The 70,286-nt window shown below is 44.6% G+C and overlaps 4 protein-coding genes across 11 annotated transcripts; 1 reads left to right on the top strand and 3 right to left on the bottom strand.

The window, feature by feature from the left end:
* Nucleotides 1–24,279: 24,279 nt before the first annotated feature.
* LOC123444487 (chorismate mutase 1, chloroplastic-like) lies at nucleotides 24,280–27,241 on the bottom strand. Of its 2 annotated transcripts, none has more exons than XM_045121210.1 (6): nucleotides 26,805–27,241; nucleotides 26,022–26,241; nucleotides 25,856–25,942; nucleotides 25,349–25,492; nucleotides 24,996–25,088; nucleotides 24,280–24,867 (listed from the first exon to the last, which is right to left on the bottom strand). In XM_045121210.1, exons 1-6 carry the CDS (start codon nucleotides 26,969–26,971, stop codon nucleotides 24,634–24,636), a joined length of 945 nt encoding a protein of 314 aa, XP_044977145.1. In that variant the 5' UTR covers nucleotides 26,972–27,241; the 3' UTR covers nucleotides 24,280–24,633. The 2 variants fall into 2 exon arrangements, with proteins under 2 accessions (XP_044977145.1, XP_044977144.1); XM_045121209.1 differs by having other exon boundaries at nucleotides 26,793–27,192.
* A 7,562-nt stretch (nucleotides 27,242–34,803) lies between these two features.
* LOC123444488 (clp protease adapter protein ClpF, chloroplastic) lies at nucleotides 34,804–39,423 on the bottom strand. 3 transcript variants are annotated; one of them, XM_045121211.1, is made up of 11 exons: nucleotides 39,229–39,419; nucleotides 38,457–38,872; nucleotides 38,183–38,242; nucleotides 38,014–38,105; nucleotides 37,735–37,813; nucleotides 37,570–37,663; nucleotides 36,996–37,108; nucleotides 36,298–36,343; nucleotides 35,573–35,613; nucleotides 35,327–35,485; nucleotides 34,804–35,226 (listed from the first exon to the last, which is right to left on the bottom strand). In XM_045121211.1, exons 2-10 carry the CDS (start codon nucleotides 38,793–38,795, stop codon nucleotides 35,330–35,332), a joined length of 1,020 nt encoding a protein of 339 aa, XP_044977146.1. In that variant the 5' UTR covers nucleotides 38,796–38,872; nucleotides 39,229–39,419; the 3' UTR covers nucleotides 34,804–35,226; nucleotides 35,327–35,329. The 3 variants fall into 3 exon arrangements, 2 of the variants coding, with proteins under 2 accessions (XP_044977146.1, XP_044977147.1); XM_045121212.1 differs by having other exon boundaries at nucleotides 34,804–35,215; nucleotides 38,998–39,419; XR_006631007.1 differs by lacking the exons at nucleotides 34,804–35,226; nucleotides 35,327–35,485 and adding an exon at nucleotides 36,601–36,919 and having other exon boundaries at nucleotides 35,596–35,613; nucleotides 39,229–39,423.
* A 291-nt stretch (nucleotides 39,424–39,714) lies between these two features.
* On the bottom strand, nucleotides 39,715–43,791 carry LOC123444489 (isopentenyl phosphate kinase). The gene is made up of 12 exons (XM_045121213.1): nucleotides 43,601–43,791; nucleotides 43,261–43,497; nucleotides 42,783–42,880; nucleotides 42,597–42,639; nucleotides 42,123–42,184; nucleotides 41,928–41,984; nucleotides 41,542–41,577; nucleotides 41,351–41,428; nucleotides 41,107–41,173; nucleotides 40,878–40,940; nucleotides 40,266–40,369; nucleotides 39,715–40,161 (listed from the first exon to the last, which is right to left on the bottom strand). Exons 1-12 carry the CDS (start codon nucleotides 43,668–43,670, stop codon nucleotides 40,069–40,071), a joined length of 1,008 nt encoding a protein of 335 aa, XP_044977148.1. The 5' UTR covers nucleotides 43,671–43,791; the 3' UTR covers nucleotides 39,715–40,068.
* Nucleotides 43,792–43,882: 91 nt separating this feature from the next.
* LOC123444490 (putative pre-16S rRNA nuclease) lies at nucleotides 43,883–49,795 on the top strand. Of its 5 annotated transcripts, none has more exons than XM_045121217.1 (9): nucleotides 43,886–44,073; nucleotides 44,518–44,649; nucleotides 44,856–45,014; nucleotides 45,906–45,963; nucleotides 48,440–48,511; nucleotides 48,595–48,690; nucleotides 48,894–48,986; nucleotides 49,139–49,211; nucleotides 49,338–49,795. In XM_045121217.1, exons 3-9 carry the CDS (start codon nucleotides 44,866–44,868, stop codon nucleotides 49,358–49,360), a joined length of 564 nt encoding a protein of 187 aa, XP_044977152.1. In that variant the 5' UTR covers nucleotides 43,886–44,073; nucleotides 44,518–44,649; nucleotides 44,856–44,865; the 3' UTR covers nucleotides 49,361–49,795. The 5 variants fall into 5 exon arrangements, with proteins under 5 accessions (XP_044977150.1, XP_044977152.1, XP_044977149.1 ...); XM_045121214.1 differs by having other exon boundaries at nucleotides 43,890–44,073; nucleotides 44,518–44,754; nucleotides 44,851–45,014; XM_045121219.1 differs by having other exon boundaries at nucleotides 43,890–44,073; nucleotides 44,851–45,014.
* The last annotated feature ends 20,491 nt before the right edge of the window (nucleotides 49,796–70,286 follow it).

Genomic DNA, 70,286 nt, shown 5'->3' on the forward strand with positions numbered 1-70,286 from the left:
ATAATTTGAGGATTCCATGTATCCATTGATTGTTAATGCTTTGTTCCGGTGTTCTTTGACAGGAGCTCCTTAATATCCATAAGTTCCATTTGGCCACATTGATAGCGGGATGGTAGGACAAAATATGTCGTGCAAGTTCTTATTGCAAGCACGTACGACTACCTCGGGATACATGCCTAATGTTTGATATATGCCTAGATGATCATTACTTTTCTATGTGCCTTGCCCAAGTTAAATACATGATATCTCTCATCCATGACCCACCATCCATCTCTCTAGCCTATAGTGTTTTTAATCCTGCTAGTCACAAGTTACTTTGCTTTCGCCGTTTTACTTTCGTTTCTTTGCCACTATTATTTCCATTGCCACCATCACTTCCATATCACCGTTCCTACTAATATTTTGTTACCAAGCAAGTATCTTTCAGGTGTGGTTGAACTGACAACTCAACTGTTAAAGCTTATAAATATTCTTTGGCTCCCCTTGTGTTGAATCAATAAATTGGGTTAACTTACCCGCGAAGACTATTGCGATCCCCTACACTTGTGGGTTATCACCCACCGCCATGGACTCTTCCCAGACATGCCGTGAGTAGTCCTCCTTGGACCATGAGTCCATGACCAATAGTTATGTGATGTCTTCTCTCCAATCTTGTGCTTCAATGGTTAGTCCTTGTGAGTTGCCCTACATGATCAAGGCATCTATGTAATTCTCTTGCTATTTCTATGCTCGGTTTGTTGGGATCCGATGAATTATGAGATTATGTTCAGATTGTTATGAGTTATATATTTGATTATCCTTTTATATTATGTTCCTTAGTGATTCATGCATGTTCTCCATTGCTATTTATTGCTTTGGCCGATAGTAGATTGTCACTCCAAGAGGGAGCGTTATGCATGATTGTGGGTTCATGCCCCTCGATGTCTAGATTGAGTGACAGAAACATGAGACTAGGGGATGTGTTGTTGCCACCAGGGAGAAAACAACGGTGCTTGTGACCGCGGTTGCAAGGATTGTTTACCTTACGCATAGTTCGTTAATGCAGTTGTCCGTTGCTTTGAGTTTACACTTTGGGTGGGGCTCGCAACTTAATACCAGAGAGATGTTATAGATAGATATCTCAAGGTGGGTGATTAGTAAGTAGATGCTGATGAATAAACGGTCTACTTGTCTTGGCGTACTTCCCATTACTATTGAACCTCTAACTATCAAGTAGCATAAGTAGCATTGCGGTGCGCTCATAATTCTGTCAATTGCCCAACTGTGATTTGTTTACCCAAGCATAGTTGTTTATCGTATTTTGGGAGAGAGACATCACTAGTGAACATCATGTGACTCCGGTCCATATCACCATCATTGTTTACACCTCCATCATTTAACGCTTTCATTCACTTTTCTGTTGCAATCACTATTACTTTCTCGCTTGTGTTTTGATCCTTTGCAAACTACAAGGCCGGAGAGATTGACAACCTATGTATACTCGTTGGGAGCAAAGTTATTTGTCGTGTGTGCAGGTCCACGTCTTCTGCTTGCGCCAGGGTGGAAGACACCTACTTGTTGATCCTAGGAGTCCTCCTGGTTCGATAAACCTTACAGTTCCCGTGTGAGGGAAAACTTGCTGCTGACTACATATCAACCTTCCACTTGGGGTAACCAACGAGGTGCCAGAAGTATATACATCATCTCATCATCACCTCCCTCTTTTTCTTTGCCTCCCATCGCCACCTGTTCGCCTCCTTCTCGTGTGCCTATAAAAGAGAGGTCACTCCTCTCCAGAGAGACACACGAGAACATCATCTTCGTCACGCCATTGAGTTCCAATCTCTCAGCGGCTGCTAGTTCTTCCCCATCCCGGCTTGCAGTGTGCACCGCAAGTCGAGACAGTAGGCCTTCGAAACCCCGCCTCTTTGAGTCCTGTACGAGAGAATGGTGATAAGGTTTTTGGGGAGCGCTCTGCGCGACTACTGGCTTCTTCATCAAGGACACCACGGACACCGACGATCACTTCCAGGACGATGACTTCTTCCCCGACATCAACAACCTCTTCGACAACATGGTCGGTAACGACGTGAACGCCAATCCCACTGTCGCTGCTTCTGCAACTCGGTACGTGTTCATGTTCTTCTTGCTTGAGTTCCTACCGCAACTTCTTGTTCTAGTTTCTATTCTAGAAATGTTTTGTTCCTACTCACCACTTCACATGCTACTTGCATACTCTCTATATGATCGCATGACTTTTCTTATAATTGATATGGTAGTCATGATTTATCTACTATTTGTGCTAGTAAAATCACATGGTAAATCTCTCATATTTCCAACAATCCAAAAACCTTATCATAGGCAATTTACCCCGAGTGGTTTTGCTGCTTCCATGAGGCCTCCTATGTTTGAGGTGTGCACTAATGTGAGGGTTGTTCTATGGCTTCAAACTATGAGCTGCTATGACGCCACTCTCGGCAAACCTGAAGGAATTCTTGATCCTCAACGGGAACTCGATTTTTCGAAAACTGATACCTTGTTTATGGTTGCTCTCTTGAATGTTCTTGGTGAGAACATAGTTGATGCTTATGCGTCAATTAAAAATGGAAAAGATATGTGGAGTGCAGTCGAGACCAACTTTGGAGTCTCGGATGCTGGCACTGAGTTGTATATCATGGAACAATTCTATGATTATAGGATAAGTGATGAGCGCTCCGTGGTTGAGCAAGCTCATGAGATACAGTCATTTGCTAGAGAACTTGAGCACTTCAATTGTATGTTACCGGAGAAGTTTGTTGTCGAAGGTAATATCACTAAGCGTCCTCCCTCGTGGAGGTAGTTTTCTACCTCTCTAAAGCATAAGAGGCAGGAGTTTTCTGTTCCGGATCTCATTGGTACTTTTGATGTGGAAGAAAAGGCAAGAGAAAAAGACATACATGCTTGAGGTATGGAGGGAGGTTCCAGTGCGAATCTGGTACACAAGAAAAACTTCCAGCCCCACAAGTTCAAGAACAAGGGAAAGTTTGATGGTAAGGGAAAGTTTGATGGGAAGAACAAGGCTTCACAACACACCAACTTCAAGAATAAGACTGACAAGAAGAAAGGTGTTTGTCATGTCTGCGGAGATCCTGATCATTGGGAACCTAGCTGCCCTAAACGTTTTGACAAGCGTCAACATGAGAAAGTCGACAAGATCGGCAATGTTGTCATTGGTGACACTGAGATTCAGGATGTTGGGTATGGTATACTTCCCACTATTCTCTCAGTATGTCGTTCCCCTCATTGGTTGATTGACACGGGTGCTAATGTGCATGTATGCGGTGATATTTCCATGTTTTCTTCATATCAGGCCACAAGGACTACTTCCGTTCTGATGGGCAACAGTTCAAGTGCTTCTCTTAGTGGTGTTGCCATGGTCGATATGAAGTTTACTTCGGGGAATATCGTGCGGCTGAAGAACGTGCATTATGTCTCCTCCGTCAATAAAAATCTTGTTAGTGGATCTCTTCTGTGTAGAGATGGCTACAAGCTTGCCTTTGAGTCCAATAATTTCGTAATATCCAAGTATGGAAGTTTTGTTGGTAAAGGTTATGAGTCAGGAGGCATGTTCAGACTATCCTTGTCAGATCTTTGTAATAAAGTTGTTAATCATGTTTGCAATAATAGTGAATCAAATGTCTCGCATTCACGTTTCTCTCATGTTAATTTTGGTTGTATGACGCGGCTAGCCAAGTTTAACTTAATCCCCAACTTCACCGTTGTCAAGGGATCTAAGTTTCAAGTTTGTGTGCAAGCTAAGCAACTTCATAACTCTCATACAACTGTTGAAACACTAAAACCTACGCCACTAGAACTCATGCATTCATATCTTTGTGAAATGAATGGTGTTTTCACGAAAGGTGGAAAGAAATATTTTATGACGTTAATCGATGACTGCACTAGATAATGCCATATGTATATTTGAAAATCGAAAGATGAGGCTTTAAATTTCTTCAATATCTATAAAACTAAAGTGGAAAACCAACTCGATCGAAAAATCAAGAGACTTAGGTCCGATCGTGGTGGAGAGTAGTTTTCTAATGATTTTGATTCTTTTTGTGCGGAACATGGTATAATCCATGAGAGGACGCCTACCTATTCACCTTAGTTAAATGGGGTAGCCGAAAGAAAGAACCGTACTCTAACTGATTTGGTTAACGCCATGTTAGACATACCAGGTCTCTCCAAGGCCTTGTGAGGGAGGCGATATTGGCTACATGTCATGTCCTAAACCGAGTTCCGACGAAGAACAAATATATAGCTCCATTCGAGGAATGGGAGAGGAAAGGGTTAAAACTCTCTTACCTACGAACTTGGGGCTGCTTGGCAAAATTCAATATACCAATTCCAAAGAAGGGAAAGCTTGGACCAAAAAGTGTGGATTGTGTTTTCCTGGGCTATGCTTTACACCATTGGTTATAGATTTTTTATTTTTAAGTCGGAGGAATCCGACATGCATGTCGGTACAATCATGGAGTCGAATGATGCGACCTTCTTCAAAGATATATTTCCCATGAAGGATATGGGTAGCTCATCAAATCGGGAGATCCCTAGTTCATTGAATCAAGATGTAGTTGCCATTTTTGAATGTACCATTGCAACGCAACATCTTGAAGATCTCGTGGAGAACAATAATGTGACTCCTAAAAGGAGCAAGAGACACGGGGCTGCAAAGTCCTTTGGTGATAATTTTCATGCATATCTCATAGATGACACTCCTAGTTCTATTTCAGAGGCTTGTTCATCTGAAGATGCTGACTACTGGAAGGAAGCGGTCTGTAGTGAGATGGATTCTATCGTGGCAAATGAAACTTGGGAGATAACTGATCGTCCCTATGGGTGCCAAGCTATAGGATGCAAATGGGTATTCAAGAAGAAGCTTAGGCTTGATGGTACTATTGAAAAGTACAAGGCATGGCTCATGGCCAAGGGTTATACCCAGAAGGAAGGTCAAGACTTCTTTGATACTTACTCACCTATGGCTCGACTCACCACTACTCGAGTACTACTTTCACTAGTTGCTTCACATGGTCTTCTTGTTCATCAAATGGATGTTAAGACTGCTTTCCTAAATGGAGAGTTGGACGAGGAAATTTATATGGAACAACCAGATTGGTTTATAGTGGGCGGTAAGGAAGGAGAAGTGTGCAAATTGTTGAAGTCCTTGTATGGACTTAAGCAAGCACCTAAGCAGTGGCATGAGAAGTTTGAAAGAACTTTAACAGTTGTAGGCTTTGTTCTAAACAAAGTTGACAAATGTGTGTACTATCGCCATGGTGGGGAGAGGGAGTTACCTTTTGCTTGTATGTTGGTGACATATTGATTTTCCGAACAAATCTAAATGTTATTAAGGAGGTCAAGGGCTTCATATCTCATTGTTTCGAGATGAAGGATTTAGAAGTAGCTGATGTTATTCAGAATATCAAGTTGCTGAGAAGTGATGGTGGTGGGATTACATTGCTTCAATCTCACTATGTGGAAAAGATCTTGAGTCGCTTTCGTTATAGTGACTGCAAGATTTCTCCAACACCTTATGATGCTAGCATGTTGCTTCAAAAGAATCAAAGAATTGCTAGAGATCAATTGAAATACTCTCAGATAATTGGCTCGCTTATGTATTAGCCAACTCTACGAGACTTGACATCTCTTTTGTTGTTAGCAAGTTGAGCCGGTGCTTAATCTCGCTGATGCGTTGGTTTCCCTCCAAGCTTAAAGGATGATGTAGCACAACGACGACAAGTATTTCCCTTAGTTAAGAAACCAAGTTATTAATCCAGTAGGAAGATCCACTGGACTATGTAAGCAGCACCCGCACACAAATAGGAAATCCTCGCAACCCCACGCATGGAGGAGTTGTCAATCCCTCGTGGGTAAAGTAAGGACAAATTGGTAGATGCAGATAAGAGTGCTAGCAAATATAATGCAACAAGGTAATTTTTGTGATAATATAGATCTCAAAACAAAAGAGCAAATAAAGTAGGAAAGAAAATAGCAAAGTAGAGATTGCAAATAGATGATGTGAAGTAGACCCGGGGCCGTACGTTTCACTAGTGGCTTCTCTCGAGAAATAGAAAATGGTGGGTAGACAAATCACTGTTGGGAAATTGATAGAAGAGCAAAAAATTATGACGATATTCAAGACAATGATCATGTATATAGGCATCACGTCCATCATAAGTAGACTGACTTCTGCCTGCATCTACTTCTATTACTCCGCACATCGACCACTATCTAGCATGCATCTAGTGTATTGAGTTCATGAAGAAATGAAGTAATGCCTTAAGAACGATGACATGATGTAGGCAAGATCTATTCATGTAGGAATAGACCCCATCGTTTTATCCTTGATAGCAAAGATACATGCGTGTCATGTCTCTTTGTGTCACTAAGATTGAGCACATCAAGATCGAACCCATCACAAAATACCTCTTCCCGTTGCAAGATAAAAGATCAAGTTGGACACACAAAACCAAATATCGGAGAAGAAATACGAGGCTATAATAATCAAACATGAATATGTTTTCATATATTTGATCATAAACTCAGAATTCATCGGATCCCAACAAACACACCGCAAAAGAAAGAGTTACATCATATGGATCTCCAACGAGACCATTGTATTGAGAAACAAAACGAGAGAGAAAGCCATCTAGCTATTGTCTACGAACCCGTAGGTCTGATATGAACTACTCACACATCATAGGAGGAGCACCAATGAGGATGGTGAACCCCTCCGTGATTGTGTTCCTCTCCGGAATGGGCTCTAGATTGGTTTTTGTGGCTCTGGAACTTACGGCGGCTGAAATGATTTTTCATCGACTCCTCTAGGGTTTTCTGAATATTGGGGTATTTATAGAACTCAGAGGCCATGGAGGAGGTGCCCGATGGCCCCACTAGACAATAGGTCATGCTAGGGGCCTCTAGCGCGCCCTCATGTCTAGTGGACCCCCTGGGCCTCGTCTGCTGCTCATTCTTGGTTCCCATGTTTCCTTCTGGTCCAAAAAAATCTCCGCAAAGTTTCATGGCAATTGGACCTCATCTTATATGGATTTTTCTGTGAAGGAAAAAACAACAACTGGCACTAGGCACTATGTCAATAGGTTAGTCCCGAAAAAGATATAAATTTGCTATAAAATGATCATAAAACATCCAAAAATGATAATATAACAGCATGGAACAATCAAAAATTATAGATACATTGGAGACGTATTAGACGGTTTGTCTCAAAACCAGGAGATGATCATAGGAAAGCTCTAGAAAGAGTTATGCGCTATTTGAAGGGCACTACAAGTTATGGAATTCACTACACAGGGTACCCAAAGGTACTTGAAGGGTATAGTGACTCAAACTGGATCTCTGATGCTGATGAGATAAAGGCCACGAGAGGATATGTATTCACTCAAGGTGGTGGCACTGTTTCTTGGAAGTCTTGCAAGCAAACCATCTTAACGAGGTCAATAATGGAAGCAGAACTTACAACACTAGATACAACTACGGTTGAAGCACGTTGGCTTCGTCGGCTCTTGAATGACTTACCGGTTGTTGAGAAATCTATACCAGGTGTTCTTATGAACTGCGACAATGAAACTGTGATCGCAAAAGTGAGTGGTTCAAAGGATAACATGAAGTCATCAAGACATGTTGAGAGAAGGTCAAAGTGTGTCAGGAAAATGAGAAACTCCGAAGTTATGGCATTGGATTATATCCAAACATCTAAAACCCCGAGAGATCATTTTACTAAGGGTCTATCATGTAATGTGATAGATAATGCATAAAAGGAGATGGGTATGAGACCCAAAATATGAGTTGTTCACACTGGTAACCTATTCTATGTGATCAGGGATCCCATGAATTAGATGTGGAAGACAAGCTGTTGGTCAACTAAGAGGAAAGTATCCTTACCATTGATAATACCACTCCATGAAGATGCCATACTTTCCTAATGTTAGAGCATATTTCTCCATATGTGGTTTTTGTAATTGATGACAATCCCTATGGACTAATGGTTGTCTTGAGTTATATTTGAAGGATTTGTCCATAGGCACTTCTTGAAGTCCATCTATTGGTTTCAGGAAGTTTATATGATGACCAAGGTGGTACTCAAGGTTTTATCCAGAGATTGGTCATGAAGGCACAAGGTTGCTCAATACTAAGTCAAAGAGTTAATCAAGTTGATGAACACACAAAGCATGCAAGATGTACCGAGAGGGATCAAGTGATCCCATGGTATGGTAAGAATTGTCCATTATGCTTTGTGTACTAACCCATGGTGTTTGTGAGAGTTATATGTGGGTTTAGATGTGTTTCCATGGGATTGCGTCAAGAGAAAGATATCATACAACCCATGGAGGATGACATCAAGTGGTGACCGTCATCAATATTGTGGTGTGCAAGTTCAAGTGGAGCATCACGAAGATATCATGCTTGAAGCTTGCCGTCCATTGTGGTGGCAATGGACTTGTGAAGATGTGCCGAAGAGTGGCTCACCCATAGTGAGTATGGGGGAGCAATCAACTAGTCTTCGTCGAGCCAACGCAATCAATAAAGGTGGTCCATATTGTGGAAGTCAAGATCGTCATCATCTAGCTCAAGTGAACTATGTGCAAGGTATATGTTTTCCCTTGATAGGTTTTCTATTTTACAAGTATCATGGTGGTAGTTGGGAGACTGGGTTATAGGATAGATTGTCGTACTATCAAGGGGGGCTCTCAAGTGAGTAGCTTGATCGTATCGTTAGTTGAGAGCTCAAACCATTTGCATCATTGCATAATATTTCTTGGTTCTTGTTTAGTGTTTCTCTTTGTGAGTTTTAGACCTTATGGTCATCTTTATGACAAGCTCAAGTTCATCAAAAACGGAGTCCATATGCATCTTCTATGATGTTTTCGATGTTGGAGTTTTTGCAAGTTCTTCACTCAAAGAGGTATCACATCTCTATATCGTTGGCATTTTTATACTATCTCTATTGGATAGCTCTTGTCGTCGTGAATCCAACTAGCCTGAGTTTGCTCAATTCGGGCTCGTATGCGAAAGATATCGTAGTTCTGGTATTCATGCTTTTCATTTGTTGCCCCAGCCCTCCATGGAAAGATCCAAGATATAGGAGGCGCTACTACCTCTTATGATCGGCAGTACTGCCCTCACAGCGGTAGTACCGCTCTGGGGCGGAAGTGCTCTCACGAGTTCCAATGGCTAGCGCCGCTGCCCGTGGGTCTCGACACTTTTTGTGTCGGATCGAGCGGTTTCTAGAGCGGTAGTGCAGGGCGGTAGTATCGCTTGTTACTACCGTGCCACAACCACTTGGTATTTCTGGGATAGGTCTGCAGCATGTGTTAGAGCATATTTCTCCATATGTGTTTTTGGTAATTGATGACAATCACTATGGACTAATGGTTGCCTTAAGTTATATTCAAAGGATTTGTCCATAGGCACTTCTTGAAGTCCATCTATTGGTTTCAAGGAGTTTATATGATGACCAAGGTGGTATTGAAAGTATTATCCAAAGATTGGTCATAAAGACACAAGGTTGATCAGGACTAAGCAGAGAGTAAATCAAGGTGATCAACACACAAAGCGTATAAGATGTACCGAGAAGGATCAAGTGAACCCATGGTATGGTAAGCATTGTCCATAATGCTTTTGTGTACTAACCCATGTCTTCGTGAGAGTTCTATGTGGGGTTAGGTGTGTTTCCATGGGTTTGTGTCAAGAGTAAGATCTCATTCAACCTATGAAGGATGTCATCAAGATTGCGGTGTGCAAGTTCAAGTGGAGCATCACTAAGATATCATGCTTCAAGCTTGTCGTCCATTGTGGTGGAAATGGACTTGTGAAGAATGTGCTGAAGAGTGGATCACCCATAGTGAGTATGGGGAACAATCAAGAAAGGTGGTCCATCTTGATGAAGCCAAGATCATCATCATCTATCTCAAGAGGACTAGGTGCGAGGTATAAGTTTTCCCTTGATAGGTTTTTCTATTGTAGGATAGTTTGCCGTACTGTCAAGGGGGGCTCTCAAGTGAGTAGCTTGATTGTATCGTTCATTGAGAGCTAAAACCATTTGCATCCTTGCATCATATCTTGGTTCTTGTTTGGTGTTTCTCCTTGTGAGTTTTAGAGCTTATGGTCATCTTCATGACAAGCTCGAATTCATCGAAAATGGAGTCCATATGCATCTTCTATGATGTTTTCGATGTTGGAAGTTTTTGCCGGCTCTTCATTCATAGGGGTCTTGCATCTCCATATCATTGGCATTCCCATAACTGCATGTTCTTAAGATTTTGGATAGCTCTTGTCGTCGTGAATTCAACAAGCGGTTGGATACACTACTGGAATTCGGTTTTTTGTCGTCTGCCAAATCTTTGCCGTTTGCTGGCTGATGGCAAAGAATGTCTTTGCTGTCAGCTCCCACAAAGCAGACGGCAATGAACTAGCTGATGGCATATAATGTCTTTGCCATCAGTCACTTCTTTGCCGTCAGCCACAGACGGCAAAGATTAGGACAGCAGACGGCAAAGCTTTGGACTCGGCCCACCTGGCCGAGGGAACATTAGGTCAAACTATAGTCGCTTCTTTGTCGTCTGCTAGCGGACGATAAAGAGTCCGGAGGCAGACGGCAAAGAGTCTATACCCTTTGTCGTCCGCCAGTAGACGACAAAGCTTCTAAATTATGTAACATCCGTCCTGATCCACCCCGGCCCTCTCTCTCTCTCTCAAATGGCCACTCTATTCCCCTCCTCTCCCCGACCCCCACCACCGCCACCATCGTCGCGTCGTCGCCCCCAGCGCCGCCCCACAGCCCCGGCGCCGCCCCGGTGCCCCACAGCCCCTGGTGCCGCCGCCCCATCACCCCCGGCGCCGCCCCGCCGACCCAACACCCCTGGCCCCGCTACCCACGACGCCACAGCCGCCCCTGCCGGTGAGCCCCCACACCCCCACCCCCCATGGGAAATTAACTTGTTGTTATTTAGTTTTTTGGAATTAGATTATAACTACAAAGTTGATTTTTTATTATTGTTGTAGTAGTTGTTGTTGTTATTGTAGTTGTTGTAGTAGTAGTAGTTGTTGTAGTAGTGGTTGATGTTATTGTAGTTGTTATTTAGTTCTTAGCTTTTCATATAAAGAGCATCTGCCACTAGTTAGTTAGATTAATAGAAAGAAGAGGAAGAAGAAGAAGAAGAGGAGGAGGAGAAGAAGAGGAGGAGGAGGAGGAGGAGAAGAAGAAGAAGAAGAAGAGGAGGAGGAGGAGGAGAAAAAAATAAGAAGGAGAAGGAGAAGAAGAAGAAGAAGAAGAAGAAGAAGAAGAAGAAGAAGAAGAAGAAGAAGAAGAAGAAGAAGAAGAAGAAGAAGAAGAAGAAGAAGAAGAAGAAGAAGAAGAAGAAGAGGGGGAGGAGGAGAAGAAGAAAAATAAGAAGGAGAACAAGAAAATAAGAAGAGAAGAAGAAAAACATAAGAAGGAGAAGAAGAGAAAAAATAAGAAAAGAAGAGTAAGTAGAAGAAGACAATAAAGAAAAATAGAAATAGAAATAAGAGGAGGAAGAAGAAGAGGAGGAGGAAGAAGAGGAGAAGAGGAGGAGGAGGAGGAGGAGAAGAAGAAGAAGAAGAAGAGGAGAAGAGGAGAAGAAAGAGGAAAATGAAAAGAAGAAGAGAAAAAGAAGGAGGAGGAGGAGGAGGAGAAGGAGCCCTCCTTCTTCTCCTTCTTCTCCTTCTTCTCTCCTCCTTATTTTTAGCTTGTTTAGCTAATTATCCTCCAAAATGACATAATAAGCTCAAAATGGCATAAAAACCTTGGTTAGCTCATGCATATTATATTCTTAGCTTGTTTTCCTCTAAAATGACATAATTAGACATAATTAGCATATTTGTGTTGATCGGGTGGATTTACATGTGACAGTTGTCTCGTCGCTGTGAGGTCTGCTGTGCGAAGACCTCACCATGCGTTGTACGAGCTCCGCCCCTGCATTCGTGGGTCAGTACAAATGTCATCTCCTCCTCGCCCCTTCATTTACTGTGGGTCGGTTTTCGGATGAAACTTGCTAGATTTAGGTAATTAAATTAATTTATCAGTATGCGTGACCAGTATGTGTCTCCCGTTCGAAAGGGTTACAGTTATAAATATGCATGCATTTGCTTATATTTATAACCGTGGTTCTTTCGAATTGTCCAACGTTATTCATGGACAGCCCGAGTATGTGTAGATTGGGTTTGTTTTCCCATATGCTTTGTTCCAGATCCGATGCACAATTTCGTCAGTGCCTCCCTGTTGTTCTCCGGATACACATCCTCTCTGTTTATTGCGGAGACGTGTATCAGGAGAACAGCGGGGAGGTGCTGCCGAAATTTTGCGTTGGATCCGAAGCAGAGCATGGGAAAACGAACCCAATCTACAAATACTCGGGTGGGATTAGGACCTATCTTTACCTATTAACGTGTAGGTTGCATGGACGTAATAAAAATGGCAAACTTGATTAACTGATTAATATATATGCTAATTTATATATAAATATATTTCTTGTGTCTTTAGTAGCTAGGCAAGATGAGTGATCGTGCGTGGATGTATACCGGTCACCCTAGTCAGAAAGAGATGACGAAAGAATGGTTTCTAAAAACCAAGGAATTTGTGAAAGCCGCATTTGCAAATGGACAGGAAAGAAACTATTGCCCCTGTCCTGGATGCGACAACTATAAAAAGACGACAGAGGCTGTAATGATTAAACACCTACAGAGGAGGGGTTTTAGCCTAATTATACGGTGTGGACATTTCATGGTGAGTCTATACAACGCTCCAGAGCTGAGGTGGTTCGTCGTCGCACCGACAAGCATGGTACCGGGATCGAAGACATGGTGCAAGACTTTGATGATGCTCGGGATTCGAAAGATGAGATTGAGGAATCTGCAAAGGCCTTCTATTAAATGTTGGAGTCTTCAAAACGTCCTCTCCATGAGCACACTGAGCTTTGTCAGCTGGATGCAATTGCACAAGTAATGGCTTTGAAGGCTCAGTTCAACTTGGGAAGAGAATGCTACGATGCGATGATGACACTATTTGGACGCTTCCTACCCAAAGGCCATGTCATGCCTGCAAACCTGTACCAGTCGGACAAAATACTTCGTGTACTTAAGATGCCCTATGAGAAGATAGATGCATGTGAGAAAGGATGTGTCTTATTTAGGAAGGAGTATGCACACTTGGACTATTGTCCCAATTGCGAGTCTCGCAGGTATCTTATGGTAGACAGCGGTATAGGTGAGAAGAGGCAGACCAAAATCGCAGTTAGTGTTCTTTGGTGTATGCCAATCGTACCAAGGCTTCAACGTCTTTTCATGGTCGAAGAGACAGCCAGAGAGATGACATGGCACAAACTGGGCAAAAGAACCGAACTAGATGCAGATGGGAATAAGATGGCGGTACACACATTGGATGGGGAAGCATGGAAACATTTCGATGGATTGCATCACGATAAAGCAACAGATCCAAGGAATCCTCGAGTCTGCGTCTCCACGGATGGTTTTAATCCATTCGGCATGACGGCAACCCAATACAATTGTTGGCTTGTATTTGTCATTTCACTCAATCTCCCCCCTGGGCAGATTATGCAAAGAAAGAACATATTTCTGATGTTGATAATTCCAGGGCCCAATTATTCGGGGAAGAATATGAATGTGTACCTGCAGCTGCTTAAGGATGAATTGGAAGAAGCTTGGGATAATGGAGTCAAGACATACGATGCCGCTAGAAAAAAACTTCAAAATGCATGTGTGGTACATGTACTCTATGCATGACTTGCCAGCGTATGCGCTATTCTATGGATGGTGTGTGCATGGAAGGTTCCCGTGCCCCCAATGCAAGGCATCTCTTCAGTTTCATTGGTTGCAGGAGGGTCGGAAGTATTCTTGCTTTGACTTGCATAGACAGTTCCTAGATCCTGACCATCAGTTCAGAAAAGACAAGAAGAACTTTACCAAAGGTAAAGTTGTCAAAAACTTGGCACCACCTCCGTTGACATGCCAACATATCCTGGATCAGTTAAATGCCCTCGAGCCTGATCCAAAGCGTCCAGGGTATTTCAAGGGGTATAATTCAAAACACGCCTGGACTCACAAGCCTTGCTTCTGGGATCTGCCTTACTTCAAAGACCTCCTTCTTCCACACAATATCGACATGATGCACACTGAGATGAATATCAGACAGGCTATTTTTGGTACATTATTCGACATAGATGGGAAGACAAAGGATAACACTAAGGCTAGAGTCGATCAAGAGACATTATGTCATAGACCGTTACAAAACATGCGAGAAGGCAAAGGAAAGCAGAAGTGGTCGAAGCCAAAGACATGGTTCAATCTTGGAAGGCCAACTATGAGGGAAATTATCTTGTGGGTCAAAATGCACTTGATGTTCCCCGATGGGTATGCAGTGAATCTAAAGAGGGGAGCGAGTCTTGAAGAATTAAAAATCTTTGGTCTCAAGAGTCATGATTGGCACATATGGCTAGAGCGGGTAATGCCGGTGATGTTACATGGCTTTATTCCTGAGAATGAATGGCTAGTACTGGCGCAACTGAACTATTTCTTCCATGTTCTTTGTGCGAAAGAATTGTCGCCTGGCATGGTAGATGACATGGAGGAGTTTGCGTCGTAGTTGTTGTGCAAGTTAGAGAAGATCTTTCCACCGGGCTTCTTTAATCCAACAGCATTTGATTTTACATCTACCGACCAAGGCAAGATTGGGGTGGGCCCGTGCAAAATCATTGGTGTTATGCAACTGAGAGGATGCAGAAAACGCTTCGAGCTAAATGTAAAAATAAGCGTAGAATTGAAGCATCGATGGCTGAGGCATTCATTACTGAGGAGGTGACAAACTTTGTGACAGCACACTACGAAGCCAAAAAAAATCATTTGCATAATCCGAAGCCTCGGCACAATGATGCAGACCCTAAAAAAGGTGGGTCCAACCTCAGCCTATTCAAAGGGAAGCTCGCACCAACTGGTGCTTCGAAACCAATAACGTTGGATGTCGAAGAATGGCAGAACATTTTGTTGTATATCTTCAACAACCTAACAGAAGTGCGGCCGTACATCGAGTAAGTTCTCGGCACATTTTCCCATAACTTCTAATTCCTTTGAACTGCTCTTATTCCCGGATATTTCATACAGCCGACACGTCGCCAAATTCTCGGATGGAGCGGTGATTGAAAATGATTCCGTCGAAGAGTATGAGCTTTTGGCAAAGACAGGAGGCATCTATCCCAGTTTCATCTCTTGGTTCAAACAAACGGTAATTATCAATAATGGACCATTTCATTTCTTGGTCTAACTTGCGGCTAATGCAACAATCGTTTCGTATTAAACTTGTAGGCTAATTCAGAGTCTATCGACGCCGAATTGAGACAAGCCGCTAATGGCTTTGACTATAAGGTCCGTTCATTTGAGAAATACAACATCAACGGGTATCTCTTTCATACCTTTGGCAAACAGCTATCTATGCCCGATCGGAAATCTACAAAGTGTGGTGTCTCTGCTATCGGCGAAGGTGTTATCGAGTATTATGGAAGAGTTAAAGCAATTTATGAACTTCAATTCTATGGTGAAAACCCACCGAGCGTCGTAGTCTTCAAATGTTATTGGTTCCAGCCGAAGGAGACTAGAAGGACTCATGAACATATAGGAATAGTCGAAATCAATACAAACACCCATTTAGATGTTCTCGATGTCTATATTACGGCTCAACAGGCGACCCAAGTTTTCTATCTACCGTGGGCATGCCAAACTGATAAGAATCTGGAAGGTTGGTATGTTGTTTATGAAGTGCCGCCACATGTTAGACCACCTCTCCCAAATGAACAGGATTATGAACCTCACATTAACCCACACACATATGATGGAGAATTCTTCCAAGAAACACGTCTTTCCAAGAAACGTTTCAAGAACCGCTGTGCTTCACCCCAGAACATGGAAGTAGACAGCGACAATAAATCCGACTTCACCCGTGAGCCGGAACCAACAGAGCTGGAACTAGAAGAGGTTACTAATGCGGATGACCTGTCAATGCTTGACCGATTATAGAAAGGCCTTCCACAACTTCATGTCGTTGAACCCGATGAGCACGTCATTCATGAAGACATGCGTCATAGTGATGATGATGATGCATTTATTGTTGATGATTATTAGTTTGTAAGATTCACAACTTAAATTATATATTTACATATTATTATTCATGATAGTGATTATGTTGTACTAATTTCTTTTAATCTTTATCATGGCAGGTCAAGTCCCTCCACCGATGCCCGTCTTCTCTGTGATTGGCACAGTGAGTTTCATTTCAATGGTCACTATACTTAGCTAAGTTAGCTCCAAAATGACCTATTTAATAAAAAAAATTGACCTATACTTCTAAATGACATAATAAGGCTTATGTAGATCCAAGATGACCTATTCCCCCTAACTTAGGTATTAAATGACCTATAATTAGCTTAGCTAGCTCCAAAATGGCTTAATAAGCATAGTTTGCTCTAAAATGACCTATTTTTCCCAAGTTAGCTCCGAAAGGACCAATAGTTAGCTAGGCTTTCACCTAAATGACATAATTAGCTTAGTTAGCTCCAAAATGGCCTATTTAATAAAAATGACCTATACATAGCTAAGTTCTCTCCTATTTTACCCAAGTTAGCTCCAAAAGGACCTATACTTAGATAATTTAGCTCCAAGAAGAGGAGAAGAGGAGAAGAAATAGGAAAAATGAAAAGAAGGAAGAAGAAGAAGAAGAGAAGGAGAAGGAGAAGGAGGAGTAGGAGAAGAAGGAGGAGAAGAAGGAGAAGGAGGAGAATACCTTCTCCTCCTTCTCCTTCTTCTTCTCCTTCTTCTTGATTTCTTCTTCTTCTCCTCCTCCTACTCCTCTTTCTTCTCCTCTTTCTTATTCTTCTTACCTTATTTTCCACAACAATGACATAATTAGCCCATTTAGCTTCAAAAAGACATTATAAGCTCAAAATGGCATAAGAACCTTGCTTAGCTCATTAATATTATATACTTAGCTTGTTTTCCTCTATAATGACATAATTAGCTCATTTACCTCCAAAAAGACATAGTTAGCTAATTTAGCTCCAAGAAGAGGAGAAGAGGAGAAATGAAAAGGAAGAAGAAAAAGAAGAAGAGAAAACGAAGAGAGGGAGAAGGAGAAGAAGGAGGAGGAGAAGAATAAGAGAAGGAGGAGAAGGAGGAGAAGGAGGAGAAGGAGCCCTCCTTATTCTCATTCTTCTTATCTCCTCCTCCTTCTCCTTCTTCTTCTCTTCTTCTCCTCTTCTCCTCCTCCTTCTCCTTCTCCTTCTCCTTCTCCTCCTTATTCTTGTTTTTCTCCTCCTTCTTCTCTTCTTGCTTCTTCTCTTTCTTCTTTCAATTTAGCTTTTTTCATATATATGTTGTTGTTCTTCTTCTTCTGACTTTCTTATTCTCATTTTGTAGATTGGATGTACTACATGCATGAAAGCCGGCATTGGAGTGCTTTAGTTCTAGTTTTCATTTCAGTTGATGAACAATGTGGAACTATATGTATATGTATATATGGATGAACAATATATGTGGAACTATATGTATATGTATATATGGATGAACAATATATGTGGAACTATATGTATATGTATATATGGATGAAACTTTGTATGTGTTGGTTCTTTCGATATATGGGATGTACATTGATGAACAAATGTATATCATATTGTGTTGTGCCCTATATATCATATATGTGCTATGAATTATATATATATATATGATGTGAAATCGAAAAAATAAACAAAAATGTGACAATATTGGCTCTTTGCCGTCTGCCAGCTGATGGCAAAGGCCTTTGCCATCAGGGAGCAGACAGCAAAGAGGCCATGTGGCACCCAACTGTGCAACCTAGGCAGCAGCAGCTGGCCATATGGGCTCTTTGCCATCCGCTTCCTTGGGAGGCAGACGACAAAGAGGTTGATTCCTGCGCTGGCCCATAGAAGCAGACGGCAAAGAGGGGGAGGGAAGCAGACGACAAAGAGGGGGAGGGAAGCAGACGACAAAGCCTCCGTTAGCCCTAATGGAGGCGTCGCCTGTCGGCCACCGTTCAAATTATTTGCCAACTGCTCGGTGCCAGATACTGACGGCAAAGAGATTTGTCGTCCGCTTAGGAAAGGCTGACGGCAAAGAAGCTACAATGCCGTCGTAAGCTGATGCAGAATCTTTGTCGACAGGAGTTTTCTTTGCCGTATGTGTATTACTCAATGATATCGGTGGATTCCTCTTTGTCGTCTGTTATGGCACACGACAAAGAAGCTGATTCATGTAGTGATAGCTCTTATCGTTGTGAATTCAACAAGCTTGAGTTTGCTCGGAGTTCGTATGCGAAAGTTATGGTAGTTTCAGTATCCAGCGGTAGTACCGCCCCTGGAGAGGTAGTATTTTTTTACTACCGCTCCCTCGGACATTCTGGGAGCGGTAGTACTACTCCTAGCAGCGGTAGTACCACTCCGGTCGGGCCGTGAGAGGGGATAACAGTTGGATTCTTTTCCCCACTATATAAAGGAGGTCTTCTTCCCCATTGGACCTTATCTATCTATTGAGCTCGTGCTCTTCCACCATTGTTTACCTTCTTAGAGCTTGCTAACTCTCAATCCCTCCAACGATTCTTGCTAGTTCTTGAGGGAAAAGAGAGAGTAGATGTAGATCCACATCTCCACCAATCACTTTATCCTCTATATGAGGGAAACCCCTTGGATCTTGATCTTGGAGTTCTTTGTGAGCTCCTTGTTCTTCCTATCATATTTCTCCATAGCTTTTGTTGTTGTGGAGGGATTTGAGTGTGAGGGACTTGACCACTTCGTGTGTTTTTTCCATTGCATTAGTTGAATCGGTTTGAGTTCTCCACGGTGATACGTGGAAGTGAGAAGTTGAGAAGCTTATTACCCTTGGGTACTTGGTACCCCTAGAAGCTTGGTGGTGCCTTAGAGCTCAATCATTGTGGTGTAAAGCTCCGGGCAAGCGTCGAGGTATCCAATTAAGTTGTAGAGATTGCTCCGAGCATTTGTGGTCACCTCGAAGCCATATGCAATTGTGGTGAAGCTTTCTGGTGTTGTTGGGAGCCTCCAATTTAGTTGTGGATATTGCCCCAACAACAAGGTACGGGTTCGGTGACCACCCTCAAGGGTCCCTTAGTGGAATCACGGCATCTTGCATTGTGCAAGGGCATGAGGAGATTGCGGTGGCCTTAGTGGCATCTTGGGGAGCATTGTGCCTCCACACCTCTCCAAACGGAGATTAACATCTGCAAGGGTGTGAACTTCGGGATACATCGTCGTCTCCACGTGCCTCGGTTATCTCTTACCGGAACCCTTTACTTATGCACTTTACTTTGTGATAGACATATTGTTTCTTGTCATATATCTTGCTATCACTTAGTTGTTTATCTTGCTTAGCATAAGTTGTTGGTGCACATAGGTGAGCCTAGTTGTTTTACGTTTTGTGCTTGACAAATTAATCGTTAGTTTTATTCCGCATTTGTTCAGGCCTAAACCGTAATAATTTTGAAGTGCCTATTCACCCCCCCCCCCTCTAGGCGACATCCACGTCATTTCAGCATGTCCTGAACGGATATAGGAGGCAGTGCTACCTCTTATGATCGGTAGTACCGCTCCTGGAAGCAGTAGTACCGCTTCGGCTGTACAACCGGCCTCTGCCTCCCTCGTTGACTGTTGCCCTCTGCCCTAGTAGTAGTACTACTCCCCATTGGAGAGGTACTACCTCTAATGGGTGGTAGTACCGCTCCGTAGAGCGGTAGTACCGGTCATGTGCGGGCTGAGGAGGTAACAATTGGATTTTCCCCTTCCTATAAACGGGGTTCTTCTTCCCCATTGAACCCCATCCTTTGAGCTTGTGTTTGCCCACCATTGTTGACCTTCTTCGAGCTAGCTATCTCTTAATCCCTCCAATGATTCTTTCTAGTTCTTGAGGTAAAAGAGAGAGGAGATCTAGATCCACATTTCCACTAATCACTTTCTCCTCTATGTGAGGGGAACCCCTTGAATCTAGATCTTGGAGTTCTTCGTGTTCTTCTTCGTGTTCTTCTTCGTTCTTCCTCTCATCTTCCTCCATAGCATTTAGTTGTTGTGGTGGTATTTGGGAGAGAAGGACTTGGACACTCCATGTGTCCTTGACATTGCATTTGGTGCATAGTTTTGAGTTCTCCATGGTGATACGTGGAAGTGAAGTTGAGAAGCTTATTACTCTTGGGTGCTTGGTACCCTAGAGCTTGTTCTTCTTGGGGTGCTTTGGCATCCTAGAAGCTTGGTGGTGACTCGGAGCTCAATCATTGTGGTGTAAAGCTCCGGGAAAGTGTCAGTGTCTCTAATTAGGTTGTGGAGATTGCCCCGAGGATTTGAGGTCATCTCGAAGCCACAATCCATTGTGGTGAAGCTTCTAGTGTTGTTGGGAGCCTCCACTTAAGTTGTGAAGATTTCCCCAACCTTGTTTGTATGGGTTCGATGACCACCCTCAAGGGTCCCTTAGTGTAATCACTACATCTTGCATTGTGTGAGGGCATGACGAGATTACGGTGGCCTTAGTGGCTTCTTGGGGAGCATTATCCCTCCACACCGCTCCAATCGGAGATTAGCATCCGCAATGGTGTGAACTTCGGGATACATCGTCGTCTCGGCGTGCCTTGGTTATCTCTTACCCGAGCCCTTTATTTATGAGCTTTACTTTGTGGTAGCCATACTATTTCATGTTATATTTCTTGCTATCACTTAGTTGCTTATCTTGCTTAGCATAAGTTGTTGGTGCACATAGGTGAGCCTAGTTGTTTTAGGTTTTGTGCTTGACTAATTAAACATTAGTTTTATTCTGCATTTGGTCAAGCCTAAAACATAATTATTTTAAAGCACCTATTCACCCCCCCCCTCTAGGCGGCATCCACGTCCTATCACCTAATCTGCATGGCAGGTTGATATATATCTTAATGTGTTCTATGTGGTTTATTGAAGCAAATATGTTGTCCTCTAGAACATCTTTTGAAGAACACACCTATATCACTCTGATTGTTAACGTCACAATCTATGAGAGGAGGGTGCTCTCTAGTAAACTCATGAAAGGCATCGGAGTATGACACATAAGCTCCACCCGCGGGGAAGTCCCACGGTAGCCTAGTATCGGTCAAGGCTTTGTGTGAAGCTAGATTCGCAGGAAACTTGCAGTTCAAGGCATAGTCCACTGTTCAGGTTGATTACTAGTGTAGCATAGAATTCTAGGTGGAAGTTCAACTTAACAGACTCCACTACAGTACCGATATATAAACAATGTTTTGGAACCAAAGGCAAATTTTGTGTGTTTGTGGGATCTGGTGGGGGATTGCTGGCATTTAATCTATATGAACCAGGCCAATAACCATTTTCAGAATTCCTAATAAATCCTAGAGGCTCACTTAGCCCAGTCGTGCAAGGCAAGAGGTGGAACTAAAGTTTATCCCACATTGTTAGTTTGGTAGGAGTTGGACCTCCTTATAAGGGAGGATGTTTCCCCACATGTATGAGCATGAGAACGAGAGATACATACACACGCGCTCCTCCTCCGTCGCCGCCTGCCTCGCCTCATCATTCCCCGCCGCGCCGCGGGTTGCGGAAATGAGTCAAGCCGATGACTAAATTTTTGCCATGCACGAGTGGTATACGAAAGGTCGCTCGGGAGCTGAAGAGTTTTGCGGAAGTGGAGATTAACTACGAACGTTGCACCCTTCGGCTGCTGCCTGTTCGTTTCGTCTCCCTATTTTGCTTCGCCTCCGGTCACTACCAGTTCACCTCCTTCTTATGTGCCTATAAAAAGAGGTCGCTCCTATCCAGAGAGGCACATGAGAACATCATCTTCGTCATGCCATCGAGTTCCAATCTGTGAGATGTTGCTAGGTTCTTCCCCTCCCGGCTTGTGGCGTGCACCGCAGGTCGGGACACTAGGCCTCCGAAACCCCGCTTCTTTGAGTCTTGTACGGGAGAAGGGTGATAAGGTTTTTGGGGAGCGCTCTGTGTGACTACTGGCTTCTTCATCACGGACACCACGGACGCCGACGATAACTTTCCGGACGACGACTTCTTCCCCGACGTCAACAACCTCTTCGACAACATGGCCGGTGAAGACGTCAACGACAATCCCACTGTTGCTGCGGCAATTCAGTACATGTTTGTGTTCGTCTTGTTTGAGTTCCTTGCGCAATTTCTTGTTCTAGTTTTTGTTTTGGATATGTTCCGTTCCTACTCACCACTTGAGATGCTACTTGTATACTGTGTGTATGACCGCATGACTTGTCTTATAATTGCTATGGTAGTCATGATTTATCTAATATTTTTGCTAGTAAAATCACATGGTAAATCGCTCATATTTCCAACACTTATCACTTCCATCTTTGGAAAGTGCTACGATGATTCCTTGTACTTGGGGATTATCAAGTGCCATGAGGATTTCAATGACATCTCCAGCTCGTTCCTACCCCAGAATCAAATGCCTTGTCATCGGAATCATTGCCTGCCATCTGAACGCTCCATGCTCGCTTGCGTCGGCGCGCTCCCTGTTCCTGGGAAATATAGCTCCCCATGACATAAGGGGAAATATGGCTCTCAAAGACAGATGGGTCAAGTTGAGAATCTTAGTTTACACATCTCTAAACTCTCTGGCTTCAATGTAAACTATCACAAGTCAGTCTTAGTGCCCATTAATGTTACCGCTGATTTTTTTGGATAGGTTGATCTTTGTGATTAGCTGCCAACAAGGTAACTTCCCATTTACTTATTTGGGCCTTCCCATGAACATTTATGAACCAAAGATAGAAGACTCCATGCCTATGTTGTAAACCATTGAAAGAAGGTCATTGGGCTGCTCCACACTCTTATCTTATGATGCAAGGTTGCTAATGATCAAGGGTGTCTTTTACTCTCTACATATCTTCTTCATGTGTTCTTTGTTGTTGCCTGGTGATGTGGTTAGTCAAATTAACAAATATCTCAGGCATTTTTTCTGGAGGAAGTTTGGGTTTGAGGGGGGGGTTTCTTCACTTATTGCATGGGATAAGGTTTGCAAACACAAAAATCAGGGAGGACTTGGCATTCTAAATGTAGTTGTTCACAACAGGGCCTTACTCATGAAGAACTTGCATGGATTTCTTAATAGAGTAGATCTCCCTTGGATTAATCTCATCTCGGAATCTTATTATAGCAATGGTCCTCCCACTGGCAAAATTGAGGGCTCCTTTTGGTGGAAAATGCACCTGCAACTGCTTCCGAGTTACAAAGCCCTCTCTAACTGCAACCTTGGCAGGGATACTCCATTATTATGTGGCGGGATAGATGGTTGGATGAGGCCCTCGCATCTAAATTCCCTAAGTTATATTCATTTGTCAAAGATGATTATGTATCCCTGGCTCATTTTCTTTCTGTGTCCATTGAAGCATTTGATCAATTTCAAGAATTACAATCCTTGGTACCTCAATTATCCCATAATTGGAAAGATACCTCGAAATTTCTTGGGGCTCCCTCCCACTTCTCCTCAATCAGGATTTGTAATTCTCTCATGGAAGGTCCACTTGGACAAATGCTAGCAAACTAAAGCACAAGATCCTCCACAACAGAGCTAACACTAGAGCTCTGCTAAACAGGAAAGGATTCATAGTAAATGACTACACATGCGCTGTTTGCAATCAAAATTCTGAAGAAACTATCATGCACCTCCTCTTGGATTGCGACTTTGCCTTGAGCTGTTGGGACAACATCATCCCTCACAGATTAAGAGGCACTTCAGTTTTTGAAGATTCTATGTTGTTGGTCAGAATCTTACCTAAGGAGATAGGTCTTGACATTCTCATTCTTGGATGTTGGCATCTATCGATGCAAAGGAACAACAAAATCTTCCGAAACATCAATCAATCAGTTAGTTCCTGGAGGGAACATTTCAAGGCAGATCTGATACTGCTGATTCAGAGAGTTAAAAGATAGACATGTTGTCTGTCTTCAGACTTGGATAGACACTTACATTTAGCCTTTTAGTATGTTGGATAGATTCTTTTAGTTTTTCTTGTTTCTCTTTTTTTTTCCTCTCACCCTCCATTCTTTATAACATAATTTTGTTATGTTGATTGAATATTACCGTAGAACAATTGTTCTATGGTTCAAGGCTTCAAAAAAAAAGACAGATGGGTCCCATGCGTAGACGAAGTATGCACAACGTGTTATGCCGAATTTGATTTTGCTCAACTCAAAAAGAAGAACATATTTTGCTGCCACCCTCTATAAATTTGACCGATCGTCCTTACAACCATTATACAGGCTGAGATTTTACACAATCTGCTAGAGTTGCTCTAACATTCCAAGCTTTGCAAACACCAACAGCAATCATATTGATCGCATGCCACCGCTCCACCGCATGATGGCTCTTCTTGCTCTCACGATACAAAAAACTATATAGATGAAACAATAAACGTGACAAATATGCTCTTCCAAGTTGAGTCCCAATATGAAAATATGCCTAAGGGGGTTTCCTGCCCCGTTTATATTCTCTGATGCAAGAAAATCGGACGAAGGAGCAGGCATTGCACTGCACATTTGTGAGCGCTCAGTCCAGCCTCCTTAGCAAGTATGCTACCTGGACGTCCTTGGTTAGCGGCATGATCCTGTTGCTGTACAGTCCAGCGACCAGGCTGGGCCTGATCTTGTACACAGGCATGCCCTTGGCTTCAGCTCCTATGTTCACCTCCTGTCCAAATATCTTAGCCTTGGTTTCCACCCGATGTTCGATGGCACGCTCGACCGTCTCGTAGGTGAGGAGCTGCATTAGTTGATCACCGTCCTGCAATTGCCGCCCGACAAATTAGTTGTTTCCACAATGGGATCAAATTGCCACGGCCCATTCGGAACAATGTAAGCGGAAGAGAAGTATGACAGCGTTACCCCTCATCGTAACATAAGAGCACATACCTGAGCTTTTATTGCAGGTGTGTAAGCTTCAGGGGACTCTTGAAACTTGGCCTCTGCCACAAACTTCCCATAGTGGATTCTTTTAGAGAGTGCCTGAATTATAGAACAGTTGTGGAAAAGAGAGATGAGCAAAATGTACTTTACAAAGAAATGCTTAGTTGCAGGAACCTCTAGTGGACCTCAGCTTAGTCATATGAAAATGACATATAATAAATTATAACAGTACAAAATCTTGCAAACAATGGTAATGACAAGGCTTATTTTCACTGAATGAAAGTTGTGGCATAGTAAAAATGATTTACAACAATTAGCTGTCCGACTCAAAGATCAGCAGTATTAATCTAGTGTAGTACCTGCAAGCAGGTCGTGTCACAAAGAGCACTGGATCCAGAATTTCCATCACTTCCTTCTTTCACCAACCTTGGAATAACTTCATCAAAGTACATTTTCCAAATCTCTTTGTTGATATTAATGGAATCAGCAATAGGATGCAGAACCTATAAAATAATAAAGACAACATAAGAATCCATCCAAAATTGCATCAATCCGAACAACACAGTAATCTACCAAAAATATCAGTCTTTCAATAGATGATAATATTTCACAACCAAAATCGATAGATGTTTCAGGCTCCAGATGAATTGTCAGAGCTTCTAGTGAAACTAAAATGAATGCTAGTTGCTAACAAGTAACAGTGGAAAACAGAAGAATGGTATTGTTCAATCGTTCATGCACTTCTGTCAAAACCCTGATATGTTAGTTCGTCATTGCAGGACCGTGTTTTCCCACATTTACAAAAAAGATCTAAAGGCCTACAAGGGAAGCATTTGACACCCAAGAAAACTTGAAATGTGCATTACCGTTGGATACTGGATAGGCGGCAACAGTGTCTCAGGCAGATCTTCTGGAAAGAATGGGTGCTCATCTGGGCTCTTGTATCTCCCAACCTAAATAAGAAATATCAGCATGTGCATTTTCCTGGCAATACCATGATCAATTATACTTCTAATTGCAAGCATGATCCACCTTTGCGTGTAGCTTTTCAGTTTCTCTAACCATGAATTCAACCAAAGAGCCCCCAAATCCATCCACATGGAAAGAACTGCTATCATACGTATCAGCATTGTAACAATACTGTGCTCTCTCCAAGAGACCGAATATGATGCTGTCTTCTAGTCTGATCAAAGAGGTTCTGATACTGTCCAAAGTCAGTATTTGACTTCGATCTATCCTCTGTTCCTCCACCCTAGAAGAATTGTACCATTAAGAAAAGTTATCAGTTCCTTGCAGTATAACAAAAGGCATTTTTTTTTGTAGAAGCATAACAGCTACAAGTCAAGTTATCAGAACCAGGTTAATCCATTCATAGTGCTATAATTCAATGCTCTGCTCAAGGTTGCACTTGCACAACCGTTTGTCGAAAGTTTCACCACAATAAGGTGAGCCTTAGTCATTACAAGCAAGCCTTAGTCAAAGTAAATCATTCACCGTTTCTTGGTCTTTCAGTATGAATTGAAGAGTTCAGGTCAAGTCATCAAATATTAATGAACTATTTTGGTGGAAGTAGAAAAGATGTTAAAATAATTCGTATGTTCAAACATATTTTTGAAAAGTCAACAAGACACACAAAATGAAACATAATCGTCAACTCAATCATAACTGAAATACTTGGTAACTGAGAACGGCGCAACCAATCCTGGAATGGATACACCAAATCACCGACACCCAGTACGGAAACATCCCCATCCGCAGACGAGGGAAATCCATGCAACGGAAACAGAGCTCGGCGAGCTTAACTGGAAGCCGTACAGCGGGGCGGAGTTGTTGGATGCAGCGGCCAGCGCCCGCGCTTGCCGCGACGGCCCCTTCCTCCGCGCCGATCCGAAGGCGACGCTGCTCCGGCCCTGCGCTCCCTGGCTCGTGCCGTGCCAGGCCGCGGGCGACGCGGCAGCCTTCGATGCCACCTTGAACTCCATGGCTGACCTCGCCCGGCCCGCCGCCGCGACCTGGAGAGTGGAATTGGGATCTCTGGATTCGGATTTCGGAACCAGGCGTGCCCGGCTGGAAGGAGAGGAGCAGGAGAGGTGGGTGCGTGTGAAAGAGAGGGGGAGGGGGAGGGGGAGAGGAGCGATGGTTGGGGGAGCGAAGTAGGTAGGACCGTGGGAGGGAGAGGCGGGAGGGGGGCGGGGGCGGAGGCTCGGCGTGGTAGGTCGGCCTGAGGGTTCGTTCGTTCCCTGGAAGGGGTCGTCCTTGGCAGAGGCGAGGTGGCGCGGGGTTGGTCGCCAATAAGCATTGTACGTGTCTGGTGGGAAAAGGTTCCCGTTTCTTGTCGGTGATAGGAAGTTTTACATGATTATTATCATTTTACTCCTTCATAGATTTTTTTACGGATACCATAGATTTTAATGTGAACTAATAAAATGAATGAATCCACACTCTAAGTTTATATACGTTTATATATAGTTCGTATTGAATGTCTGAAAAGACGTGAGTATATTGAGATTGTATGTTTACTTGTATTTTTTTACAGTAACTAAACTTTATTTCTCAAATGATTGTCATGCTTACCAGAGGATCTCCGTTATTACAAGGAAATTGTATATCCTACAGGAGAGCGTCCATAGCTCATGCTCGCCACGTTCTTCTCACGGGCCAATGAAGAACTATGGTGGGTCTAAACCTCCCTCACGCTACGGTGGGTATGGCGGATCCTCCGTAATGAGGGGGACTATGGCTCCAACTCCTTTAGGCAAAGTACTTAAGGGGTGAGCTGCTCCTCGCTTGCTTCTGTGCGGGCGGATCCCAATTCTGACGTGTTACCCAAAAGATAAAGGAGGAGATTCGCCTAGGAATCTCCTTTAATACAGGTAATGAGGATAGGACCCAGTTCTAGCTGGACCCATGATTTAGGAATCTCCTATCATATTCTCCACCTGCGTGGACCCATCCCTTCTAGTCTCTAACGCCTTCCTCCAAGGGCAATGGGTTATTAGGTTCAGGCGCTCATTCAGACCGATAGAAACAACCGAGTGGAATTGTCTGCTAGACGTCTTGCCACAGGTGCTCCCGGATCACCCGGATACGGTGGCTTGGCGTCTATCCTCTTCGCGATAATTTTTGGTTAGTTCGGCATATCAGGCCATCTACTGCTCCCCCATTATACCATGGCTCACGCCGTTATGGAAGGCCCCATGCCCCTAAAGATCAAAATCTTTGTGTGGTAGTTACTCCGTAACCGCATCCCTTCGGGGACGGAGGTGCGGAAGCGGGGAAATCAAATTTCTCTTGGTGAAAGTGTAGATCGAGGCCTTCTCCTCCAAACCCTACAACATCAACTATATTCGCTGGCTATGGAGAGAGATCAGGTGAAAATGAGCTATGGAGCAACAATGGAGGTTGGGGGAAAAGAGGTGAGTCAACTTGGGGAAGAAGACTCGCTTATATAAGGGTAGACAAGATCCAACCATTATGCCATTATGCCCATGCCTAAGTAGTAGTCCCGCCTGGGCGAGCGGTACTTTGCTAGTTGTTAGAGCATATTTCTCCATATGTGGTTTTGGAAATTGATGACAATCCCTATGGACTAATGGTTTCCTTAAGCTATATTCGAAGGATTTGTCCATAGGCACTTCTTGAAGTCCATCTGTTGGTTTCAAGGAGTTTATATGATGACCAAGGTGGTATTCAAAGTTTTATCCAAAGATTGGTCATAAAGACACAAGGTTGATCAAGACTAAGCAGAGAGTAAATCAAGATGATCAACACAGAAAGCGTACAAGATGTATCGAGAAGGATCAAGTGATCCCATGGTATGGTTTGCGTCAAGAGGGAGATCTCATTCAACCTATGAAGCATGATATCAAGTGGTGATCGTGTGACATCAAGTGGTGACCGTCATCAAGATTGCGGCGTGCAAGTTCAAGTGGAGCATCACGAAGATATCATGCTTGAAGCTTGCCGTCCATTGTGGTGGCAATGGATTTGTGAAGATGTGCCGAAGAATGGCTCACCCATAGTGAGTATGGGGGAGCAATCAACTAGTCTTCGTCAAACCAACGCAATCAAGAGAGGTGGTCCATCTTGAGGAAGTCAAGATCATCGTCATCTAGCTCAGGAGGACTAGGTGCAAGGTACAGGTTTGCCCTTGATAGGTTTCTCTATTATAGGATAGATTTTCGTACTATCAAGGGGTTCTCAAGTGAGTAGCTTGATTGTATTGTTCGTTGAGAGCTCAAATCATTTGCATCCTTGCATCATCTTTCTTGGTTCTTGTTTGATGTTTCTTTTTGTGGGTTTTAGAGCTTATGGTCATCTTTATGACAAGATCAAGTTCATCGAAAACGGAGTCCATAAGCATCTTCTATGATGTTTTTGATGTTGGAAGTTTTTGTCGGTTCTTCATTCATAGAGGTCTCACATCTCTATATCATTTACATTTTCACAACTGCATTTTCTTAAGATTTTGAGTCACTGTTTTGATAGCTCTTGTCGTCCCGAATCCAACAAGCTTGAGTTTGCTCGATTCGGAGCTCGTATGCGAAAGTTATGGCAGTTTCAGTATCCAGCGGTAGTACCACTCCTGGTGCCATCGGTAGTACCGCTCCTGGAGAGGTGGTAGTTTTTTAGTATCGCTCTCTGGCGATAGTACCACTCCCTCGGACCTTCTTCGCATCTACAGCCCTAGTGGTGGTGGTCACGGTAGTAATTTTCTACTACCGTGGTTGGTGAGCCTACCGTGCGGTAGTACCGCTCTTGGCAGCGGTAGTACCGCTCCTAGAAGCGATAGTACCGCTCCGCTCAAGCTGTGAGTGGGGGTAACGGTTGGATTCTTTTCCCCACCATATAAAGGGGGTCTTCTTCTCCATTGGATCTTATCTATCCGTTGAGATCATGTTCTTTCCCCATTGTTGACCTTCTTAGAGCTTGCTAACTCTCAATCCCTCCAATGATTCTTGCTAGTTCTTGAGGGAAAAGAGAGAGAAGATCTAGATCCACATCTCCACCAAATCACGTTCTCCTCTATGTGAGGTGAACCCCTTGGATCTTGATCTTGGAGTTCTTTGTGAGCCCCTTGTTCTTCCTCTCATATTTCTCCATAGCTTTTGTTGTTGTGGAGGGACTTGAGTGTGAGGGACTTGACCACTTCGTGTGTTCTTTCCATTCCATTAGTTGCATCGGTTTGAGTTCTCCATGGTGATACGTGGAAGTGAGAAGTTGATAAGCTTATTACCCTTGGGTACTTGGTACCCCTAGAGATTGTTCTTCGTGGATGCTTTGGCATCCTAGAAGCTTGGTGGTGCCTAGGAGCTCAATCATTATGGTGTAAAGCTCCGGGCAAGCGTCGGGGTCTCCAATTAAGTTTTGGAGATTGCCCTGAGCATTTGTGATCACCTCGAAGCCATATGCCATTGTGGTGAAGCTTCGTGGTGTTGTTTGGAGCCTCCAATTAAGTTGTGGAGATTGCCCCAACCTTGTTTGTACGGTCCAGTGACCACCGTCAAGGGTCCCTTAGTGGAATCACGGCATCTTGCATTGTGCGAGGGTGTGGGGAGATTACGGTGGCCTTAGTGGCATCTTGGGGAGCATTGTGCCTCCACACCGCTCCAAACGGAGATTAGCATCCGCAAGGGTGTGAACTTCGGGATACATCGTCGTCTCCGCATGCCTCGGTTATCTCTTACCCGAACCCTTTACTTATGCACTTTACTTTGTGATAGCCATATTGTTTCTTGTTATATATCTTGCTATGACTTAGTTGTTTATCTTGCTTAGCATAAGTTGTTGGTGCACATAGGTGAGCCTAGTTGTTTTAGCTTTTGTGCTTGACAAATTAAACTTTAGTTTTATTCCGTATTTGTTCAAGCCTAAACCATAATTATTTTAAAGTGCCTATTCATCCCCCCCTCTAGGCGACATCTTTGTGTTTTTTTTATGTTGGATAATATTTGGGAAGGTCAGCTTCCTTATCATGTTGGCATTTATTCTCCATTGCTCGGTCTTATCCACGTGTTTTCACTGTTGGATAGCTCTTGTCATCCTCTATCCAACAAGCTTGAGTTTGCTTAATTTAAAGCCCCTATGCAATAGTTATGACATTTTCGGGCTTGCATCCTGATGTTATATGTTTGGGTGTTTGTGTTGCACCCAAACGGTAGTACCGCCCTGGGCATCGGTAGTACCGCTCCAAATGGTACTTCCGCCTTCCATTGTCGCGAACATTTCCACAGGGTCTGCGCGGTATTTTTTGCATCAGCGACAATAGGATGCGGTAGTACCGTCTCACGCAGTAGTACCGCTCCGCCCCGAGCAGGAGTACCGCTTTTAGCGGTACTTACGCTTCCTACTGCCGTTGCTACTTCCGCTTCAAGCGGTAGTATCGCTCCGACGCACTACCACCCTTGTTTTATGTCTCGTTGGGCCGCTTTGACCGTGCTAAGTAGTACTACCACTCCCCCAAGCGATAGTATCGCTTGAGCACGACCAGTGGGCATAACAGTTAGATTGGGGGGGCTATTTAAGGGGGTCTTCTTTCCCAATGGTTCTCGTCCTTTAGGATCGTGTTGTTCCCCCGTCGTTGACCTTCTTTGAGCTTGCTAACTCTCAACCACTCCAATGGTTTTTGCTCTTTTTTTAGGGAAAAGAGATAGGAGAACTAGATCCACATTTCCACCAATCACTTTCTCCTCTATGTGAGGGGAACCCCTTGGATCTAGATCTTGGAGTTCTTTGTGTTCTCCTGGTTCTTCCTCTCATATTCCTCCATAGCCTTTGTTGTTGTGGTGGGATTTGGGAGTGAGGAACTTGACCACTTCGTGTGTTCTTGCCATTGTATTAGTTGCATCGGTTTGAGTTCTCTATGGTGATACGTGGAAGCGAAAACTTGAGAAGCTTATTACTATTGATTGTTTGAGCACCCTAGAGTTTGTGTCTCTCGGGTGCTTGGCGCCCAAGAGGGTTGGTGGTGCCACAGAGATCAATTATTATGGTGTAAAGCTCCGGGCATGCGTTGGGGTCTCCAATTAAGTTGTGGAGATTGCCCCGAGCAATTTGTACGGGTTCTGGTGACCCCCCACCCCTCAAGGGTCGCCAATTGTACGGGTTCGATGACCGCCCCCAAGGGTTGCCATTTGTACGGGTTCGGTGATCTCCCTCAAGGGTCGCTTAGTGGAATCATGAAATCTTGCATTGTATGATGACGTGAGGAGATTACTGTGGCCTTAGAGGCATCTTGGGGAGCACTGTGCCTCCACACTGCTCCAAATGGAGATTAGCATCCGCAAGGGTGTGAACTTAGGGATACATCTTTGTCTCTATGTGCCTCGATCATCTCTTACCTGAGCCCTTTACTTATGCACTTTACTTTGTGATAGCCATAGTGTTTCATGTTATATATCTTGCTATCAATTAGTTAATTTATCTTGCTTAGCATAAGTTGTTGGTGCACATAGATGAGCCTAATTGTTTTAGGTTTTGTGCTTGACAAATTAATCGCTAGTTTTATTCCGCATTTGTTTAAGCTTAAACCATAATTATTTTAAAGCGCCTATTCACCTCCCTCTAGGCGACATCCACGTCCTTTCAGTGGTACGATGCAGCTAACCCTGGCAGCCTCTGTCTCCGAAACAACTAAAACCGAGTCCTCGGTTCGAAACATCTCCCGCAACCCAGAAAAACAACATCTCTGGCTGAGGTGTAAAGTTTCGGAACACAACGAGATTTCTCTCCGTCTTCCATAATTTTCATCTAAGCATCACAACAAACTTGAGTCTTGAATGCCTATATCTCTCTTAGTAGTATGGCGGCCCTATGACTCAAACAAGAGAAAGAAGAACAACAAAACAAAATACTACATCTTGGCTTTTCCTTCAATCTTCCTGACTGTAGTCATTTATTCTCAAACACACCGAAAGACAATTGTTTCACTTCAACAATATTTTAAGGGTCTACTCTGTCACACAATCTTCTCGGTATAGTTTCTTCTCAAAACATCTCCGCCTCTTCCCTGCAATGCAAATACTTCTCAGTGAAGTTCTTCAAACTTCTAATTATAATGCAACATTCTTCTCGATACGTCACAAACTATTTCTTTGTGCACGCACACGCAAAAAATCGCCCCCTTAATGTTCTGACAACAATCTCCAAAACCCAAGGGGGCAAGACATTGCACCAACACATGATTGGTACCCTATATGTATATATTGTCATCAACATAGAAAATAATTAAGGGCACGATTGCACTTCACATGCTGCGACCATGACAAGCTCAGCCATCAAAAGACCATCAACAACAATATTGAGTTTTAACAAAATCTCCATGGTAGCTAACCGTGATCTGTCCTCAGTGATTGTTCTTTCTATACTATCAAGAATTCCCAGTTGTGATCAAACTTCCTTTACATAACGACATTTGAAAGAGCATGTTGCACATCTTCGACACCAACCAAGCAGCGTGATCATTGGGGTTATAATGGGATGTGCCTAGTATCTAAGACACCAAAGCACATGGTAGAACACTATGAAGCACACGTAAAAAAACACTATGAAGCACTTTCGGCACAGAATGTTTAACTTTGCCCGAAACGTTCGGTCGCCAAGCATGTATGTTTTGGCAAAACATGTATGTTTGGTTTTCACAAGCAAAAGTGCTATGATATCTACCGCACGAAAGTGAACTGTCCGAAGTCGCTAAGCATCAATGGTACACCATTAAAGAGCACGCCAACAAGTATTGCGACACGTGTAGTTGATGGCCGAGTGGCACGACAATCCAAGATCGCGTAAGTTTTGTTGTTTTTTGTTCTATGTGTTGGTCATTTCATTGATTTGCTCAATGATGTAATTTGTTGACCATCCATTCTCTTCCTTCGCTAGCCCACATGTGCATGCATGTTATACTACAAGGCAGAGAACAAGCATTTCATCCTTTATGCATTGTTGGATGAAGTTGAATGGGCAAATAAAATGTCTCGCCGTTATTGCCAATTCCGTTAAGACCGTCGTGCTCAATGAAGAAGAATGTGATGATCCAACCATTTCAACACAAGAAAGGGCTTGCTTTGGCCAAGAAGGTGATTAGGAACCGGGGGAGGAAGTGGGTGGAGGAGAAGGAGAAGCGAGATGGGGTGTTGGATAAGATGAGAAATTCAAGGTTATCAAGATGAAGAAGGAGGAGACATGTGTCAACCACCATGAGGTGAAAGAATCAAAGACGACGAAGAAGTTTAGCAAGTTCATGGAGATGCATGACAAGAAGCTCAAACTCCTAGTGAAAAATCTTGAGATTAAGATTGCTTCCAACAACTCCAAAATGTTGTTCGTGAATGTGTTGGATTAGGATTCTGATGTGACAAAGATTAACCTAGCCCGTCGTGTCGGCTTGTTGAAGCGCTTCGAGCAATTTAAGGGTGTCAAAAGGGTGAAGTCTTTGCCACGAATAGCCGGACAACCGGACTTTTGGGATCACTTGGATGTAAAAACGCATTGAACATATGATGTTTTTTGTTTGTGATTGCATATGTTTGCAACAATTAAACATATGCTTAAAGTGGTATTGATATATGCATGTCAAATGGAGGAGGCCGGACCAAAGGCGGACATTTAGTGACTGTTGGATGGCCGGCTTCCCCATCCATATCCACAGACATGTCTGGACGTGTCTGCCTATGGACATTTGATGTGTCCGTCTTGGTGATCTGCGTTGGGCTTACCCTAAGTTGGTTTGCTGAAGACCCCTTTGGTTCAACTTATAGCTTTTGGAACCAGAAGTTGGCAGCTCAAGCTGAACCAGACACAAGTCCAACATCTGTACTGTACGTGAAGCCCTGCTTATTCCATATACTCCAGAAAAATTGCAAGTATGATGCTATGTACATATGCCCATCAGAGGGGTCAGAGCTGCAGTAAAACTCGACCAAATATACAATGAATATCCATCAGGATCTTCTTCACATTCACTGACTTTAGAACCACTTGCACTCAAAAGGGCAGGAGGAAGTTGCGCATTTTATCAGTGCAATGCCTCCCCAATCTGCAAGGTCAGATACTGCATGTAGCTCCTCTCATTGCAGGTTTTTGTGTCTTCTTGCAATTCCACGATGACTCGGTCTTCATTACACTTGCCCACTCAGTGGTACTGTAGCTACGACAGATAGTACTTCGATCCTCTATCTTCTCCCATCCTCATTGGTGGTGGTGAATAAGGAATGTTCTTAGAAAAACTCCTGCTACCCGACTGAAAATCAGGTCAATTTGCTAGTCTATTTTCCTTGCAAAAAGAAGAGTTGATAGTCTATTCCAAATAGACAAACTCCACATTCTCAGTGCAACCTCACCGTTTAGCTATCTGTAGTGCCATCGTCGTCATTTTCATCTCCAGAAGCTTCATAACGTGGCTGGTCATACTTCTCACGGAGTTGCTTCACAGGAATGAAGTCCCGAGCCATGTCCTCACCATAAAATAGGAATTCGGTGTAGGGGTGCTCAAACCTTCCCTATAATATAATAATGGAAACATCAATAATTCACTTTGGTCAAATAAAAGGGGGAAACAACCGAGCAAACGAGGAACTCAAACTCACTTTCTCTGATTCGTCAGCTTCTAAAAGATTTTCTTCTGCGACTGAAATTACAAAGAGAAAAACATATCTCAAAATGTCAACGATAAACAAAAAAATATGAGCCAATTTGATTATGAAATAGTCTGCTATCTTGTTGCTTATTAAAGTTCCACATTTTAGACATTGTTGATTTGATTTCACCAGCTTTCTAGATATTAGACATTGTTGATTTGATTTCACCAGCTTTCTAGATATCGTGACATTGTCTCCACAATGGCGTACCAGAAGATGTAGGAGGGGGTTTCCGAAGAATCCAAATAACCTCTGGTTTTTTCGATCCACCTTCTACGAGCGAAGATTATTTATAGTATACAGACTGGAGAAGATGCTGCATTCTACATTTTTCCAGGGTAGGCACAAGCTAAAAGATAGCTGCTGATTTATTTTTCATTTTTTGTTGTTTTAAACACTGTTGCTGAACTGTATACTGGGTTCGGATATTAGAACTCAGAAGGGCCCCTTCATTGCCGACAAAAAGGTGGTAAGGAGACAGTGAAATACTGATTTATTTTGATGCGTACTTTGGTAAGTTTTATGAATATAGCATAGCAGAAACTAAAGTTAGAATAACCATGATTCAGCACATGGTATCTGAAGATGAAAGGGTATGCATTGTTTTCACTGAGAAAAAAGAACAATTTCAAAGCCTCACATATATATGTATTAGGAAAAGAAGAGAATAATACCATATGCAACAAGGAGTTCTGGATCAGCATATACATCAACCAGCACCTGGAAAAATAGCAATACCGCAGTGTCATAATGTGTACGAAAAGATTTGGAACCCGTTAAATAAGTTTCGGAATCCTGTAAATTAAATTGCGCACATACGAGCATGCAGAACCATGCTGAAGCTAAAGCAAAGTTCAACAAAGATGCCAACCCAGATTCCAGAGAGAAACAGTGTTTACACTAACAAACTTTCCTCGTGAAGGGCAACTAGTGACTAGTCAGGGTTACAAGAACAGGACAATTGTGAATATCATCACCTCAGGAAGTGAGCCTAGCTCCCAGGTAAGGGAGGATGTACAATCCCACCACCTGGTTTATGTCCTCATGGACGCAGATTTGGGTTCCTACTCATTAAAATGTCGGGGGAAACCCTGTTTTCCATCACCTCAAATCATAATTCAAAGCCATTATGTGCTATATTGCAAGGAGGAAAGTAAGAAGAAAGAACTATAGATATTGCTACAATGAGCTGGCTTAGATGGTAACTAAGTTATAACAAATGAAAGTTCCCATCACAGCCTTGCAAAGCATTCTCAGCGATTCCAGAACTTGTGTGCAAGGTGTATCTTGCAGATGCTACAAGAAAAAAGAACTGAGATTTGCTTGGAACTGTGGATACTGAGGAACAACTTAAACTGGAAGCAGCATTTACTTGATAAAAAGGTTGATTTGGTCCTTTAGATAACTTCTCCACATTTGCCGTCTCCATCCATGACTTAGATTCACAGCACACAGGATCCATGCCACATATCACAGCTCTATATCCTTCAGCAGGAGAAATCAAAAGACAAAATAAACTAGCGTCTCACATAGTTGAATGAATCGTGAGTGCTGAACTATAAAAAAAAATCTCAACTCTTTCAAAACATATACTACTACAGTATAATTACTCAAATATGGGGCACGCCTATGCTAGCAGCGAGAGATACCTATGATTACTTTCAATGGTTGAGTTCAGTCCTGGACTGTAGGAACGCAAACTTGAACAACTTAAATAATCGACAAACTATTGCTGACAAAAAATGACAGTGACCAACACTGATATGTTTATTTTCTATAGGTTATAAATATCCCTTCAAGTAAACTGATCAAGTCTTCATATATCACGTATATGTCTGTACCAGTTAGAATGTTGAACACTTAAGAAATAACAATTGATGGAATTATTAGCAGTCATTTAGCATGCTAGAGCTTCTAACAACAACATATGGTAGAAAATTACTCACCATGTACTTTGTGGCGTACTTTTTGCCCTAGTCGAAACTCATATTTCACACTTTGGTAAGCCAGGGCTTTAGCAGAGAGTGCCAGAGAATCACCCTACATGACATTTGAAGTCAAGCTATTTAACATAATCATCACATGACTGGTGCACCTTAGTTTTGGTATACCTCAAGCTTAGCGATTGTGTCACGCAGCTCAGCTGCCAAAGCATAGTTCTCGCTCTCAATGGCCTTCTGCAAATCTGCACTGCAACAAAAGGATAAAGCTAAGCTATCTGCCAGACGAACCAACTTTGGAGTGTTCCACAACAATCTTTTTCTTACCAGATTAGCCTATATGTTAAATAAGAAAATGAAGAGCCGGAACATATTCATTATATTGGGAAAATGTACATGTTAAGTATTTTAAATCTTCTCCTTATGAGTAACAAGGAAATATCAACATACCGCGCACGTAGGAGATTTAAAGATTTATCTTGAGCTTCATTCTTCGATGAACCTCTTTTAGCTTCACGCTGCCTATTTATCTCTGTTTCCATCTGCAAAATAAGAGTTTCTTTACAAAGAACTCATCCTACAAATTCACTTATCTCAGAAGTGAAGGTCATGAAGGTACCTCAGCGAGCTTTTCCCTTAATTGCTTTGCCGCATCAAATTGCTCTATATTCAATGCATACTGGAAAGAACCAAGCAGAGTTCGATAGTGAGATTGGATTTGCATTAGTAAATAGCAAACATTTGGATGTATCAGTTGTCAGTGGAAAAAACAGTGAAATGATGTTAGATTCAACTACTAAACTGTAATGTAGACAATTGTCCAGTAAAAATTATAGAAACATGAAAGATATTAGTAGTTGCGGTGAGGTGATGGGAAACAAGCCAACGCTCACCTGTATCCGAGTCTGTACATCCAGCTGAAAGTAGAAGATCAAGATGTCTTCGTTAGCAGACTCACTGCGCTCCAGCCTCGCCTTAGCATTACCATCACTGTTGCTATTACGAGCATCTCCCCCAAAGAACCATCTGGCATTGGTCCTTACTGTGGTGTTCATTTTTCTGCGGTCGGTCCTCACGTGCAGCTTTTCCGCACACCAGCGCCACGCGCATGCCCCATGGCTTACTGGATTTATTTTGTAACAGAACCTCAGATCATTCCTGGCAACACAAGCTGATCTGCAGCTTGTTCCATGGGGCGAGACGACCGAATCGCACACAGATATGCCTTGCATCTTATATGCAATGCAACAGGTCCGAAACCGTGCACGGGCCGTCGATCACCACGGCTGGAGCGGCACAATCACCACACCTGCAGTCGTAAGCAGCTGGTCAATGGGGCATACAGCTGCACCAGAGCACATCACACAGACAAACATGAGATGCTCTAATAAGATGAATTGACGTTACCGAATCGCTTGGAATCACAAAACGCACCTGAATTAACAAGAGCAGTGCTAGAAATCCTATGTAAAAAAGTGCGGGGCATGTCCCTCTAATCCCTAAAAATGCTGGTCAATCTGTTTCTAGTTGCAGAACTGGCGTTCAGGTACCAAGACGAGAGGAGGACGATGCTACAGGGTTCGCGGAAGACCGGTCCGGCGGGGAACGAGAAATTCAAGGCGGGGCGGGGAGGGGCGGGGCGGGGAGAGAGCAGAGCTCGGTTACCGGAGGCGGCGGCCTTGGGCTTGAGGGGAGAGGAGGAAGCACGGTGCGGCGCCGGTGAGACCGCTGGAGCGGGCGAGGTGAACGGGTTTGCGTTGGTGTTGCTCTCTGTTTCCGCTGCTATGCCACGGTGGTGGATGTGGGTGGATAGACGGCGCCCAGCCCCAGGTCCCCAACTGGCCTCGCCCTGGACCAGTCGTTCCTTCCTTCTTCTCTTTGGCCCCAGCGTTTGCTGCTTGCATTGCGATTTTTTCGTGGAATTCGAGTTATCGCAGGGGCGGTTGAATTTCTGCACTGCCTTCAATTTGATCATATCAAACTATCAAAAATAGGTTACACGATTTGCAGATGATTTTTTTCAACTCAATTTGATCATATCAAACTATCAAAAATAGGTTGCACGATTTGCAGATGATTTTTCTCAACTCTCAACTCATTATTTCAGCTCGGTTTATGGTCCTGATTACAGAATATCCACCACACTCCAGCTGATAAAACAACTGTATTTTCTCATAAAAAAAGGTACTGTAATAAATCACAAAGGAAGGTTTCGTGTTCTCGGATAGATGGAGGTATTAACACTGCTCGCAACACTAGCGTGACATTCAGCCAAAAAATGATAGCAGCAGGGATAAACCTCACGACCCATGTATAACCAGCCTCTTAGGAGGATTCTACTTTCCATCTTTTCAATGAAACGAAACACAAAGGGTCCTTTGCGTTTTCTCGAAAAAAACAAGTAGGGATAAACCTCTAAACTATCATCTGGCGAACATCAAAGCCCATCGGCAAACCCTACAGGACATTAGAAAGATGTGTTGCTTCTGTTCTGTGGCAAGAACTCTATTTGGCAGAGCGTATGACAGTTCCAAGCCAATCGTCTGAGCTTGCGTTCACATCCCCCTTCAAGGCTCTCAGGGAGTGCTCTGTATCAACCTGTGTCACAAAACAACTTTTTAACAAAAACTGTACTGTCACATTATGAATTTAGTTGTCGTTCTAGTTATGTTTTGCGGTGTGAGAGGACGAAATATTCACACCTTTGTAATGTACACATCAACTCCAAGCCTAGCTATCGCGGCAGCTTCCAGTATTTTGGTCTCCATTCCTCCGGTGGTGTCGTGTGCGGCTACTGATATCTCCACTGCAGTGAATAGCTGGATATCTTAGGCTTTACACAAGCGATGGTAGTTTACAAGCAGTACATCTGGATCATGAATTCAGTCTGTTCTCTGTCAAATTAACCATAATTTTGATCACAGCAGACTCATACTAGAGATAATTATTCCCTCAGAGCATTTGATTCAAACTGTTAAAAATATGGCTAACCATTTCCCCCCTTCAAATGATACATAAGAACAAAGAATGCATTTGGTTATTATAAGGTTTTCACTTGGGAAATCATCACTAACTACTTGGATCAAGCAGTTTATGGTTAATTTGGTAAAATCATCAACTTGACATTGCTATGTTCAACCTTTGTAGGCTGTAGCGGCATGCCTTCATCAGTATATACTCCCTCCGTACCTAAATAATTGTAGTTGGGGAGAACTAGTTGTCCATTATTTAGGTACAGAGGAAGTACAACACAACCATGCAGACATTAATCACTCAACCATCGTGGTACACATGGAAGGGAGACATGACGATACCTCCGTTTCTGTTGCCTTGTAATGCAGGTTTTACAATCGACCAGCCTCCGTTGTCATCTACCTCTGTTAAGCACATGTCAGTTTAGTTTTTGCCATCCATGTTTGCCTCCCCAGAAAAATAAAATGAAATTGCATGTTTCTTCATCCATTCCCCTACAATAATTGATGCATATCGACCAGAAAGATTGCACAGGCAGACAAAATTGACCTACAACAGATGAACACTAACCTATCTCTTTGAGAAGTACTGCATTTGGGTCAGTTGGAGGACGGTCATATACTCCATGAACATCTGTCTAAATCTCAATTTTCAGAGAGCTAATGAAGCATGATGCATACAGATGCAATAAGATGAAGCCCATCTTATAACAACAAAATCGAATTATAAGAAAGACAGCACAGCCAAGACAACAAGTTTCTGCACTGCTAGAATAAGTGATCAAGTCATGCTAAAGGAGACAAGGTAACAGTACCAGAAAAACGACATATTTTGGACTCAGAAGCTGTGCAAGGTGGCGTATGATGACGTCCCCACTCAATATGGTGCAGTCCTGGTCATTTAATCCTAACATCAGTCTTGGTACAAGTGAACAAAAAGTGCACATGGCCAACCTGTATGTGAATTTAAATGAGAATAAAGGGCATGATACAATTTTAAACTCACCAGCAATTCATCAAGAACAGCATCTCCATGCAAAACCTGCAAGAAAATGGACTTAGCTGCAAGTTTGTGTTCTTTTCATATGTAAAATTACTGAATAAGTGTCCGAGTTATTTAAAATGTCAGAACTAATTTATTACTTAACAATACACATCAGAGCTATGTTGGGGACAGATATGTACAGTAATCATTGTAGCTTACCAACATTACTAGTGAAACCTCCATGTAAACAATGCTCATTAAACACGTATCTAACGACTATGCTACTAACATCAAGAAACAACTTTTTTGCCACATATAATTCACATGATTATATTAAGCTGAAGAACTAGATTCGAACGAAATTCTACAGAAATAATTATTCAAAAACATAACATACTATAGCTTACAGGGACAAAGCCAGCATGGAGTGACTCAATGATTTGAGAAGCATCGGCTGATTCAACCTGCAAGTACACATATGTCAAATAATAAGCAAAACACATCCGCTAACATGATTAGACATAGATCCACAAGAACTGTGCATTGTCATTGTTATTGTCAGGTGTCTATCCAAAGATGCAACAATCATCTAATTTGCTCACATTTCTTTGCCGAGTAGACCATCCACAAGCAAATGGTGATATCCCAACAGACGGTATTCCTTCTGCAGAAGCATATGCAGTTCCACGGGTCATTTACTTACTGATTTACACAAAGAAATTAATAGTTTTTATATTGAATATAGATCACAAAATTGATATATAAAGTGGACAATTATTGAAAATTCATCGACATCACATATATATATGGATTTCTACTGATATATGAACATGCATCCTTGGAATGTTAAATAAAAACCTCAGACCATGAAGGAATGAATTACAGAGCAACACAAAGAAACCTATGCAGATCTTGTGGAAAAACCGAAAAACAAGAATAAACATCATGCATTATCAATACCTATGCAACACGACACTAGTGACAACACACTAGTTAACCATAAAAGGTTACCATAACAAAGCATGCAGATGTATTATTAGCATAAAGCGCAATATCTTAGTTTCTTTGTAGTGTACCTCTTGCCAAGGCTCTAACAATTTCCTGGTTGAGAGAAGTCACCTATGTTACAATATAAATATTATTAGAAGATTGTTTAAGCATTGCATCAAGGAAGCATGGCGTACATCGACGAGATCCTGAAGAATATTTATGTGGAAGTTACGATATCCACATGACAGTGAAATTTTAGAACTGCACCGTACTGAAATTCTTGTAGCCACAAAGCCAGCCTTCACCAGTGTTGAATGCAACCCGCCTTTATGTACTCCAGATCTACTTGCTTGGAAGTGACCAAAAGAACCTGAAGTAGTAAATTCAGGTTAGGGAACTATTATAATCTTGATACCATGAACACTAATTTACCAACTCCAACTCTAGCAGCACAATTACAGTCACATGGATTACTGTGAAATGGAATACTACAACTGACCAATTCCCCTAGTCATTCAGATCCATCTGTATGCTAAATATCTTCCAAGCAGGTTATTTGCATTTATAATCTGAACTTGTTTACTAAGAGGCCTTTCGTGGGCACTTGGTAGTTAGCGTCGATTCTGACAGCACATAACATCCAAATCATGTTCATCAGTTCATGTGGATTCTACAGCCCCAATCACCCAGTTCAGCTCATCAGCAAGTGCCCAGAGGCAATACGCAATACAGATTCCGAGCTATATATACCGGCGCCGTGGACGACGACGAAGTTGCTGTCGAGGCCCAGCCCCGCCATGCCCGCGAACCCCTCCGCGTCCACGACCGGGTCGGCCGGATCGCCGGGCCTCCTGCTCCAGTCCATCCCCATAACCTTCTCCGGGGAGGTGCCGTCGGACATGGCCCGCCGCAGCTGCGCGCACGCCGACCGCAGGCTCTCCTCGTCGATGCTTTCCAGCTCCCCCTTGTTCGTGATGGCCGCTCCGCCTGCGTCGGCACAGGGTTCGTCGAATCAGCACCGGCCGGAGAGGCGTACGCCGGTACAGAAGCACACAAGGAAAGGAAAGGAAAATACGGCTGGAGGGAGCACCTAGCTTCACGATGCAGCGGACGGGGCGGGGCGCGGCGGCGCTCCGCTGCTTCCGTGCCGCCTCCGCCATGGGAGCTCCTCTCCTCGTCCTCGCGCAGCCTCCTCCGATGACCGACGGCCGAAAAGCGGAGGGCTCGGGAATCTGAGCACCGCTTCAGTTCAGAGTTCAGCGTGACCAAGTTCAGACCTCGTTTTTTTTCTTTTGAGAACCACTTTCAGAACTCGTTTGCTGGTCCGGCCCAGTTCATCTAAAGAGCCAGCCCGATCCCGGCCCGTGGGCAGCTAGGCTTACGGCCGCCGGCCGACCGACCCCGCCCTGCCTCGTCGCAGAACAGCGCCCCCCTCGCCGCCCGACCCCGCTTCGCCGCAGCTCGACCCCGGCCGTCCCCCGGACGCCCCCTCCCAGCTCCGTCGCCAGACGACGGCCTCGCCGCCCGACCCCGCGCTCGTCGCACGCCCCCTTCCAGCCGCCGGTGAGCTCTCTCTGCCTCCTCTCCTCTCCTTTTTGTATCCTCTGTCGCCCGCCCGCCGGCTGCTGTTTGTGACAGTGTAAGGGAATCAGGCATTGATTCATTAGGGGCTAGGGCAAGGGGATAGGGTTTCTGTGGCCACTGTGACATTGTCCAACTAGAATGCTTAATGTTTAGTTGATTTATTGATAGAATGTAAAAAAAATGTATAGTTGTAATGAAAAGGATCGGAGGCATTGCCTTTTTTCCTCAGAAACATCAAGCAAAGAAGAAGGCTTATTGCTGAACATACGTAGGCTTTTTTAACGTAAAGTTCAGGCTTAATTGTGAATTTTAATATGTTTGTAATACCATGCTGATCTGTTTCTATTGTGCTATTGGTATATATGTTAGTTCTATGCTAATATGTTGATATGTCATGTTTGTGGTAAAAAAATAAATCTTTAGGTGGACTTCCCTGTTTTCAAATCCTAGATCTGACACTGCTCGCCGCCATCTCCCGCTCCAAGGTCTCTCTGATTAGACGCCGTCGACCAGCTCCTAGCCCTAGGTCGCCGGCACTCCAAAGGCTCCTCTGAGGTCACCGTCTGCTTGTCGCTCTCTCCCTCCTGGCTCGCCGTGTACTACCTTGTCCCTTCAGTGTAGGCCAGTGGTACTTAGGAAATGAACTACATATTCAAATGTGTATGATTGAAGTTTTTTGTTATGTGTTTACTTGCAAGACCACATTCGTCCTGTGTTTTTTTTGAAAGGCTGTCTTTCTGTGTTTGCACTTGAAAGCGCAGGAGGTGTGCAATGAGATTGTTGAAAGCAGAGGAGCTGTTTCGGAAATTGCTTGAGGGTGGGTCCAAGAAGAAGGCTCGGCTACTAGGGCTCGATGTCGGCAGTAAATACGTCGGGCTGGCAGTTTCTGACCAGCAAAACAGGATTGCCTTGCCTCTGAGGTATGTACTTCTAGCAATTGGTGTTGAGGACATGTTTCTTGATCCAAATGTGTTGCTGATATGTTGCGATATTTTGCCTTGTTCCTTATCTTTAAAATAAATGTAACTTTTCTGTGTCCTTGCAATTCATACCTCACTTTGCTATGTAATGATGTAAATGTAAGTGGCCATATACTCACATGTTATTTACAAGAATGGTTATATTACATTCCTCTTAATGGCTTAATGGAGTAGAGTATTTACAGTCCATTTACTCAATGTTTGACAATTTTTTGCTGTACATAATACAAACCATCTTGTCGGAATTGGACCATCTAACCGCCAACAAAGAAGCACTGTTAGTAATTCATTGAATTAGTATGTGGACATACTCTGTGCAAGACTGTGTTAGGACTAGAGCGATATCTGCATGTTGAGGTTGACATAAGTTCACTTTATGGGAAATGACTGTAAACCTTCAATTTTTGTAGGAAAAACTGGTGTTGTGATTTGCAAAATTCTGTGGCACACAATTCTATTCTAAGACCTGTTTTGATCACACACCTTCTTTGCCTTCATATTTATGTGCCATGTAAGGCTTATTTGGATGGTGATCATGACTTTACCATGTTTGATATGTTTCACCAAGACCGAGAGTAGCTTGACTGAGTATAGTCATGATTGATGTTGCCATTACATTCTCAATTTCTTGGATGTGAGCTGCCATCTTAAATCTGCAATTATGTGCTTATTCTAATACTTTTAACTTGACAAAAAGATCACTATGATAGCCGTAGCCCAGTAGCTTGTCTTTTCCACTATTTGGTGATGAGGTAGATGATGCGCTTGTGTTTCTATAATATAGTAAAGTTATATATTGGGATTGAAAAGTGCATTGATTATCTCCTGCAGTGTCTTGGGTAGGACAAAGACAAACATCAATTTGATGGCAGACGATTTCAAAACACTGGTATGTTGGTTATACTTGTTCACATTTTAAACTTACTCATCAACACAAGATTAAGTACACTATAATAATATCATTTATATTCTGTAATTAATGGTTGTTCACTCCCACCATCATTTTTTCTAAATGATCTTTGACTGAAGCTGTTTTTGCATTCTGAAAAGTGAAAACATACATTTTGCTTCAACTCATTGGGGGAAAACCGAAAAAGGAAATGTGCCCTTATTGGCATTAAGTCAGGGTTTCAGGTCTTATCTTTATCGACTTCTACTCAATTTACCCATTGCACTTACCTTTTTAAGATATACAAGGGCAGCATTGATAATTAACCACAAACAAATCAAAATGATTTAGCAATAGAAATGGCGTCATATTTGGAAAGGGCAGGTTTTCTGTGTATCTGGCATACTCTCCTCTGATAGGCTTTAGTGTGTGGATGGCCAAACAACTATTGGTCCCACTTCACAAAATGCAACTAAAAGATGCCAGGCATATTATACCGCAATGCTGGTACTAACTTGGAGTGTAATGGCCTCCTGGATGGGTATCACAACTCTTAACTTGAGATTTGTGCATAGAATGAGGCCGATGTAGGTTTGGTTGAAGCTAATTTATAGATGTGTGCTGGGAGTAAATGCTTAAACTGGATAGTATTGTCAATCTTATGGCACATCCAGAATAAGAGGAACAGTAGAATCTTCTAGCAAAAAGAGAAGATAGGTTTACCATTTATTCAGTAAGTTCAAGTGAAGACAATCATGTGGGTAAAGCATGCGCAAATAAAATCAAGGAAATATACACAAATATGTTAGTTTTCCCTTTTTCTTGTGTGAATAAATTTTAATTTTCTTTAATTTTCCTCTTGAATCTCATCAGTTATTTTGCAATACTGCACCAAAAAATCCCCCAAAGAACAGGCAGGCAAGCTGCATGTAACGTATTAAGAAGCAGTACTGCACCATATTATGCATACATAATTCATGTTAGACTCAGTTTGCCATCTGGTGGCCTTTCAAGTGTAGTTTTGTTATTTAATCCTCCAATAACTAATTGTCGGCCTCTTTTTTAGAACCATAACAGAACTATCTTACTAGAGTTATTAGGGATTCTTCTATACCTAATAATAAAGCGGCTATTGCTTCCGTCGGAAAACCCACCGCGACATTTTTATAAAAAAGCCCTTGTAATTTTTGTTATTCAACCCGCGCTTCATCATTTATCTGCAAAGCAAAAGGAAAAATGATTCGTTGCAAAAATTATACCCGTACGCATCGCCTCCTCCCGTCGACCCTGGGCCACCCTGGCCTGTGCCCAGGCCGCCGCCACACCACTTGCCGCTGCGGCCGACCTCAACCGCCACTGCTGCCGATCTCAACCCACCCGCCTCCGCGGCCGTACCTCTCCCCGCTCACTGCCCTCGTTGCGGCGCTCGAGCGCATCGCGTCGACCCTGGTCCACCCTGGCCTGTGCCCAGGCCGTTGCCATACCACTCGCTGCTGCGGCCGACCTCAACGACCACTGTTGTCGATCTCAACCCACCCGCTTCCGCGGCCGTACCTCTACCCGCTTGCTGCCCCCGTTTCGGCGCTCGAGCACAGCTTCTGGATCAAATCAACGCGACAGCTACAGTGACTGGGGATGATGCGTCTGCTCGATGCAGAACGGCGGCGGCGCGCGGATAAGGCGCGACGGAGCGAAGTACTTGCAGGTGGAGGCGGGCCTCCATGGCTCACACGAGGAACTCCGAGGTTATGGCGCGGCAACGACGACTCCTTATGGCCAAATAGAGGCGCCTAACCCTTGCTCCCCTCATCGTATCACCTCCTCCGGCAGGAACTCATCATCTGGTGAGATCCCCTCCCCATGCCTCCAACCGTGTGCCAAGCACCGGCAAGAAATTTCGTTTTGTGGGGATTTGTTTGCTGATGAATGAATGTATTGAATGTAAGATTGTATTGTTGTAGAGACAGAGAATGGAACACCACCTTCAGTTTGTCATCTGATCCCACATTCTCTACCCCATGAGTGAAATAAGATAATAGTCCATTGATCCATTCACGTAGCCTCTTTGTTTTGCTTTGCTTGTCCCGCTCAATTTCTCATCATGGTGGAATTAACAATGGACGGGTTGATTTCTCAACAAAATAGGATAGGACTGACTACATTAGTTAGTTAGCTTATTATTTTAATAAATCAAAATGATTATAAAAAGATTAAAAGCGTGTGGTATTTTTTTCTTCCGTTGCAACGCACGGGCCCTTTTGCTAGTATAACTAACAAGATTTCAAATAACAGTGCAGCACAGCACATCAAACACCGGCAGTAGTGTTTAACGAGTTTACAAACTTAGTAATTTCTCATTCATTACTTTTTCAGTTGTTCCATATGCTATATTTTTCCTGATTTCGGACTTCTCTTTAATTTTCAATAATGCACATTGAAGATGCTATCATCAGTGCTATTTTCGTTTTGTGAATAGGTTAACAATTACTCCCTTGCCGGGCTTGTTGTGGGTTATCCATTCAACTTACAGGGTCAATCTTCTCCAGATGTACGGTGCCCTTCTGGTAGTTATAGTTCACCTCCTCTTTCACTTTATGTTTTCTAACTAATGTTTACTTTTCTGTAAAACAGGCATCACAAGTAAGCCTTCTCGTAGGAGAACTTTGTAAAACTGGGAAACTTGATGATTTGAGCTACACATATTGGGATGAAAATTTTACCTCAAAGGTGATAGCCCATTTCCCTCTGTGCGTCAAATAGGATAGGGTGTGGACTGCAGTACTGTTTTGGCCATCAGATACATTGTAGTCCTCTAAGACTGCTATTAGGTTGTTTTGTGTGCAAATGACTCATGTCTGTTTTCAAAGTATTTGGTTGTGGAGTTTTCTGATTGATCTTGCTTTTTCACTCAAACCATGCTGTTTCTCCAGTGCGTAGAAGCCCTTTTAAATCCTCTGAACCTAAACGATCGAGTTGAGACGAAAACAATGACAGATAAATTTGCTGCAGTTTGCATACTCCAGGTACGCCCACCAAAACCAGGATGACTTATCATATTCCAGTCACTCGGTTCATGTTTTCAGTTGACATATAATCATTATACAGCAGTAAATCTTTGGGTCATTCAGTTGAGAGCTGATATTAGTCACATTGAAGCTATATCCTTTGTGGACAGGGTTATTTAGATAACATGAACAGAGCATTGACATCTGCTGATAATGTGAAGAGTAACTTGAGCTCAGCTTCTGGTAACTGCTTCTTTGTACCGTGTGGCCTCTTTATTTCTTTCTTTGTTGTGTGTGCAGTGTGTGTGTGTGTGTGTGTGTGTGTGTGTGTGAGACAACTGACATGTTTGTTGGTTACAATTTGCATAGGTCAATGGGCATTTGCCTCTTAAAAGTTCCTTCCGCCTGTCAGTCTTTCTTGGAAGCATGGTTCTGAAAGAGTTCCCGTTTCTTGTATCATGAAGCGCATCTGCATTCATTTGGCCGAGGCAGAGCATAACTTGGAGCTGATGCGCCGTTAGACATATTCCGCTGACGGCACATCACCTGGGCAAAAGCAACTTTCGTACTTGTCTAAACCGATGCTAATCTATTGGGAAGATCCTTCCTCCCCTTCTTTCCTTGTAGCCTCAGCCTGCTCATGAGATTCTCGGCATAAGCGTGCACCGCAACAGCTCGGTAATGGCCATTTCTCGGAAATTGCAAGCCGGTTTCCATGCCCCAGCATATGCCTACTGTACGTCATCACGATGCCAACAGTGTAATTCCCGAGTCTCGGTACGTTTTCTTGTGCTCACGGGCAGCCGGGCAGGCATATATTCGCGTCTTGTTCTTCTGTTTTTTTGGATCATCTGATGATCAACGGATAGACAAACGCGACGTCGTGAGGAATTTTTGCGATGAAACCCCCTTGGGCTCTGCAGGCTGACATGTTCGTTGCTTGTACACAAGAGATCACAAGTCGGATCCTGTCAGGAAAGTTAGGCTCATGAAGAATTTTGTGACGACGGGTAACTTCTTCGTCCGTCCAAGTCACTGCTCCATATATATATATAAGGAAAACGATGAGAAAAACGAGCCACTTGTCGAGCCACAGACACTCCCGTGTGTGTGTGTGTATGCTTCCCGAGAAATCTACACTGCTGCTGTCACGACAAGTTTATTTTTCCTTGCACTTGTGGAATGCTCAGCCTCGGGCGCGCCTGCCAGCTGCTCCATACGGCAAAATCGACAAATATGACCCTTAGATGGTAAAAATTTACAAACTGGACTACGTTCGAAAAAAATTCACTCAGCTAACCTTTTGTGTGACGCCCGACACTTAGGCGTCACACAAAGCCTCGGGCGTTGCACATGCTGCAGTGTGACGCCGAGAGCTTAGACGCCACACATGCACTTATGCTCGGCGCGACCCCGCTCTCCCGCGTCCCCGTCGTCGGTTCCCAGGTCTACTACTTCCCGCACGGCCACTCGGAGCAGTGCCCGACCCCGCCCCGCGCGCCCGCGCACAACCTCTTCCCCTGCACCGTCGCCGTCGTCCGCCTCTTCGCCGACCCCAAGACCGACGAGCCCTTCGCCACCGTCTCCCTCGTCCCCGGCCCCCGCGCCAGACCTCCCTCACGCCTCCGCGCGTCGCCCGGAGCCCACGGCGTTCCGCTACTACGCCAAGCAGCTCACGCAGAGCGACGCCAACAACGGCGGCGGCTACTTGGTGCTCCGCTTCTGCGCCGAGCTCGTCTTCCCGCCGCTCGACTTCGAGGCCGACTCGCCCGTGCAGCGCCTCCGCATGACCGACCCGCTCGGCAAGCACTGGGACTTCCGCCACATCTACCGCGGCACCCCGCGCCGCCACCTGCTCACCACCGGCTAGAGCAAGTTCGTCAACGCCAAGCTGCTCGTCGCGGGCGACGCCGTCGTCTTTATGCACCGCGCCGACGGGGAGCTGCTCACTGAGATCCGCCGCGCGCCCAGGTTCGCCTCCGTCTCCCAGCAGGGCCCCGAGCGACGGCCCCGCAACGCGCGCGCGGGTCCCGCCCCAGGAGGTGGACGACGCCGTGCGTCTTGCGGCCGAGGGCACGCCATTCACCGTCACCTACTACCCGCGCCAGGGCGCCGGGGAGTTCGTCGTGCCCAAGCAGGAGGTGGAGGAGGCGCTGGTCGGCGCCTGGAGGCCCGGCGTGCATGTGCGCATGAAGTTCCTCGACGCCGAGGAGCGACGCTCCGAGTGGATCAACGGCGTCGTCAAGGCGGGAAGTAGTAGACCTGGGAACCGACGACGAGGACGCGGGAGAGCGGGGTCGCGCCGAGCATAAGTGCATGTGTGGCGCCTAAGCTCTCAGCGTCACAGTGCAGCATGTGCAACGCCCGAGGCTTAGGCGTCATACAGTATAGTGTGGCGCCTAAATGTCGGGCGTCACACAAAAAGATTAGCTGAGTGAATTTTTTTCGAACGTAGTCCAGTTTGTAAATTTTTACCATCTAAGGGTCATATTTGTTGATTTTGCCGCTCCATGCAATGTCAGCATAGTTGAGGCTTGACGGCTAGTGGCAGTGGCCTGGTGCAGAAGAGATTTGTCGGGCAAGGAAAGACAGGTCAGGAACACATGAAGTCAGCCGTCGACCGTACTACTGTTTATTTCGCTTAGTTTCCTCGCCTTCTTGGGAGTTGTACTGTGCAATCAGGGCAGCAGCAGTGTGCTCAAGATATACCACCATGCACGCTGGAGCTGGAGGTCGCTTCAAGGTAAAGAAGACGGCCGGCCTACGACAGTTTTGATTCCATCAGCCGGCCGGCCGGCGTGAGGGTTGGACGATCGACCGATCGAGCAGCAGCTCGCCGGCGGTTTTGGACCGAGTTTGCTTCTGCATGCGCTCGTCCATCTTTGTTTATTTGCCTGGCCGATTGGTAATATGATCTGGCTGGCGGTTTCTCGACCAGATGATCATCCGTCAACGTTTCACGAGTTGTCGCTCGTGTTGATTTTGCTCGTGGAATTGTTGACTTTTGACCGATCGACCAACACGACCAATATGTTCAGGGAAGGATATAATATCATATTGAAAGCATACATTACCAACTCTTGCGCGTGCGTACGTAGCGCATGGCTTCTTGGTAATTGTATGTACGGGTACGTAATAATCATATCAAATGGCTTCTTAAGAAACGAGTGATCAGATGGGATTACCAGCACAGTAGCCTATGTGCACGTAATAAGCAGCTCATCCAAAGGCCATCATGCATGAAGCACCTGCAGGCTGTGCAGCCGCGTCCCCTCTGTGTCTAGCAGCTTTTGATTACGCCGTTGCGAGCATATATCGGTCGATCGGTGTCAGCCTCACGGCAATGACCGGTCACGTTTGATGGGAACCTGGCTAGCTGTCACCTCTCTCTCGATCCAACGTGCATGCAAACTTCGGTTTCTCCACCTCGTGTAGTCGCGTGATGGCGAGGCGCCACCGCTTGTCTTCCGGCGAGTAGTAGCATCATCGCGCATCGGATCAACGCTCGGGCCGGGGGGCCGACCATACGTTACGAGGACACCAACGGGTCTTGCCTGGATCTCGACCTGTCCGGCTCTTCCTGTGAGACAATTAATCAGGCCACGCGCGGCCAGTTTCGGTGCTTTCATGCTTTTGCGAAAGTTGAGCGAGATTTGACGACACTGGGCTGATTTTTCTTTTGGGATCTGTTCTATTTTCTATAGTCGGGATCAATAACGGTAGGGTATGTCAGCCTAAAACTGAGCCCCCTAACGATAGGGTATGTCAGTCTAAAACTGAGCCCCATGAAAGTAGACAACTTATCCACATCAGTACAGTGCAATCCTAACGACAAACAAGCTGTAGACAACTTATCCACATCAGTACAGTGCAATCCTAACGACAAACAAGCTGTAGACAACTTATCCACATCAGTACAGTGCAATCCTAACGACAAACATGCTGTAGACAACTTATCCACATTAGTACGGTGCAATCCTAACGACAAACAGGCTGATGCTAGCTTACGCAACCCTATCACTGAGTTCTTTGGTGGTATGTGTTTAAAAGCACTGTGTTTAATATTTATTTTTCTTTTATGGGGCCTTGACGATTGGCAGCTATACCTTATCGTCATCGCCTCCGATGATAGAAAAAGGGTATGATCTCTTTTTTTAAACCCGGGGTCAAATCATGTTCAATATTTATAAATGAGTATGTCTAACACACATCTAGAAGTGACATAGTTATTGCATATTTAAATGACTAAATCAAGCATAACAAAGAAAAGAAAAAGTAAAAGAAAATACCTACATGGATCTTCATGTAAAATTAATAATATAGAACTTAGATGTGTAATATTTTTATCACATCTGGATATGCTTTAGCAAAACCGTTTAAAAAAGGGTCAAGACACCGAAATAATGGCCACACGCCATGGCAGATCGACCGAGAGGGTGCTTGGATACATTTTAGTCCCATGACTAAAAGTAGTGAGACTAAGAGGGTGTTTGGATCCAAGAGACTAAAACTAGTCTCTTTAAGAGGCTAAAGTTACAAGCACCCCTGACTAAAGAGAGGCTAAAACTAGTCTTGAGGCTAAATTTTTGTAGTCAGGGATACCCCTACTAAAATGTGCATTAGTCCTCTCTCTCCTTATTTAACTCCTCATGCAAGTTCTGGATTGGAGGGTTTGAAGGAAAATAAATGCTCATTAACTTGATTTTAGTCTCTTTAGTACTTGGATCCAATCATGGGTGAGGCTAGCAAGTTTTAGTCTCATTATTTTTAGTCATGGGACTAAAACGTATCCAAGCATCCTCTAAAACTTGCTAGCCTCAGAGGGTGCTACTACTTTTAGTCATGGGACTAAAACGTATCCAAACACCCTCTCATTCATGCTTGGATCCAAATACTAAAAACACTAAAATCAAGTTAATGAACATTTATTATCCTCCAAATCTTTCAATCCAGAACTCGCATGTTTTAAAGGAGAGGAGTTAAATGAGGAGAGAGAGGACTAATTCACATTTTAGTAGGGGTATCCCTGACTAAAAGATTTTAGCCTTAAGGCTAGTTTTAGCCTCTCTTTAATCAGGGGTGCTTGAAACTTTAGCCTCTTAAAAGACTAGTTTTAATCACATTAGTTTTAGTCCTTGGATCGCTGTGTCAACTAGTTCGTCACCTGGTCTACATGTAGGTGTGCCCCCTTGGTCGCACGGCTACGGAGCCGTGCTGTCTCCGCACACGTCCACCGGGTCGGTTCAGCTCAGCTCATCTCGATCGTAGCTCGTCTGCTGGCGACCATCGTGTCTGTCTGCAGGTGCGTAGCGTAGCGTGTGTACGTATACCTCGGCTTCAAAGTCAGTGTTCCACGGCGCAGCGCGGTCAAGAGCGGGATCCGCCGTGCATGCACCGCCTGAAAGGCGACTCGTCAGGATCGGCACGCTGTATTCGTACACCGGCCGGCGGTCAGATGACGACGGCGACCCGCCCACTCGAGCAGTAGTGGCGTAGCTGCACGTCGCTGCCCGGCCGTGTCAAGGGTGGCGGTGGTAGCTAGCCCTGCTCGTTGCGTCATTCATCATGCATGCAGCGGCGCGTTGGGGGCTGGGCGCCGCGTTGGGTAAGCCACGTTGCGGCCGACAAGGTGTTGATGCGGTTTGGATCCGGTCCGCATGCGGCCCCGACCTAAATTGCCTACGCGGTGGGTGGGTGGTAGCTACGTACTACGTCTACGTGCGTGCGGGTGCGGACCGGCGAGTATCGTGGTCGAGGCTGCATGCATGCATGCATGTGCCGATGTGCGTGCGTTTTAGGGCCGATAGAGTGGCTAGGCTTTGGAGGATTGTGATCTCTGATACGATTCCTTCGGGCGAGCAGAATCATGCGTGTCGTGTGTGTCGCCGGACAGGCTCCCGGCCTGTGTCTTTGCTCATGTGCGTACTACTCATGTGTACGTAGGAGCCTAGCTAGCTAGGCCACCCTTCTGTACTCCTGTTGTAGTCCTACCAGTTAAAAGGAGGTTAGAGGATTTTTCACACACAGAAAAGAGGAGAGCGGAGATGACTACGCTGCAAAGAATATGTTGGACTAAGCTAGCTAGCTAGCAGCCACCCCAAAAAGCAAAAAAAGAGCTGGTGGTGCAGCCTGATCCAAAGTCCAACCAGGTTACCACCCTTTTTTGTCAGGTTAATTGAGTCCAGACATAACGGTACTGCTTCGCTGTTCAACACCGGCACCATGGCAGGCACATACAGCTCATTTCGTTCCGTGTGTAGTTCCTGTTGAGTAAATAGGCAATTTTTCGAGTAGATTAATCTACAAAATAATAACTAGCATGATATTGACTAGACTAATGACATACTGATCTTGAGCTAACCTAGCACATACTACGCATATAGTGGATACATCTATGCAAACAAGTAGTACTGCTAGAATAAATACGAACAAGAGGATAAACGAGTCATACCCTCCAATCGGCCAGTTGGCCGTAGCAGCAGCAGCGGCGGCGGAGGCAGTATCCTCTGCCGTCTTCTTCTCGGCTTCCTCGCGGAGACGATCAGCTTCGCTTGGTGAAGACATGGCGATGACGAGGGCGACGCGGACGTAGACGAAGCAGACGGACGGAGGCGAGCAGTCGCGTGATCGCTCCCCAAAAACCTAATCGCCCCTCTCCCGTACAGGAACCGGAGAGGCGAGGTTTCGGAGGCCTGCTCTCCCGTCGACCGTGTACGCGGTAAACGGGACGGAGTCACCGGCGGCAGCAGCAGTTCAAGGAACGAACGCCCACGTCCGAGTCGGTAACGATCACGATCCGACGTCTCGGATCGTGCCTTGTCCGTTACGTATTCTCCGTTCCTGACCGGCAAAAATAAGCGCGTAGGTATGAGCTCGGCTCGGCTCATTCCCGCGGCGCGGCGCGGCGCGGCGCGTCGTGGCGAGGCGGGCGGCGGAGGAGGAGTGCGCGAGGGCACCTTCTCTTCTCACTCTCCATTAGCATGTGGAAGAGAGACCCTTATAAAGGGGTCCAAACTCTCCTCCACTAGCGGGGTGGGACTAAACTCCCACCACCTTGCCATGCCACCACCTACATGGGCCCTTGTAGATTTTCTGAAATTCTCTAGTGGGCCTAAGGCCCACCTCCAAATTTCAACAATCCCCCACCAGATCTCAAGGGCACATCGTGTTCCCTCGTTCCAATCACTGTTTTAATATACCAGCATTTCAGTGAAGACCTATTAAGGTTGAGCTTCACCTAGAACAAGTAGCTACACTCCTTTACAACTGAACAATGGACTATGCCTTGAATTGTCAGCTTGGCGTAAAAGAGCTTCACCACAAGTCTTACTAGTACTAGACTGCCAAAGGTGACCCCTCGGGTGGAGCATATTAGTCACACTCCTGGCCTATTCATGAGTTTACTAGAGATCACCCAAACCTCATAGACTGTGACCAGCAGTCAAGCTCATATAGGTGTGTTCCTCCAAAGATCGCTCTGTAGGACAGCATCTTGCTTACATATAAGCTTTAGAACACATTAAGACAGTAGTCATCCTACCATACAGTATCCGAGAGTATTGCATCTCCAACGGTGTGGGTTAGTAAAGTTACTCTCCTCAGTTCACCACTGGCTTGTTTTCCCAGGTCCTACTTCACGGGATCTCCGATCATATAGGTTGGGTTACTACCATGGCAACTCATGTGGGTCTCATACCCATCTCCCTCGATGCACTATCTATCACAACACGTGATAGCCCTTTAGTAAAGGGATCTGCCAGATTCTTAGCCGTTTGGATATAATCCAACGCTATCACTCCGGAGTTTCTCAAACGTCTGACAACCTTCAATCTCATTCTTATATGTTTGTTGGACTTCATATTGTCCTTTGAACTCTTCACTTTAACAATAACCGTCTGATTATCGCAGTTCATAAGGATAGCCGGAACCGGCTTCTCAACCACAGGTAAGTCCATCAAAAGATCTCGAAGAAATTCTGCTTCGACACCAGATGTGTCTAATGCTGTTAATTCTGCTTCCATTGTCGATCTTGTTAAGATCGTTTGCTTGCAAGACTTCCAGGAAACAGCACCACCCCCAAGAGTAAACATATACCCAGTAGTGGCCTTCATCTCATCAGCATCAGAGATCCAATTCACGTCACTATACCCTTCAAGTACCGATGGGAATCCCGTATAGTGAAGCCCGTGGTTGACAGTACCCTTCAAGTAGCGCATAATTCTTTCAACAGCACGCCAATGAACATCGTCCGGGTTTGCAACAAACCGGCTAAGTTTGCTCACAGCAAACGCGATGTCAGGCCTCGTTGCGCTAGCTAGGTACATAAGTGAACCGATAATTTGAGAGAATCTCAATTGATCTATAGCTGTGCCTTTAAACTTTCGAATAAGCACACTAGGATCATATGGTGTTTGACAAATTTTGCAGTCTGAATATCCAAAGCGACTCAAAATCTTGTCAACATAGTGGGATTGCAGAAGTGTAATCCCACCCTCATCATCTCTCAACAGCTTGATGTTCAAGATAACATCAGCCACCCCAAGGTCCTTCATCTCAAAGTTTTGAGACAGAAAAGACTTAACCTCCTCAATTACTTTGAGGTTGGTTCCAAATATCAGTATATCATCAACATACAAGCACAATATAACTCCTTCGCCCCCACCATGGCGATAGTATACACATTTGTCAGCTTCATTAACAACGAAGCCAACAGATGTCAGAGTTGTATTAAACTTCTCATGCCATTGCTTAGGTGCTTGTCTCAGACCATATAAAGATTTCAGCAACTTACACACCTTTCCTTCCTGACCTTCTATCACAAAGCCATCTGGCTGTTGCATATAGATTTCCTCATTTAGCTCTCCATTCAGGAAAGCCGTCTTAACGTCCATTTGATGAACGAGAAGACCATGAGAGGCCGCCAATGAGAGTAGTACTCTAATGGTGGTCAGTCTAGCCACAGGTGAATAAGTATCGAAGAAATCTTCCTCTTCTTTCTGGGCATAGCCCTTGGCCACAAGCCTAGCCTTGTACTTTTCAATCGTACCATCGGGCCTAAGCTTCTTTTTGAACACCCACTTGCATCCCAATGGTTTGCAACCATAGGGACGATCAGTGATTTCCCATGTCCCGTTAGCCATGATGGAATCCATCTCGCTACGGACCGCAGCTTTCCATTAATCAGCATCTGGAGAAGCATACGCTTCTGAAATAGAAGTGGGATTATCATCCACGAGGTATACGAAGAAATCATCACCAAAGGTCTTTGCAGTCCTTTGTCTCTTGCCCCTACCACGGGCTTCCTCGTCATCCTCCTCAGGATTCTCATCATGTGTTTGTTCATAATATTCCATAGGAATGGCAGGCTCAGGAGTTATCTCAGATTCCTGTCTAGAAGTGCTTTGCATATCTCTCATGGGAAATATATCCTCAAAGAATGTAGCATCCCTCGACTCCATTATTGTACCGACCTTCACGTCAGGTACCTCAGATTTCACTACTAGAAATCTATAGCCTACGCTATTCTTAGCGTATCCCAAATTAACGCAATCCACAGTCTTTGGTCCAAGCTTACGCTTCTTGGGAATCGGTACATTGACTTTCGCCAAGCAGCCCCAAGTACGTAAGTACGAGAGTGTCGTCCTTCTCTTTGACCACTCCTCGTAGGGAGTGACCTCATTATCTTTTGTAGGAACTTTATTCAGGACATGACACGCGGTCAATATAGCCTCCCCCCACCATGCCTTGGATAAACCCGATGTATCTAACATGGCGTTAACCAAATCAGTTAGAGTACGGTTTTTCCGCTCGGCAACCCCGTTTGACTGGGGTGAATAGGGAGGCGTCCTCTCATGAATAATGCCGTGTTCCGCACAAAATGAATCAAATTCGTTTGAGAAGTACTCTCCACCACGATCAGACCGGACTCGTTTAATTTTCTTTTCAAGTTGATTCTCAACTTCTGCCTTATAGATTTTAAAGTAGTGTAGAGCCTCAACTTTAGTATTTAACAGATACACATAGCAAAATCTAGTGGAATCATCTATCAATGTCATGAAGTATTTCTTTCCACCTTTAGTCAACACACCATTCATCTCACAAAGATCAGAATGTATGAGTTCTAATGGTGCCAAGTGTCTCTCCTCTGCAGCCTTGTGAGGCTTGCGAGGTTGCTTTGCTTGCACACACGAGTGGCACTTAGAACCTTTGGCTAAAGTGAAAGTTGGGATTAAATTCAGTTTTGCTAGCCGCGACATAACACCGAAACTTATGTGACAAAGACGTGAATGCCAAACTTCAGATTCATTAACACTCGAATGAATATTGTTCACGACTTTATTACAAAAATCTGCTAGAGAAAGGCGGAACAGACTTCCGCATTCATAACCTTTTCCAACGAAAAGTCCATATTTCGTAACTACTACTTTATTAGACTCGAACACCAACTTAAACCCTTCTCTACACAGAAGGGAGCCACTAACGAGATTCTTCTTGATGGCGGGGACATGCTGCACGTTCTTCAGCTGCACGATCCTTCCCGAAGTAAACTTCAGATCGACCGTGCCAACACCAAGAACAGAAGCACTCGCGCCATTCCCCATCAATACGGACCCGCGACCGGTGGCCTGATAAGAAGAGAACAATGACAAGTCAGCACACACATGAATATTTGCACCCGTGTCCACCCACCAATCGGTGGACTGACAAACTGTAAATACAGTAAGTAAATTACCGTACCCAGATGCACCACTTTCATTGTTGCCCACAATCATGTTTGCAGACTTGGAGTCCTGCGCCGGCTTCTTGTACTTGTTTGGGCATTTGTTCGCCCAATGTTCCTCTGAACCACAAGTATAGCAGCCATCTCCCTTCTTATTCTTCTTGAAGGGCTTCTTCCCCTTCTTCTTGAAGTCGGTATTCTGTTGGACAGAGTTCTTTCCCTTGGGCTTGTGAGAATTGAAGTTCCTCTGATGTACCATATTGGCAGCAGAAGAGCTTTCCACCGCTTTTCCATTGGAGTCCTTTGCTCTCGAGTTCTGCTCAACACTCAGATGGCCGATGATGTCCTCTACTGAGAACTCACGCCTCTGATGTTTCAGAGTAGTAGCAAAGTTCCTCCAGGAATTAGGGAGCTTAGCAATTATACAGCCCGCGACAAACTTGCCCGGCAAATTGCACTTAAGAACCTCAAGTTCCTTAGCTATGCATATTATCTCATGAGCTTGTTCCAATACAGAACGGTTGTCAACCATCTTGTAATCGTGGAACTGCTCCATAACATACATCTCACTCCCAGCATCGGTGGCCCCGAATTTAGATTCGAGCACCTCCCACAAGTCCTTGGCAACATGCATATGTAAATATGCATCAACCAGCTTTTGTCCGATCACGCTAATGACTGCTCCAAGGAATAGGACGGTGGCCTCCTTAAACATCTTCTCCTGTTCAGGAGTGATAGTTTCCGTAGGAGTGACACCGGCTACCCAGAACACGTTCATAGCCGTGAGCCATAAGGTGGTTCTCGTTTGCCAACGCTTGAAAAAAGTACCGGTAAACTTATCCGGTTTCAGTGCAGCAGCAAAACCATTACTCGAAAAATTCCTACAGACATTAGGTTTTTGGATTGTTGAGTAAATAGGCAATTTTCCGAGTAGATTAATCCACAAAATAATAACTAGCATGGCATTGACTAGACTAATGACATACTGATCTTGAGCTAACCTAGCACATACTACGCATATAGTGGATACATCTATGCAAACAAGTAGTACTGCTAGAATAAATACGAACAAGAGGATAAACGAGTCATACCCTCCAATCGGCCAGTTGGCCGTAGCAGCAGCAGCAGTGGCGGCGGAGGCAGTATCCTCTGCCGTCTTCTTCTCGGCTTCCTCGCGGAGACGATCAGCTTCGCTTGGTGAAGACATGGCGATGACGAGGGCGACGCGGACGTAGACGAAGCAGACGGACGGAGGCGAGCAGTCGCGTGATCGCTCCCCAAAAACCTAATCGCCCCTCTCCCGTACAGGAACCGGAGAGGCGAGGTTTCGGAGGCCTGCTCTCCCGTCGACCGTGTACGCGGTAAACGGGACGGAGTCGCCGGCGGCAGCAGCAGTTCAAGGAACGAACGCGTGAGGCAGATGTGATCTGATTTCGTGCCGGCTAGGGTAGGCGATCGCATGCTTATAAAGGCGGCTCGGGTGGAGAGACGTGGGCCAAGCCCACGTCCGAGTCGGTAACGATCACGATCCGACGTCTCGGATCGTGCCTTGTCCGTTACGTATTCTCCGTTCCTGACCGGCAAAAATAAGCGCGTAGGTATGAGCTCGGCTCGGCTCATTCCCGCGGTGCGGCGCGGCGCGTCGTGACGAGGCGAGGCGAGGCGCGGCGCGTCGTGGCGAGGCGGGCGGCGGAGGAGGAGTGCGCGAGGGCACCTTCTCTTCTCACTCTCCATTAGCATGTGGAAGAGAGACCCTTATAAAGGGGTCCAAACTCTCCTCCACTAGCGGGGTGGGACTAAACTCCCACCACCTTGCCATGCCACCACCTACATGGGCCCTTGTAGATTTTCTGAAATTCTCTAGTGGGCCTAAGGCCCACCTCCAAATTTCAACAATCCCCCACCAGATCTCAAGGGCACATCGTGTTCCCTCGTTCCAATCACTGTTTTAATATACCAGCATTTCAGTGAAGACCTATTAAGGTTGAGCTTCACCTAGAACAAGTAGCTACACTCCTTTACAACTGAACAATGGACTATGCCTTGAATTGTCAGCTTGGCGTAAAAGAGCTTCACCACAAGTCTTACTAGTACTAGACTGCCGAAGGTGACCCCTCGGGTGGAGCATATTAGTCACACTCCTGGCCTATTCATGAGTTTACTAGAGATCACCCAAACCTCATAGACTGTGACCAGCAGTCAAGCTCATATAGGTGTGTTCCTCCAAAGATCGCTCTGTAGGACAGCATCTTGCTTACATATAAGCTTTAGAACACATTAAGACAGTAGTCATCCTACCATACAGTATCCGAGAGTATTGCATCTCCAACGGAGTGGGTTAGTAAAGTTACTCTCCTCAGTTCACCACTGGCTTGTTTTCCCAGGTCCTACTTCACGGGATCTCCGATCATATAGGTTGGGTTACTACCATGGCAACTCATGTGGGTCTCATACCCATCTCCCTCGATGCACTATCTATCACAACACGTGATAGCCCTTTAGTAAAGGGATCTGCCAGATTCTTAGCCGTTTGGATATAATCCAACGCTATCACTCCGGAGTTTCTCAAACGTCTGACAGCCTTCAATCTCATTCTTATATGTTTGTTGGACTTCATATTGTCCTTTGAACTCTTCACTTTAACAATAACCGTCTGATTATCGCAGTTCATAAGGATAGCCGGAACCGGCTTCTCAACCACAGGTAAGTCCATCAAAAGATCTCGAAGAAATTCTGCTTCGACACCAGATGTGTCTAATGCTGTTAATTCTGCTTCCATTGTCGATCTTGTTAAGATCGTTTGCTTGCAAGACTTCCAGGAAACAGCACCACCCCCAAGAGTAAACATATACCCAGTAGTGGCCTTCATCTCATCAGCATCAGAGATCCAATTCGCGTCACTATACCCTTCAAGTACCGATGGGAATCCCGTATAGTGAAGCCCGTGGTTGACAGTACCCTTCAAGTAGCGCATAATTCTTTCAACAGCACGCCAATGAACATCGTCCGGGTTTGCAACAAACCGGCTAAGTTTGCTCACAGCAAACGCGATGTCAGGCCTCGTTGCGCTAGCTAGGTACATAAGTGAACCGATAATTTGAGAGAATCTCAATTGATCTATAGCTGTGCCTTTAAACTTTCGAATAAGCACACTAGGATCATATGGTGTTTGACAAATTTTGCAGTCTGAATATCCAAAGCGACTCAAAATCTTGTCAACATAGTGGGATTGCAGAAGTGTAATCCCACCCTCATCATCTCTCAACAGCTTGATGTTCAAGATAACATCAGCCACCCCAAGGTCCTTCATCTCAAAGTTTTGAGACAGAAAAGACTTAACCTCCTCAATTACTTTGAGGTTGGTTCCAAATATCAGTATATCATCAACATACAAGCACAATATAACTCCTTCGCCCCCACCATGGCGATAGTATACACATTTGTCAGCTTCATTAACAACGAAGCCAACAGATGTCAGAGTTGTATTAAACTTCTCATGCCATTGCTTAGGTGCTTGTCTCAGACCATATAAAGATTTCAGCAACTTACACACCTTTCCTTCCTGACCTTCTATCACAAAGCCATCTGGCTGTTGCATATAGATTTCCTCATTTAGCTCTCCATTCAGGAAAGCCGTCTTAACGTCCATTTGATGAACGAGAAGACCATGAGAGGCCGCCAATGAGAGTAGTACTCTAATGGTGGTCAGTCTAGCCACAGGTGAATAAGTATCGAAGAAATCTTCCTCTTCTTTCTGGGCATAGCCCTTGGCCACAAGCCTAGCCTTGTACTTTTCAATCGTACCATCGGGCCTAAGCTTCTTTTTGAACACCCACTTGCATCCCAATGGTTTGCAACCATAGGGACGATCAGTGATTTCCCATGTCCCGTTAGCCATGATGGAATCCATCTCGCTACGGACCGCAGCTTTCCATTAATCAGCATCTGGAGAAGCATACGCTTCTGAAATAGAAGTGGGATTATCATCCACGAGGTATACGAAGAAATCATCACCAAAGGTCTTTGCAGTCCTTTGTCTCTTGCCCCTACCACGGGCTTCCTCGTCATCCTCCTCAGGATTTTCATCATGTGTTTGTTCATAATATTCCATAGGAATGGCAGGCTCAGGAGTTATCTCAGATTCCTGTCTAGAAGTGCTTTGCATATCTCTCATGGGAAATATATCCTCAAAGAATGTAGCATCCCTCGACTCCATTATTGTACCGACCTTCACGTCAGGTACCTCAGATTTCACTACTAGAAATCTATAGCCTACGCTATTCTTAGCGTATCCCAAATTAACGCAATCCACAGTCTTTGGTCCAAGCTTACGCTTCTTGGGAATCGGTACATTGACTTTCGCCAAGCAGCCCCAAGTACGTAAGTACGAGAGTGTCGTCCTTCTCTTTGACCACTCCTCGTAGGGAGTGACCTCATTATCTTTTGTAGGAACTTTATTCAGGACATGACACGCGGTCAATATAGCCTCCCCCCACCATGCCTTGGATAAACCCGATGTATCTAACATGGCGTTAACCAAATCAGTTAGAGTACGGTTTTTCCGCTCGGCAACCCCGTTTGACTGGGGTGAATAGGGAGGCGTCCTCTCATGAATAATGCCGTGTTCCGCACAAAATGAATCAAATTCGTTTGAGAAGTACTCTCCACCACGATCAGACCGGACTCGTTTAATTTTCTTTTCAAGTTGATTCTCAACTTCTGCCTTATAGATTTTAAAGTAGTGTAGAGCCTCAACTTTAGTATTTAACAGATACACATAGCAAAATCTAGTGGAATCATCTATCAATGTCATGAAGTATTTCTTTCCACCTTTAGTCAACACACCATTCATCTCACAAAGATCAGAATGTATGAGTTCTAATGGTGCCAAGTGTCTCTCCTCTGCAGCCTTGTGAGGCTTGCGAGGTTGCTTTGCTTGCACACACGAGTGGCACTTAGAACCTTTGGCTAAAGTGAAAGTTGGGATTAAATTCAGTTTTGCTAGCCGCGACATAACACCGAAACTTATGTGACAAAGACGTGAATGCCAAACCTCAGATTCATTAACACTCGAATGAATATTGTTCACGACTTTATTACAAAAATCTGCTAGAGAAAGGCGGAACAGACTTCCGCATTCATAACCTTTTCCAACGAAAAGTCCATATTTCGTAACTACTACTTTATTAGACTCGAACACCAACTTAAACCCTTCTCTACACAGAAGGGAGCCACTAACGAGATTCTTCTTGATGGCGGGGACATGCTGCACGTTCTTCAGCTGCACGATCCTTCCCGAAGTAAACTTCAGATCGACCGTGCCAACACCAAGAACAGAAGCACTCGCGCCATTCCCCATCAATACGGACCCGCGACCGGTGGCCTGATAAGAAGAGAACAATGACAAGTCAGCACACACATGAATATTTGCACCCGTGTCCACCCACCAATCGGTGGACTGACAAACTGTAAATACAGTAAGTAAATTACCGTACCCAGATGCACCACTTTCATTGTTGCCCACAATCATGTTTGCAGACTTGGAGTCCTGCGCCGGCTTCTTGTACTTGTTTGGGCATTTGTTCGCCCAATGTTCCTCTGAACCACAAGTATAGCAGCCATCTCCCTTCTTATTCTTCTTGAAGGGCTTCTTCCCCTTCTTCTTGAAGTCGGTATTCTGTTGGACAGAGTTCTTTCCCTTGGGCTTGTGAGAATTGAAGTTCCTCTGATGTACCATATTGGCAGCAGAAGAGCTTTCCACCGCTTTTCCATTGGAGTCCTTTGCTCTCGAGTTCTGCTCAACACTCAGATGGCCGATGATGTCCTCTACTGAGAACTCACGCCTCTGATGTTTCAGAGTAGTAGCAAAGTTCCTCCAGGAATTAGGGAGCTTAGCAATTATACAGCCCGCGACAAACTTGCCCGGCAAATTGCACTTAAGAACCTCAAGTTCCTTAGCTATGCATATTATCTCATGAGCTTGTTCCAATACAGAACGGTTGTCAACCATCTTGTAATCGTGGAACTGCTCCATAACATACATCTCACTCCCAGCATCGGTGGCCCCGAATTTAGATTCGAGCACCTCCCACAAGTCCTTGGCAACATGCATATGTAAATATGCATCAACCAGCTTATCTCCGATCACGCTAATGACTGCTCCAAGGAATAGGACGGTGGCCTCCTTAAACATCTTCTCCTGTTCAGGAGTGATAGTTTCCGTAGGAGTGACACCGGCTACCCAGAACATGTTCATAGCCGTGAGCCATAAGGTGGTTCTCGTTTGCCAACGCTTGAAAAAAGTACCGGTAAACTTATCCGGTTTCAGTGCAGCAGCAAAACCATTACTCGAAAAATTCCTACAGACATTAGGTTTTTGGATTGTTGAGTAAATAGGCAATTTTCCGAGTAGATTAATCCACAAAATAATAACTAGCATGGCATTGACTAGACTAATGACATACTGATCTTGAGCTAACCTAGCACATACTACGCATATAGTGGATACATCTATGCAAACAAGTAGTACTGCTAGAATAAATACGAACAAGAGGATAAACGAGTCATACCCTCCAATCGGCCAGTTGGCCGTAGCAGCAGCAGCGGCGGCGGAGGCAGTATCCTCTGCCGTCTTCTTCTCGGCTTCCTCGCGGAGACGATCAGCTTCGCTTGGTGAAGACATGGCGATGACGAGGGCGACGCGGACGTAGACGAAGCAGACGGACGGAGGCGAGCAGTCGCGTGATCGCTCCCCAAAAACCTAATCGCCCCTCTCCCGTACAGGAACCGGAGAGGCGAGGTTTCGGAGGCCTGCTCTCCCGTCGACCGTGTACGCGGTAAACGGGACGGAGTCGCCGGCGGCAGCAGCAGTTCAAGGAACGAACGCGTGAGGCAGATGTGATCTGATTTCGTGCCGGCTAGGGTAGGCGATCGCATGCTTATAAAGGCGGCTCGGGTGGAGAGACGTGGGCCAAGCCCACGTCCGAGTCGGTAACGATCACGATCCGACGTCTCGGATCGTGCCTTGTCCGTTACGTATTCTCCGTTCCTGACCGGCAAAAATAAGCGCGTAGGTATGAGCTCGGCTCGGCTCATTCCCGCGGCGCGGCGCGTCGTGACGAGGCGAGGCGTGGCGAGGCGTGGCGTGGCGTGGCGAGGCGGGCGGCGGAGGAGGAGTGCGCGAGGGCACCTTCTCTTCTCACTCTCCATTAGCATGTGGAAGAGAGACCCTTATAAAGGGGTCCAAACTCTCCTCCACTAGCGGGGTGGGACTAAACTCCCACCACCTTGCCATGCCACCACCTACATGGGCCCTTGTAGATTTTCTGAAATTCTCTAGTGGGCCTAAGGCCCACCTCCAAATTTCAACAATCCCCCACCAGATCTCAAGGGCACATCGTGTTCCCTCGTTCCAATCACTGTTTTAATATACCAGCATTTCAGTGAAGACCTATTAAGGTTGAGCTTCACCTAGAACAAGTAGCTACACTCCTTTACAACTGAACAATGGACTATGCCTTGAATTGTCAGCTTGGCGTAAAAGAGCTTCACCACAAGTCTTACTAGTACTAGACTGCCGAAGGTGACCCCTCGGGTGGAGCATATTAGTCACACTCCTGGCCTATTCATGAGTTTACTAGAGATCACCCAAACCTCATAGACTGTGACCAGCAGTCAAGCTCATATAGGTGTGTTCCTCCAAAGATCGCTCTGTAGGACAGCATCTTGCTTACATATAAGCTTTAGAACACATTAAGACAGTAGTCATCCTACCATACAGTATCCGAGAGTATTGCATCTCCAACGGAGTGGGTTAGTAAAGTTACTCTCCTCAGTTCACCACTGGCTTGTTTTCCCAGGTCCTACTTCACGGGATCTCCGATCATATAGGTTGGGTTACTACCATGGCAACTCATGTGGGTCTCATACCCATCTCCCTCGATGCACTATCTATCACAACACGTGATAGCCCTTTAGTAAAGGGATCTGCCAGATTCTTAGCCGTTTGGATATAATCCAACGCTATCACTCCGGAGTTTCTCAAACGTCTGACAGCCTTCAATCTCATTCTTATATGTTTGTTGGACTTCATATTGTCCTTTGAACTCTCCACTTTAACAATAACCGTCTGATTATCGCAGTTCATAAGGATAGCCGGAACCGGCTTCTCAACCACAGGTAAGTCCATCAAAAGATCTCGAAGAAATTCTGCTTCGACACCAGATGTGTCTAATGCTGTTAATTCTGCTTCCATTGTCGATCTTGTTAAGATCGTTTGCTTGCAAGACTTCCAGGAAACAACACCACCCCCAAGAGTAAACATATACCCAGTAGTGGCCTTCATCTCATCAGCATCAGAGATCCAATTCACGTCACTATACCCTTCAAGTACCGATGGGAATCCCGTATAGTGAAGCCCGTGGTTGACAGTACCCTTCAAGTAGCGCATAATTATTTCAACAGCACGCCAATGAACATCGTCCGGGTTTGCAACAAACCGGCTAAGTTTGCTCACAGCAAACGCGATGTCAGGCCTCGTTGCGCTAGCTAGGTACATAAGTGAACCGATAATTTGAGAGAATCTCAATTGATCTATAGCTGTGCCTTTAAACTTTCGAATAAGCACACTAGGATCATATGGTGTTTGACAAATTTTGCAGTCTGAATATCCAAAGCGACTCAAAATCTTGTCAACATAGTGGGATTGCAGAAGTGTAATCCCACCCTCATCATCTCTCAACAGCTTGATGTTCAAGATAACATCAGCCACCCCAAGGTCCTTCATCTCAAAGTTTTGAGACAGAAAAGACTTAACCTCCTCAATTACTTTGAGGTTGGTTCCAAATATCAGTATATCATCAACATACAAGCACAATATAACTCCTTCGCCCCCACCATGGCGATAGTATACACATTTGTCAGCTTCATTAACAACGAAGCCAACAGATGTCAGAGTTGTATTAAACTTCTCATGCCATTGCTTAGGTGCTTGTCTCAGACCATATAAAGATTTCAGCAACTTACACACCTTTCCTTCCTGACCTTCTATCACAAAGCCATCTGGCTGTTGCATATAGATTTCCTCATTTAGCTCTCCATTCAGGAAAGCCGTCTTAACGTCCATTTGATGAACGAGAAGACCATGAGAGGCCGCCAATGAGAGTAGTACTCTAATGGTGGTCAGTCTAGCCACAGGTGAATAAGTATCGAAGAAATCTTCCTCTTCTTTCTGGGCATAGCCCTTGGCCACAAGCCTAGCCTTGTACTTTTCAATCGTACCATCGGGCCTAAGCTTCTTTTTGAACACCCACTTGCATCCCAATGGTTTGCAACCATAGGGACGATCAGTGATTTCCCATGTCCCGTTAGCCATGATGGAATCCATCTCGCTACGGACCGCAGCTTTCCATTAATCAGCATCTGGAGAAGCATACGCTTCTGAAATAGAAGTGGGATTATCATCCACGAGGTATACGAAGAAATCATCACCAAAGGTCTTTGCAGTCCTTTGTCTCTTGCCCCTACCACGGGCTTCCTCGTCATCCTCCTCAGGATTTTCATCATGTGTTTGTTCATAATATTCCATAGGAATGGCAGGCTCAGGAGTTATCTCAGATTCCTGTCTAGAAGTGCTTTGCATATCTCTCATGGGAAATATATCCTCAAAGAATGTAGCATCCCTCGACTCCATTATTGTACCGACCTTCACGTCAGGTACCTCAGATTTCACTACTAGAAATCTATAGCCTACGCTATTCTTAGCGTATCCCAAATTAACGCAATCCACAGTCTTTGGTCCAAGCTTACGCTTCTTGGGAATCGGTACATTGACTTTCGCCAAGCAGCCCCAAGTACGTAAGTACGAGAGTGTCGTCCTTCTCTTTGACCACTCCTCGTAGGGAGTGACCTCATTATCTTTTGTAGGAACTTTATTCAGGACATGACACGCGGTCAATATAGCCTCCCCCCACCATGCCTTGGATAAACCCGATGTATCTAACATGGCGTTAACCAAATCAGTTAGAGTACGGTTTTTCCGCTCGGCAACCCCGTTTGACTGGGGTGAATAGGGAGGCGTCCTCTCATGAATAATGCCGTGTTCCGCACAAAATGAATCAAATTCGTTTGAGAAGTACTCTCCACCACGATCAGACCGGACTCGTTTAATTTTCTTTTCAAGTTGATTCTCAACTTCTGCCTTATAGATTTTAAAGTAGTGTAGAGCCTCAACTTTAGTATTTAACAGATACACATAGCAAAATCTAGTGGAATCATCTATCAATGTCATGAAGTATTTCTTTCCACCTTTAGTCAACACACCATTCATCTCACAAAGATCAGAATGTATGAGTTCTAATGGTGCCAAGTGTCTCTCCTCTGCAGCCTTGTGAGGCTTGCGAGGTTGCTTTGCTTGCACACACGAGTGGCACTTAGAACCTTTGGCTAAAGTGAAAGTTGGGATTAAATTCAGTTTTGCTAGCCGCGACATAACACCGAAACTTATGTGACAAAGACGTGAATGCCAAACTTCAGATTCATTAACACTCGAATGAATATTGTTCACGACTTTATTACAAAAATCTGCTAGAGAAAGGCGG

This window comes from Hordeum vulgare, chromosome 3H (assembly GCF_904849725.1).
Source record: "Hordeum vulgare subsp. vulgare chromosome 3H, MorexV3_pseudomolecules_assembly, whole genome shotgun sequence".
NCBI lineage: Eukaryota > Viridiplantae > Streptophyta > Magnoliopsida > Poales > Poaceae > Hordeum > Hordeum vulgare.

Excerpts from the sequence above, each read along its gene's own strand:
- LOC123444487 (XM_045121209.1), bottom strand. The coding sequence starts at position 26,971 with ATGGAGTTCAAGGTGGCATCGAAGGCTGCCGCGTCGCCCGCGGCCTGG. Across the intron at positions 26,242-26,792 it reads GCCCCGCTGTACGGCTTCCA|GGTGGAGGAACAGAGGATAG; the intron begins GTTAAGCTCGCC and ends CAATTCTTCTAG. Across the intron at positions 25,493-25,855 it reads CGCCTATCCAGTATCCAACG|GTTCTGCATCCTATTGCTGA; the intron begins GTAATGCACATT and ends ATTATTTTATAG.
- LOC123444488 (XM_045121211.1), bottom strand. The coding sequence starts at position 38,795 with ATGCAAGGCATATCTGTGTGCGATTCGGTCGTCTCGCCCCATGGAACA. Across the intron at positions 37,814-38,013 it reads TTAAATCTCCTACGTGCGCG|TGCAGATTTGCAGAAGGCCA; the intron begins GTATGTTGATAT and ends CTTTTGTTGCAG. Across the intron at positions 36,344-36,995 it reads CAAATCAACCTTTTTATCAA|GTGCTGGTTGATGTATATGC; the intron begins GTAAATGCTGCT and ends CTATTTTTCCAG.
- LOC123444489 (XM_045121213.1), bottom strand. The coding sequence starts at position 43,670 with ATGGCGGAGGCGGCACGGAAGCAGCGGAGCGCCGCCGCGCCCCGCCCC. Across the intron at positions 41,578-41,927 it reads TCCATGCTGGCTTTGTCCCT|GTTTTGCATGGAGATGCTGT; the intron begins GTAAGCTATAGT and ends ATTTTCTTGCAG. Across the intron at positions 40,370-40,877 it reads ACAAGGCAACAGAAACGGAG|TGGAGATATCAGTAGCCGCA; the intron begins GTATCGTCATGT and ends TATTCACTGCAG.
- LOC123444490 (XM_045121214.1), top strand. The coding sequence starts at position 44,734 with ATGAACTACATATTCAAATGT. Across the intron at positions 45,015-45,905 it reads AGGATTGCCTTGCCTCTGAG|TGTCTTGGGTAGGACAAAGA; the intron begins GTATGTACTTCT and ends TATCTCCTGCAG. Across the intron at positions 45,964-48,439 it reads CAGACGATTTCAAAACACTG|GTTAACAATTACTCCCTTGC; the intron begins GTATGTTGGTTA and ends TTTTGTGAATAG.